The sequence below is a fragment of the Myodes glareolus genome, chromosome 8 (genome assembly GCF_982192425.1).
Source record: "Myodes glareolus chromosome 8, mMyoGla1.1, whole genome shotgun sequence".
Classification (NCBI taxonomy): Eukaryota; Metazoa; Chordata; class Mammalia; order Rodentia; family Cricetidae; genus Myodes; species Myodes glareolus.
In genome coordinates this window covers 14,073,619-14,145,550 of record NC_142033.1, presented here as the reverse complement: position 1 = coordinate 14,145,550, position 71,932 = coordinate 14,073,619, and the positions used below count along the sequence as shown (strand labels likewise).

General features: G+C 43.7%; 1 protein-coding gene, 1 long non-coding RNA gene and 1 pseudogene across 3 annotated transcripts; 1 reads left to right on the top strand and 2 right to left on the bottom strand.

The window, feature by feature from the left end:
* Positions 1-15,879: 15,879 nt before the first annotated feature.
* On the bottom strand, positions 15,880-19,467 carry LOC125396212 (retinol dehydrogenase 16 pseudogene; annotated as a pseudogene).
* Positions 19,468-40,201: 20,734 nt separating this feature from the next.
* LOC148121097 (uncharacterized) lies at positions 40,202-54,833 on the bottom strand. The gene is made up of 2 exons (XR_015738531.1): positions 54,588-54,833; positions 40,202-41,392 (listed from the first exon to the last, which is right to left on the bottom strand). It is a non-coding gene; the product is annotated as an uncharacterized LOC148121097 (long non-coding RNA).
* Positions 54,834-54,968: 135 nt separating this feature from the next.
* Positions 54,969-63,761, top strand: Ccng2 (cyclin G2). 2 transcript variants are annotated; one of them, XM_085691619.2, is made up of 9 exons: positions 54,982-55,108; positions 55,336-55,434; positions 56,008-56,145; positions 56,675-56,812; positions 58,179-58,429; positions 58,601-58,679; positions 58,781-58,879; positions 60,647-60,852; positions 62,406-63,761. In XM_085691619.2, the coding sequence occupies exons 3-9, from the start codon at positions 56,008-56,010 to the stop codon at positions 62,527-62,529; spliced, it is 1,035 nt and encodes a 344-aa protein (XP_085547745.1). In that variant the 5' UTR covers positions 54,982-55,108; positions 55,336-55,434; the 3' UTR covers positions 62,530-63,761. The 2 variants fall into 2 exon arrangements, with proteins under 2 accessions (XP_085547744.1, XP_085547745.1); XM_085691618.2 differs by lacking the exon at positions 55,336-55,434 and having other exon boundaries at positions 54,969-55,108.
* Positions 63,762-71,932: the final 8,171 nt, after the last annotated feature.

Sequence of the window (71,932 nt, the reverse complement as noted above, 5' to 3'; positions counted from 1 at the left end):
AAATGCCGCAAAACTCATAGGACAACTAATCACTACCCAGTGGTCCATGTGAGGTATTGTTGACCAGAGTAGAGTCATGCATTTCTACTGGTTTTCTAGTAGCACAGTGCTGACTGGATGTGTCTGTCTCTCCCAAATTTATATGTGAAAGCCAGATCCCAAAAGCAATGATATTTGGAAGTGTGGCCTTTGAAAAGTAATTCTGTTAAGAGAGTGGGCCCATCATGAGTGAAATCAGCACCTCATAAGATGCTTATGGAAAAGATGCTGCCCCTCAGCCTTTCGAGGACCCCACCTAAAGGTGCTGGCTGTGAGCCAGGAACACTGTCCAGCTGGCACCAAGCTCTCAGATTTCCTGATCCCTGCAAACTAGATTTTCAGCTTTTAAGCTTTAATAGATTTTGTTTCTGAAACCCCTTTCCCAACAACTTCTTCAAAGAAAAAGTCAAAATACAATCACCACTAAGAAACTGCTTCTTGTCAACTGTTTTGTGCATCTTCTCAAATCTCTTCCTTCATTGAACTCAAACCCTTCCTCTCGCCACATCGGGTTTCTACTTGAGCACAGTCTTTTCCTTTCTCTCTCTCTCTCTCTCTCTCTCTCTCTCTCTCTCTCTCTCTCTCTCTCTTTCTTTCTTTTCCTGAGACAAGGTTTCTCTGTGTAGTCCTGGTTGTCCTGGAACTCTCTGTAGACCAAGCTGGCCTCGAACTCACAGAGATCACCTGCCTATGCCTCCTGAGTGCTGGGATCAAAGTCATGCGCCGCCACATTTTTTTTTTTTAAGATCTCACTTAAACTAGTAGACACTCGCCTCTTAGGACTTTTATTACCTACCCCTGATCTAAGTTCACTATCCAGTGGTGTATCCATCATCTCCCTCTTCTGTACTCTTCTCATAAATTTCTGTTAGGTTCAGAATATATGTGAAGAGAACCTTCTCTGTCATGCTGACCTGGGTTCAGTAGCTGTTATTTAGGATTTGTACTCAGTTATCAGCAAAAAAACACTCACAAATACAAAGACCTCCAAAGGATGGCTCAATAATAGAGAATGGATCTCTTTCACCTTGCTGTTTTGTCATTTTCAGGGAGTTGGCTTCATTTTTATGACCCCAAATTGCTCTTCCAGGACATCCTCACTCCAGCTTCTAGCAGATAAAGGAGTGAATGAAGCCCGTGATACAGAAGTTGCGTACATTGCTCTTCCATGTACATTCTATTGAATATGTAGTCTAGCTAGCCTTGATACAGAAGTTGCGTACATAGCTCTTCCGCGTACATTCTATTGACTCTGCAGTCTAGCTAGACTTGAGTTCCTCTTTATTAGTAGTGTAGAGATGTGAGAGGACATTGGCAAATTCTGCCACATACAAATGTAACACCTGTCTCTTATAAGTGAACCTTTTAAAGCGACAGTCAGCAGTTGGTGCCCTGGCCAACACAGCAATTCCGTCCTAGTTTCTTTGGAATTCATCCCTGCCGGGAGTAGTGAGATGGAGAAAGTCAAGTGGAGCTAGATGGAGACAGTACGTCATTTTTTATCTGACTTCAGTCCACTGTGCAGAGGGATCACTTTGCTGACCCTGGAAAAGTATAACCTCAGTCATATTTTGATCAATTATCAAAAAGTGAACATACATCAACAGTATAATACATTAAATCTATATAAATTAAATTAACAACAGTATAATCCATAGTAAGACCAGGAAAATGAATCCCTTTCTGTGTAGCCAAAAATCCTATAGTTTTGAATGCCCTTCATTTTATACTTTATTCTGTCAGTAGACTGTTCTCCTGTCTAAAAGCATCTCCTCCCCAACTCCAGGGGGATCAAAGCCAGAGCCTTGTCCACACTAGGTATGCACTCTACCAATTACCCACATCCAAGGCCTCTCTTTTGGAATGTCTTCACCTCAGATTATGACTGAACTTCCTACTTTTTTGAAGCTATAAGCTTGAGCTCCAACACTACTTGAAGTCACAGGAAGTTGAGCATGTCCACATGCAAGAAGTTTGCTTCCTTAACAACTCTGAAACTGTGGTTGATAAGTACACTGCTGTCTTCATTAGGCTGTTGATAGGAACCAAAATTTCACCTCAGCTCCATGGTGCAGGTGGGAACCACAGAGAAGCTAATTTTAAAATACAAAATGCTATCTCAGAGGATGTGCCCATCTGACAACTACCTGTTCCAAGGATCAGGGGGTCCTCATGTCTGCTTCTGTTTGGTCTCTCTTGTTGACTGAGGTTTCTGTCCTCCCACCAGGTCCCACAGCTGTTTAGTCCCAAAGAAATCACACAGATGTCTACATTAATCATAAACTGATTGACTCATTAGCTCAAGCTTCTTATTAACCCTTATAACTTACATTAGCCCATTATTTTTATCTGTGTTAGCCACATGGCTCAGTACCTTTTTCCGCGAGGCAGTAGCCACATCTTGCTTGTTTGGTGTCTGAACAGGAAGGACTGCAGAGGAATGGGTTTCCTCCTTCCCTGAATTCTCCTGTTCTCCTTGCCCCACCTCTACTTCCTGTCTGGTTGTCCTGCCTATACTTCCTGCCTGGCTACTGGCCAATCAGCGTTTATTTAAAACATAATTGACAGAGTATAGACAATTGTCCCACACCACTCTTGTATCCTTTCATGACCTTCCAAGGCTTTAGGGATTCACTCACCCATGTAGCTTTGATTTACCCATAGCAATGTGTGTCTCAGTACACCCATACCTCAGAATACTGCACAGTAGAAACAGCCCTGAGCTGTGCCTTTTGGTTCAAATTCTCCCATGGAAACATATGATGGACTTGCCCAGAGTCAGACATTTTCTCTTCCTTCAGTAAGCATGAACACTGGAATTGTGGGTAGGAGGATGCTGAAATACAGCATCATAGTCTTTTCCTCCTCGTCCCATCTACCCCCTCCTCCTTTCCTTTCTTCTTCCTTTTTTTTTCTTTTTTTAAAAAAAGATTTATTTATTTATTATGTATACAGTATTCTCAGTATTCTGTCTGCATGTATGGGCACCAAATCTCATTACAGATGGTTGTGAGCCACCATGCGGTTGCTGGGAATTGAACTCAGGACCTTTGAAAGAGCAGGCAATGCTCTTAACCGCTGAGCCATCTCTCTAGCCTCTCCCTTCTTATTTGTTGTTTTTGAGACAAAGTCTCACTATGTGACCGAGGCCGGCTCAGTACTTTCTGAGTAACCCAGGCTGGCCTTGAACTTGTGATCTTCCTTCTACAGCCTCCTACATGCTGATATTTTACAAGCACCAGCCTGTTGTGTGATGTTTTACTCATTGGACTCTTTTGTGGGTAGCAACCACCCAGCTTCCAAATAAATCCCACACAGAGGCTTATTCTTAGTTATGAATGCCCAGCTAGCTCAGTCGGTAGAGCATGAAACTCTTAATCTCATGGTCATGGGTTTGAGCCCCATGTTGGGTGCCAAAATGTTGTATGTTGTTTTTGCTCTTTTGGCTTTTTGGGGGGGCCCACCACCCAGCTCCTAAATAAATCCCACACAGAGGCTTATTCATAGTTATGAATGCCTAGCCTTAGCTTGGCTTCTTTCTTGCCAGCTTTTCTTAAATTATTTTGACTACTTTTGCCTCTGGGTTTTTATTTTTCTCTATTTCTATATACCTTTCTTTGCTTCTTTCTTCATGGCTTGCTGTGTAGCTGGGTGGCTAGTTCCTGATGTCCTCCTCTCCTTGTTCTCTTGCTCCTCCTTATCTCTCATCCCAGATTTTTCTTCTAATTGTACTCTCTGCCTGCTAACCTATCCTTGCTCCTGCCTTGCTATTGGGTGTTTAACTCTTTATTAGGGCCATTAGGTATCTTATACAGGCACAGTAACTTAGCTTCACAGAGTTAAACAAATGCAATATAAACAAAAGTCACACAATTGAAAATAATATTCCCCAACACCAGTCACCATGCCTAATTCTTCATTTTTATTTGTTTGGGTTTTTTTCTGGTTTATTTTCAAGACAGAGTTTCTCTATGTAGCTTTGGCTATCCTGGCACTCACTCTGTAGACCAGGCTGGCCTCGAACTCACAGAGATGCCTGCCTCTGCCTCCCAAGTACTTACAGGTGGATTAAAGACATGCCCTACCCCTTCATATTTTTAAACACAGGGTCAAATTTGGGATGAGAGGAGTCAGTCCCAAAATGTGAGTTAAATGTCTGATCCGCTACAAAATACTATCAGACTAAATGCCTCTTTTGGTACCAGGTGATCTTCCAGGCATTATCATTAGCTGCTCATGCACCCAAATGTCCTGCAGCATTTCCCTCATCTACTGATGTTTGAGAACCACCTGCTGCAGATGTGTCTGCACTGGTGTCAGCTCCTGAAAATCAGAGGCATCTGCAGCCCAGGAGTCCTCCTTCTCAGACAAAGCTTTTCCTCATCTCCCTTCCTAGTCTTGTTTCCCATTATGGTTTTGTTTTTGTTTGTTTAATTATATCATCTATAGATATCATTTAGAAATACAAAAGTATAGATTACAAGCTCACCTACAGCAGGAGTAGGTTTTTCTAGTCTTAAAGTATAAACATTCTAAGAGACTTAAAAGTTTAACATAAAATTATGAAATCGATTCATGAGAAAAGACTCATAATGGGAACCTTTCAAATAAGTGATTCTTCTGTTTCACTGGAAGTAAAAATAGCATGACAGTGTCACCAAATACAGATTCTGAGTCTATTTCACACCTCTTGGAAAGCAACTTGAGGCAAAGTCAACTTGGAGCCTTCATTTTAGACCACAGCCCTGGGTAATCTGAATACCACACTTTAGTAGGATCTTAATAATGAACTAATAAGATTGTGGTGATATTTTGATTTGCTAGGCATCCCATTATCACTTCATGAAAAAGACATACAGAAAGTAGAACAGGGAAGTATTAGGAATGTCTAGGGGAAAAGATTGGGAGAGGGAACTTGAGTGGGAATGATCAAGACACCTTGCACACATGAATGAATTGAAAAAAATAAAATCTGTTCTGTTAAAGGGGCTGAATGAAACCACAGCTCAGTAGTTAAGAGCTCTTAGAGCAATTGCAGAGGGTCAGGGTTCTGTTCTTAGCACTTACACGATGGCTCACAACTGTCTGTAACTCCAAGCCCAGGGGATCTAATGCCTTTTTCAGACTTCCTCAGGCAGCAGGCATGTATGTGGTGTGTATCCATATATGCAGGCAAAACAACTATATATGTACAAATAATTTGTTTTGTTTTGGGTGGATTTTGGTTTTGTTATTTTTTATTTTTGAGACAAGATTTTTCTGTGTCGTCTTGGTTGTCCTGGAATTTGTTCTGTAGACCAGGTTGACCTTGAACTTGGAGATCCAACTGCCTCTGCCTCCCAAGTGCTGGGATTTACCTCCCAGTTTATGAACAAATGTTGTTTGTTTGGTTTTGGTTTTTGGAGACAAAGTTTCTCTGTAGCTTTAGAGCCTGTCCTGAAACTTGCTATGTAGATCAGGCTGGCCTCGAACTCACAGAGATCTGCCTGACTCTGCCTCCTGAGTGCTGGGATTAAAGGCGTATGCCACCACTGCTGCCTAGCTGAAACTATCCTTTCTTAAGATTTATTTTTATTAGTGTGTGTGTGTGTGTGTGTGTGTACGCGCGCGCACATGGCACATGAGTGCAAGTGCCCACAGATGTCTGAGGTAGCAGATTGCCCTGGAGCTGGATATCAGGCGGCTGTAAGCCACCTTATATCGATCCTGGGAATTGAACTCAGACCTCAGGAAGAGCAGTGCATTCTCTTAACCACTGAGCCATCTCTCCAGCCCCCATGAAACTATCTTAAAACGTTCATACACACGTCCCAACAAAAATCCAGATTGTGTATGTGAAACATGTCATCCAGCTGTAGTTTTCCTTTTAAAGGGATTTGTTTTGATTTTAAATTACGTGTATTTGTCTATGTGTGGGTGTGGGTATGTACATGGGTATGCATATGTGTGTGCAGGTGCCATCCAAAGTCAGAGGCATCAGCTTCCTCTCAGAGTTGGAGTTACAGGCAGCTGTGAGCTACCAGATATGGTGCTGGGAACTGAACTTGGGTCCTCTGCAAGAGCAGTGAGCACTCCTAACCCAAGCCATCTCTCCAGCCTGAGCAAGCTGTCAAGCAGCATTTGTATTCAGCTATTTTAAAAACAGGAAGAATACGTCAATGAAGAGGATAGCAGAAACTGCAAATGACAGTCATGAGAATGACAGTGATGCACAGGATGTCTCCATTGTTCGGTGGACAAAATGTCACCTCGATACCGTTTTTCTATGCCATCAAATAAGGAATAGGAATTCTAGAGATCGATGTCTTATAATATGCTTCTGATAATTGTATGATACAGATATCATAAAAATTTAAAAAAATTAATTTGACTATCTGGTTAGCTTTAGATTATTATTCCTCTTTTCATATAGAAAGGTTATTCAATGAGATGAACAGAGGAGGGTGACTTTTGAGACAGAAAAAGTCTTAAGAAAGCAGAAAAGGGACAAGCAGCAAATTGGTCATTCCAGAATTGCTTTCCTAATAGAGTTAGAATGGAGCAGATTTTTGCATCACGCAGGGTCAGACACCTGACCCTCCCCTCCTGTCTGGAGCTGGCAACTCCATGTCTGTTGTTGCGTAAGAGTTCCTAAAGTGAGAGGCTTTGTTCTGATTAGGTCTTGGCTACTACGGTCCAGAAAAAAGACTCAGTCCAAAACAGTGCCCCTTAATTAAATGTATCTATATATGAATATATATGTATAAGTATATATATATATATGTATGCATGTATGTATGTATGTAGATCATATGCCCACACGAACACATGATTTTCAGATAATATAAACTCTGGCTACTTAGGTAGAATTTTGTTTTGTTTTGTTTTAGCAAATTAATGATCTTATTACACTAATTAATTACTAATATGCATAAAGCTTTAAAAATACAAATACCTTTTACATATATAAATTGTTTTTGGAATAAAACAGATGATAGAGTTTATTGAATTAAACCACTGAGCTAATTTAACAGCATGAAATGGCCAAGCAAAAGCTCTATGGAATTTATATATAGATGAAAATGTTTCTGAGTTAGGAAGGGGAGCCTGACTTTGTAGCTTTGAGGAAATACCATTATAAAGATTTAGGGGACCTCAGGCGTGGCAAAACCTATGAGAGATTCACAGAATCATCACCATTATTGATCCTTGGAGCCACACACTCTTGGGACATAAGCTTTGTGATTTTTCCTTTAGATTTATTTATTTTTTATGTATACATCATTCTGTCAGCATGTATGCCTGCACTGCAGGGAAGAAGAAGGCACCAGATCTCATTATCGATGGCTGTGAGCCACCATGTGGGTGCTGGGAAGTGAGCTCAGGACCTCTGGAAAAACAGCCAGTGCTCTTAACCTCTGAGCCATCTCTCCAGCCCCAGCTTTATGGTTTCTATTACAAAGATTGGCCTCTCCTGAGCACCCTTCTGGGGTTTGGATCTCTCTGACCTTGGATATAAAAAAGGCAGAGTTCATCTCAGGGTTGTGAATGCAAGGTCATTTTCCAAGGAGTTGGGGAAGCATAAAGCTGCCAAGAATAGCGTTTGGTAGACTTGAATGTTCTTGGAGCATAAACTATACTAATTTTAGACATAAACCTTCCTAGCCCCAAAGGGAAAAAGAATTTTTTTTTTTACTTTATAAAGAAAGGTCATTTTCTGCCAGAATGTTAGGAAACAGCTAAGCCCAAGCCCAGAGGCTCTGCTGCCCATTTGCCAACTTTTTCTAGAATGCTATCAGTGCCTTCCTAGCCCAGGACCAACACGCCGCTCTCGCCGTTCTGATCTGAGCTCCGTGGCAGGGCTGCATTATCCAGCGAGTTAGTCCACCTGCCCCAGGTAAGCGGCTGTGTCTCAAGGCAGTCCTGGGGACACAGAAAGCCCTACTGTACCCAGTGAATGCAGCCCAGTCATAGGCCTGCTTCAGTGCCTGTCATTAGACAAAATCCTAGCTCTCCGCTTCCTGGAACGGTTCTGCAAGGGTTTTTAAACTGCAGTGTGTGATTTACCACCTTGTTAATCTTAGCTGCAGGCCTAAGCACATATGGCTGTGTTATTCAAACTGCTCTTAACCCTGTGTGTGTGTGTGTTTGCACTCTGTCAAAGTATTGTAAAATGTTCTAGGCACTTCAACAAAGTGTGCCTCTTTTGGACATGTTGGATATCTATCCCCATACGTTTGTTGCTATTACTTTAAGGCTTGGCCCTGGCTCTAGAGTGACCTGACTTGTCTTCTGAGACACTCAAAACTGTAGCACCCGGTGGGACTCACACAGAGAAGGGTTGAAGTCTGTCTGTGCAGAGAAGGGTTTTAGCAGCTGCTTCCTGGTAGCTAAGCACCTGGCCGCCTGAACTTGAGAACAAAGAAAGCAAAGTTTAACAGCCGGTCAGACACCTGCAAGGTCAGTGGTAACAACGGTGGCCAGGGCTAGCTGGTAGCCAGTGAAAGTCAGAGATGGCCAGAGGACAAAGGAGGGTTTCACACACCCCTAACTGGGGAGCTAATGAGCAACACATGGTTGGGCCAGGGGGGCAAGCATAGGACTTGTGGGTCCCCATTGCTCGGTTCATGTTAGCCCTGTCCAGCAGAAGCCTTAATCTTTGTCCGGTTTCTGTAATGAGTCCTATAAAACCCCAGAAACAAACCACTGCCGTGGGCTTTCCTCTCTTGGCCACCACTTGCATTCTCAGGAGTTTCTCTCTCTTTACCTTAATTTCTCTCAATAAAGCTTCCTCTCCCTTTGCTTGCCCCACCATGTTCAGTCTTAATTCTTCTTCAGCATTAGAAAACTAACTCAAGAGCCATTGTCTCAGGCTGCCCTTCGGTGGCTACTGAGTTTCTAGTATTCTAAGTTGCTGTGTCAAACACACCTGTACTGGGAAAACTGAATCATTGAATCTAGATGCAAACACACATCTCCTGTTTTATATCCACTAACTCGCGTAACAATGGTTGTTTTTTTTGAAATCCATGATTTCATAACTAATCATTAAAAGCATCAGAACGTAACTTAAAGCCACTTTGTAAAGTTCATCACAGAATTCAGTGGTCAGAGTTCAGTGGTTTCAGGCATTTTCCATATCACAAGGAAAGGCAGTAGGAACCAGTCAAGTGTCAACTCTGGAGGTGACACACTACCCGATGGTCAGTGTAGGGAGAACCCAGGGATTGTGTTTAGACCTCTGCCTGCAGTGTAACCTTCACCCCCGCCCCAGACCTCCTCCCCCCGCCAGTCAGCGTGAACATGGATGTCAGGGACAAGCTGGAGCTCGTCTGAAAGCATAGGTCACAGAACTCAGTTTGGAGATGGCAGTTGAGCACATTGCTGTAAAGACCTTTCGCTCACAGATTTAGGCTCTTGGAGATGTATGCTTTGTGAATACTGGGGCTAAGCATAGTCTGGGTACCAATCCTGTTTTAGGCGTGGCCACCCAGAGATGTAGGAGAAACTGATACCAGGACATTGTTCTTAGTGTTTTCAAATAGTAGAGAGTGAGGTCAGGGCCATCTGAACCTCTCAAGTCAAGGATTCATCGACGACATGATCAGTTTACCAAGCAGGCCTGAGACCATGTTTCCATCTGCCTCACAAGTCCCCTTCCTAAATTCTAGAATTTTTGCCTTCAACTCATGCCTCAGGTCACCTTCTCCCACCCACAGGACTCTAACCCGTGCCTGTAAAGACTGTAGGTCAGTACTATTTCAGCACTAGCTTGCCTTCGGAGCCTAGCTCCCCAAGAGTGACAAAATGAATAATCCTAGGACATTTTAAATACAATGCAGTTTTAGCTGAGAGTTCCCATTAATACCAATTACAATATCAATGACTAATATTTACTGTGCATTTACTATTTGCTGATGGTATGCTAAGTTCTTTTCACAGGAATTAATCATATGAAGCATAGGAACGCCACTAAGAAGCAATTCTACAGCTGGAAGAACTTAAGGCTTGAGCGCTCAAGTTCACTCAGTACTGGTCACACTGGAACAGAGACATCACTTGGAACCTCAAGTCATGATTTCAGGTTTTCTTCTGCTTTACAAACCTTTCAGTGTTGCCAGGCAGTGGTGGCGCACAGCCTTAATCCCAGCACTCAGGAGGCAAACTCAGGTGGATCTCTGTGAGTTCCAGACTAGCCTGGTCTACAGAGCAAGTTCCGAGGACAGCCAAGGCGACACAGAGAATCCCTGTCTCGAAAAACAAACAAACAAACAAAAAACCTCAGTGTGACTCCAGACAGTGCTTCTATCCTTCAGATCAAATCTGAGTTTTCATTTCTCTCTGCATTACACTGGGACTGAGCCCTCTAATGTACCATAAACACACTCTGTGCGTTCTGTCTCTTTATACGTGTGGTTTTTCCCAGCAGCAGATTGAATTCTCATTTTTAAGGTAAGATGTAGTTCCAGACCACAATAAAGCCTGCAAAAAAGGTTACAGTGAGCATGAATCTCTAATTTTCAAGTTTCTAGGAAATTGTTTACCGTCTGAACCATACATTTACACATTCTATTCCAAAGTACTTTGAATTCTTACTGAACTGTTAAATGTACAATTGTCATGTGTTCATCCCAGAAGAAGACACAGGGTTCTCTTAGTACCAGATACTGCACAGGTGCCAAGAATACAAAAGTAGCTAAGAATTTCGTCTTTTTACTGAGAACTTAATTCAAGAGAACAACAGACTCAGCTTTTACAGTATACTGTGATTATTGCCAACATCAAAACATTGTATTGCATAATGACATGACCCAGATTTTGAAGTTACCCAGGTCTAAGTATTTTCCATTCTTTCCTAAATAACTGAGGATGATACGACCTCCCTGAGGTTCTGTTCCCTCATTTGCAAAGTATAAATACTAACCATGTCTTTTGATTAAGGTTCTTAACAACAACAGACAAGTATGAAGTCATTCGAGTGTGTCTGTTATGTCATCAATAAGTGTCCCACTGAATCTCAACCTTCGAGCTGAGATCAAGTGTAGGTATATCCCTCCCCATTGAAGGGAGCATCTGCATATACATGTTTTTTTTATGAATTCTTCTGTGTGTGTTATGGACTCCTTAGAAGCCAGAGTGGGTGGTGTGGTATGTGTGTGTGTGTGTGTGTGTGTGTGTGTGTGTGTGTTCAGTGAAAACAGGAGACTGAAGTTGAATTCTTAGGGGAAGGTTACATTTGAGGAAATACAAAGGGTGAGAAGAATCTGCCAAGTTGTTGTGATGTGGTTAGACCATAGGAAGAAGGGATGGAGAGATGGGGAAGAGCCTCTACTGCTGTTGCAGGGGATCCAAGTTCAGCTCTCAGAGCTCGGGGTGGCAGGCTGAGGACTGCCTGTCTCTCCAGCTCGAGGATGCAATGGCTTTCTACGCTCAAGTGCGCTTACCACACACTGACACACACGCGTGCACATAATAAAAATGAAACCAGATCTTTGTTTAGTTTTGTTCTCTTTTTTTTTTAGTTTATTTGGTTTTATTGTTGTTGTTTGGGTTTTGTTGTTTGAGGTAAGTTTTTACTAGATAGTGCTGGCTGACCTGGGATTCTCTCTATAGACCACACTGGTCTTGAACTTATAGAAATCCACCTGCCTCTGTGTTCCAAGTGCTGAGATCAAAGGTATTTAAGCTACGGCCAGCTTTAAAAATATTTTTTAGAAGAATATAGAGAGCTGGCGAAATGGCTTGATGTTTGAGCACTTGCTGGGTTCAAGTCCAAATACCCACGTGGCAAATTGCCTAGAACTCCAGCTCCAGGGGATTTGATGGTCTCTTTTGGCCTCCACCGGTATCAGGCACACATGCAGTGCACATATATACACGCAGGTAAAACATTCATACACATAAAAAAAAATAAACGTTTTAGCTGGGCAGTGGTGGCACACACATTTAATCCTAGCACTCGGGAGGAATAGGCCTCTTGAACTCTGAGTTCAAGACCAGCCTGGTCTACAAAGCGAGTGCCAGGACAGGTTCCAAAGCTACACAGAGAAACCCTGTCTCAAAAAACAAACAAACAAACAAAAATTAAAAAGAATATGGAGAATTTCTACTGAAATGAGTCTGGAAAAGTCACACAGGCATGCAGGAATGTGATAGAGAGCCCTGTGTCTAGTGTATGAACACAATTCTTCAAAGGCTTGGGTATCAAGCTAGGGATTTTCAAAGTCATGGCTTAGCAAATAATGTTATTAAATTATAAAAGCTTGCTTTAGCCTATATTATTGTCATAGTTACTATTCCAATGACTAAATGTTAATTTGTTTTACATTATTTCTGAAGTTATGCCTTTGGGGCACTCGACACTCTACTAATGAACGAATCCCCAATCATTAGTGTAGGAGCTCCTGCTCTCATTTCATCAGCGCTTCTGCAAATGACCAGTTCTCCTAACTGCCACCGCCTTGCTTCCTGCAGACTCCTCCTTCCAGGGCTCTGAAGCCCTCTGCAATGTGCATATGAAGTCTCTCCTCCTGCTAGGGCCCTTACATCTGTGCCAGGCCACCGTTTATAAGGGCTTCCTCTTTCCACCTCCCTGAGACTCTGCCATCCTGGATGGGCTACCAGTTCCTTCTCTATCTCATACCACAGGACACCCATTTTGCTGGCTCCCACTCTAATAGGTTTTATTATTATTATTATTATTATTATTATTATTATTATTATTATTATTCATTGCTATTAATACAATAATAATAAAATAATTATTATATTGAATATTATTATATTGAATTTCCCAAGCAGTGAATAATCGAATGGAAGGGAGCATGAGAAGGAAAGAAGAAAGAAAAGAGTATTTTTTTTTTTGAGACAGGGTTTCTCTGTAGCTTTGGAGCCTGTCCTGGAAACCAGGCTGGCATCAAACTCACAGAAATCCACCTGCCTCTGCCTCCTGAGTGCTGGGATTAAAGGCATGCGCCACCACCACCCGGCTAAGTCTTTCTATTTTTTTAAAAAAGTTTTCTTTAGCTGCATTCCCTTTTTGTACCCGAATAATTTGTATGTTTAATTCAGAATTTTTCTCATGGTAGTTTCCCAGAAATGGAATTACTAGATCTAATTTTATGAACCAACTTCTCTGAAGTTTTAGCTCAGCCAACAACATAACAAACTTGACATCTCTTTTCCGGGGAGTAGCTTTGAGTATGATATCTATTTCTAAGAGAACTTGTAAATGTTCAGACGAAAGTGGAATATTGTCTTCTGTTGCCCTTATAGCTAGTGAGACTGGATAGTTTTCTATTTGTCTATTAAGCCATTTTTAGCTTCTCATTTATAAATTATCTACTTTGATTGCTTGTGAAGTTAGGTATTTTCCTACTTAAAGTCATTTTTAATTTATTGGTTACAACTTGCCTATTTGTTCATTCATATTTTAGAATTTCTAAAATTGTTGGCACACTGTTGATGTAAACACTTAGAATACATTTACCATAAATAAGAATGATTAGATTTTAAATACATTTAATTTCCTCTGGTAACTCCACATTTCTCTTCAGCTTTCTCTGTTTATAAAATCTCAGATAAATGCAGATTATGAGTGATGTTACTCAAAGAAAACATGTTTTTAACCTCTCCATATCTCCCTATCACCCCAGTCCCCATATCTGTGTTTTAAACTCTTCTGTTGTTTTGCATCATTATGGGATAAACACATGTGTCCCTCCCAAATTCGTGTCTCCAAGTCCTAGCACCTGATGCACTGCTGTTAAGAGGTGGAGTCTTGCTGGGCCTGGTGGCGCATGCCCTTAAAGACAGTGCTTGGGAGGCAGAGGCTGGTGGATCTGTGAGACCAGCCTGGTCTGCATAGTGAGTTTCAGGGCAGCCAGAATTACATAGAGAGGTCCTGACTTAAACAAAAAGAGGTGGAGCCTTTTATTAGTGATTAGGTCATGAAGGTGAGGATCTTGGGGACGCTAGAACTCTCTCACTGCCTGGCTACCTGCCATTGGAGGACACAATAGTTTAAGTCAGTAGACTGCGATCCAGAGTAGGGCCCTTCTGGAGCTCAGAATAATATTAACATATTAGCCTCCTGACTTCTTTTCTGTGTTTGAAAGAGTTTGAAGTTTTGCAACAGGGTTATTCTGTTAGCTCCTTCTGCTGCCTTTTATGTGAAATACTTTCTTTATTAATTTTATTTATTTTATAATCCTGCACTGATATTTTAGGGGACTTTATCTGGGGGGGGCAACTTAGACTTAAATGACTTTTCTAGAAAGAACCTACCTGCACATGTTCCCCATGGTTCTCCCTGAGCAATTTGTCAATCAGGGCATGTCTCGGCTCCCTAGGAACTAGCCCAACCTTAGATTATTTTAAACTAAATTCTAGGTCTGAAGGTTTAAGGCAATGGTTCTCAACTTTGCTAACATTAAGACTCTTTAATACAGTTCCTCATGTTGTGCTGATCTCAACCATAAAATTACTTTCAGTTCTACTTCATAACTGTAATTTTGCTACCGTTATGAATCATAACGTAAATATCTGTGTTTTCCGATGGTCTTGGGTGGCTCTTGTGAAAGGGTTGTTTGACTCCCAAAGGGGCTGTTGTTATGGCTTAAATAGAATGCTGCAGGTCTCTGAGTGGCTGCAGCTGGCAGCTGGTCCCAATACCATGCCACAGGTCCCCAAAGTGGCAACAGGCTGCTGGCAGCGGGTCCCAAGAGCAGCCAATCCCAGACAGGCAGGGATGGTGCAGTTTCCCAAGTGGCTGCAGTGGGCCATGAGGGGCAGCGAGTCCCAGGCAGGGAGCCGCATGGTGGGTGAAAGGCCTCAACAGGGCAGGGAGTCTCATAAGGAGAGACAGATAGATGGGCATGCCACAAGACCATGCTGAAGGTGGCTGGTCCTGGGCAGGGAGCCACGGGGTAGGTGAGAGACAGAGACATGGATAGGTATGCCATGCAGAGTAAGGTTGGATATTTATTTAGTGAGTATGAAGGGGAAAAGGGGAGAAGAGGAGAGAGAGAGAGAGAGAGAGAGAGAGAGAGAGAGAGAGAGAGAGGGGGGGGGGAATGGAAGAAGTGGGGAGAAGGGAGATACAGAAGCTGCATCTTCAAGAGAGACAGAAAAGAAAGGATTCAGGCTGGTGGGAATGGGTGTGGCTTTTCTCTTAAAAGGACAGGACAGACCATTACAGTCATGACTCACGGATTGAGAACCACTGGTTTAGGGGATGAACACCTTTTTGACACTTATTTAAAACTACAAATTCTCTGTTTCTGGAAAATTAAAAACAGCAAAATAAAAACACTAACTTAAAATTTTTTTAAAAAAAATGTCTCACTGTGTAGCCCTGGCTAGCCTGGAACACACTATGTAGACCAGACTGGCCTCACCCAGGAATCTGCCTACCTGGAACTAACTATGCAGACCAGGCTAGCCTCACACAGGAATCTGCCTACGTCTAAGGAGATTAAGAGCATGGGATATTTGTACACTGTGTGAAGATATATTGCTGCAACCAATAGCTAGGCAGGAGGTATAGGTGGGACTTCCAGGTAGTAGCCAATAACTAGTCAGGAGGTATAGGTGGGACTTCCAGGCAGTAGCCAATAGCTAGGCAGTAGGTATAGACGGGACTTCGGGGCAGAAAGAGCAGAAGTAGGAGATGAATCTAGGTACACAACAGATGCCAGGATGGGTTGATTTAAGTTATAAGAGCTAGTTAAAAACAAGCCTAAGCTGAGGTCAGGTTTTCATAATTAGTAAGAAGTCTCCGTGCAGTTATTTGTGAGCTAATGTTATGCCCAGATCACTGAATCCTCCCTGCCCAAACCAACTAGAAGACTAAGTCCTGTATGTAAAAGCAAAGAGCCTTTATTTTCACACAAGTCTGCAAACTCGGACTCTCCATGTATTGAAAGTATCGGAATGATCAGAGAGTTCTGAGCTCAGTTAGGGTTAGGTTTTCATAGTAGCAAAGGTGAGGGTGAGGGATTTCTAAGGTTCAGAATGCCAGATTAGCTGACATTTGTCTAGGGGTGTCCTGGTGAAAAGCAGTGGATGTGTGCTGGCTGGTGGTCCTATCTACAACGGTTGGAACATTTGTAATTTCCTTTGGATGGTCTGTTTCTGGGTGGTGCCTGAGTATTCTCAGTTTGTGGTCTTTACTGGGACCAGGTATTGCCTTAGGGTAAATGACTGAGACTCAGGCCTCTATGGAGCTTGTCACAGCTGGGTCCAACACTGGCAGCCCAAAGAAAAATCTGACCACACAGGTAAACCAAACCCAAAACCAAATAACGCTTAGTTCTTTTTTTTGACAAATAAAAAATTTTTAAATTAAAATAAGTAAAATGGATGATCCTGATAATGGAAGATCACTTTTTTATTTTTATCAAAATTAGAATCATTGTTTAAACATAGAAGTTCTTCCTGTGGCCATATGTTCTCCATGGCCATAGTGAAGGAAGACAAGTCAGGTGCCTGGAGATGTCCCTCCCAATGACAAGTTTGTCCCGAGCCCAGCATCTGCCTTCTCCTGAGGATCCTCTCCCTCACACTGCACTCTTATACCCCCAACAACGGAAACAGATGCAGGCTTCACAGAGCTTTGTCAGGCTTTGGGGAGGTCCTGTAGAACATGGCATCCTCGAGAAAAATGGGCAGGTAGCTCACAGGGATGAAGAAGAGCTTGGCATCCCAACCAGCTGAGAATCGAGTCTGGGAGTGACAGGAAGTCAGCACATGCTCCATGCAGTCCGTCACCAAGGAGAGGTCCTCTTTGCACATTTTGTCCAATAACTTTAGCCCTGTCAGATAAGATAACAAAAACTTCTCATCATAGATCTTTTTGACTTCTTAGCTGGCCTGGTCTCACTGCATCTTGACATGTGACGAGTGCCTGTCACTACTGGAAATACCAGTTTGGAAGAAACCAGGCTCTACGATAGCCACCTTCACTCCAAAATAGGAGAGCTCCCTCCTGAGGGAGTCTGAGAAGGCCTCTCCATCATACTTAGAGGTGCAGTAACCACTATCAAACAAAGACACTTGACCCAAGACACTGGAAATGTTGACCACTCGGCCCTTTGCCTTCCTCACTAAGGGCAGCATGCTCAGAGTTACCTTGATCATGCCCAACAGGTTCACATCCAGTATCTTTGCAAAATCCTCTTTGTTCATCCACTCATTGGGACCCAAGGGGATGGAGATGCCAGCATTGTTGACCAGGCCCCAGAGTCCGGCTATCAGTGAGGCATTCTCATCTTGCTTCCTCTGCCTCTGGGTGATGGCTGCAGAGTCAATGCTTAGTTCTTCATGGGTTCTGATAAGAGCCTGCAACTGTGTGTAGTCAGTTTTATTGCTCCAGTTATTTATCTGGGTCTCCATTTCAATTTAGTTTGTTCTGTTCTGTGATGCATTTTAAAAAGATGTTTTGCATATTCTAAGTGGAATTTTGGTGACTTTCAGCAGGTGGCTTGGGCAGGATATATAATCACCATCTTGTCGGAAATAGATTCTGATGTGAGCTGAATTATGCTCCCCCACCACCAATTCATATGCTGAAGCTCTAGCTCCTGGTGTCTAAGGATGGGAGGGTAATTAGAGACAGGAAAGTAGCTATGAAGGTAAAATGAAATCATCGGGTGCACTTGATCCAACAGGATTGATGTATTCATAGGAAAATTAGGATGCATGTGGGAACAGAGGGCCAATCCTGTGGACAGGCATGGGTTAGATGGCATCTCTTCCATGCCTTGGTTAAAACTGAAGTCCATGAGAGCAGGAGAAAGGGAAATGGTAAAATCCAGAACTAGGGAGGGGAACTTGACGTCCACTTCTAGCTAAGAATGAGGGCACCAGGGGATGGAAAAAGAGGTGCTCTTGGGTTTTCTGCAATGGCAAGATAACGTCCAGGCCTTGGGGAAAGCTTGGGTACTACTGAACACTTTGGGGGCTTTCCCAGGTCACCACCAGCTTGCAGCTCTTCATGTGTAGATGACAGGGTGCTGTGATGGGAGTGCTGTGATTTTCTACCTTCACACTCACACACTTCCTTAACCCTGCTGGCATGAAATTCTTTTTTTGAATAAAGATCAAGTCTTCTGCCTCACAATTTGGGCCAAGCTGCTAATAATCCTTGATTCCCAGCCCCCTCCCCATCTACCAAATTATCCCTTTAATGGGTCAAACTGCTCACAATGCCACAGAGTTCAAAGCTTTCTGAGGAAATTCCTGGTTGTGGAATTCACTGAGACTCTCACTGTACCCACATGTGTGTGCTTCTCAGAGAGAGAACCAGTTACTAATAAGAAACTGTCAGCAGTTTGAGAATGAGGGTGTATATTGTGGAATATCTGTTTACACTGTAAAGGTGTGTCTACCTATGACGCCTTCTGATTGGTTTAATAAAGAGTTAAATGGCCAATAGCTAGGCAGGACTTCCAGGCAGAGAGAGAGAGAGAGAGAGAGAGAGAGAGAGAGAGAGAGAGAGAGAGAGAGAGAGAGAGACTCTGGAAGGAGGAATCTAGACCTGCAATTTCACCAGCAGACTCGGAGCAAGTAGGATGTACCGTGCTAAGAAGTAACGGAGGCACGTGGCAGAGTAGATTAAAAAATATAGGTAAGAGCTAGTTAGAAACAAGCCTAAGCTAAGGCCAAGCTTTCATAATTAATAATAAGTCTCCAAGTTGGGCTGGAGAGATGGCTCAGATGTTAAGAGCACCGGCTGCTTTTCCAAAGGTCCTGAGTTCAATTCCCAGCAACGACATGGTGGCTCACAACCTTCTGTAATGAGATCTGGTGCCCTCTTCTGGACTGCAGGCATCCATGCAGGCAGAACACTGTATACGTAATAAATAAATAATCTTTAAAAATAGGTCTCCAGGTAATTATTTGCAGACTGGCAGCCCAACAGGAAGCTTGTTGCAGATGTAGGCATCCAGGGGCAGGAGCCTGGGGAAACAGAACAGGAGAGAGCAGCCTGGGTTCTTTCGCCCTCTTTGGACCTCTTTACTTTCCATGTTTGGTGAAACAGGAATGTGGGGGAGCATTTTTAATTTAATTTTAGTTTTTGTGGTTGTCCTGAAATTCACTATGCAGACCAGACTGGCCTTGAACTCACAGAGATCCACCTACCTCTGCCTCCTGAGTGCTGGGATTAAAGGCTTGTAACAACAGGTCCAATTGAGAAGTATTTTCGAGCAGGCATTTTAGGACCCATGGTTCTGCCCAGGTCATGAAGTAGAATTTATGATGCTGATTTTGTTCCCCTGTTCCCCTGTGCATGCCACGCACAACATCAATAAAGCTAATTTCCCTTAGAGTTTAGTGAATCTATGTCTCACAGAATGATTACAATTAATCTCTCCAATTTCTCTGATTTATTCACTTCTTTTCTTACAAGTCAGCAGTGCATATCTGGTATGATTTTCCCTTCTTCCCTCCCTCCCTCCTTCCCTCCCTCTTTCCCTCCCTTCCTCCCTCCCTCCCTCCTTCTTTCCTTTCATCACAGCTTCTCTTTGTGAAACTCAAGGCTTGTAGGGACATAGAAGAAGAATAAGAAATTCACACCAGCTGTTGCCCCGCCCCCATCGTTTGGAAAGACATCACTTCTGCCTCTGGTACCCTGAATAGAGTTCATCAAAAGGCTCCAGCTTAGCTTTAAGGGAGGCTCCAGGAGTCTTCATTTGTGCCCTGGAAGGAGAGAATAAGCCATATGAAAAATCCCTAGGGAAAACTTACCACTTTTCAATGTCCCTTCCTGCCCAGCACCCACATGCCCAACAGTCCCCACACTTCCAGCTCATTCACTGTAGGTATCTACCTCAGTTAGGAAGACTGTTCCAGAGGGAGCTCGCTGGTGCAGGTTAGGGACCAAGAGAGAAGGGTTGGGTAGGGGAAATGATGTACAGGATGGAGCTAGGGAAGATTTCTGCTGAGAGAGAAACCAGCAATAATCAACTGTCCTTTCCCAAAACCTATTTGCCATCTGGCTGTGCCAGGACGTGACAGATGGCACAGAAGAGTTCTCCATCTGGCCCCGTCTCTGCCTAACAAGGGCAATGGTGCAGACCTCCTCAATGAGTGTTATTTTCCTCACCTTTTCGGAGGTATGACTACCACACTCTCTACACTGAAGGTCTATCACGTGATGATGTAACACATTTGTATTTTGGGAGATGATTGCCACAGGCAAATTAGCATGTCCATTGTGGTGTGTGTGTGTCAAAAACATGAAAGATCTGTTCTCTTAGCAAATCCACATATGTGTTACTATCAATTATAGTCACCATATATGCATACATCTAATGCATATGTCTAATACATAATACTGTGATTAGGGACCCATCATCCACTCACCCCACAAGGATGAAACCCTAGCTGCACCACACCCTGCTTCCCCACCCCCTGACGTTTGTAGCCACCTACAAAGGGTTTTCTATGAGGAGCTTCTCTGAGACTAATTTTTCAGATTTCAGATGTGACATTACACAGTATTTTTATTTTTGTGACTCATGAACAGAATGTCCTCCAGGGATGTCCAGGTTGTTGTGAAGGGCAGATTTTCCTTGTTGTTTATTTTGGGCTGTCCTGAGACTCATTATGTAGCCCAGGCTAGCCCTGAAGACACAATCCTCCGGAACTGTGACCTCCCCAAATCTAGAATTTCAGGGGTGAGGCATTATGCCAGACTTTCTCCCTTTTAAAGGATATAAAGAAAAGATTTTTTTTAAACTGAAGTAAAAAAAATTATCATGTGTCTATATATGGATGTGACATTTTCTTGTATTTGTTTGTCAATGGATATTTAGGTTGTGTCGATTCTTAGCTATTGTGAGCAATGATGGATTCAATAAGTGAGTGCAGATACTCTTCAAGATAGTGACATCAGGGCTGGGGAGATGGCTCAGTGGATCAGGGTACCTGTCACCAAGAAGGCAACCTGACTTCCACCCCTAGGGACCTGCAACTCCCAAAAGTTGTCCTCTGACTACCACATACACACCATGGTATGTGAGTACCCACGCACATATACAAAAAGTAAAGTGAAACAACTTTTTTAAGATGGCAATTTCATTACCTTTGAATATCCACACCAAAGTGGGACTGACGGGCCACACAGTAATTCTAATTTTATTATGTTTTCTCTACATTTCCCGCAATGGCTGCAGGGTCATTCCCATCAGTGGTGTGCTTTCTCTCAGCATCCTAATCAACCACGCTAGCCTTTGAGTCTCAGTTGCTTTTCCTTTCTTTCCTTTTTCTCTGAGGGAGGGAGTCCTGGGGATTGAACCTAAGCACACACGCGTGGGTTGATACTCTACCTCTCTACTGTAGCACCACCCTGAGCGGAGTGTCTTCCTAAGGAGTTCTATGCAGTCGCCAAGAGCACAGGACAGTTTTTGAAACAGTGAGATTTATCCTCAGAGGTCTGTGGACTTTCTGTTTAACTGTTTCCAAAATATCTGATGCAGCTTTAGGACTCCCTGCCCAACCCCAGCTCTGTCTCCTTCCCAGCCCCCCCCCCCACTTCACTGGTGCACTTATTGACATTCAGGGCGCACACTCTTGCGTGCAAAGTCGGTTTGAATCAGTTTCCAAAGTTTCACCCCCTCTCCCCATGTGAAACCTTCCTCAGCTCTGGTGGAGCCCAGTGATGATTCATGGGCTACATGCCTGCCATAACTTGTGGTTATACAAGCATTTACTAGTTAACCATTTAATCTAGATGTAGTTTATGAGCAAAGTTTTAATTAGGCAATTAATTCTATTAGAGGTTTGGGGCTTATATTCCCTACGCAAAAATATTCTTGTGCTTTCTTATGACTTAATGCCTCCTGATATAGTTTAATACCACAGTATCCATCTCTACTGCTCCAAAATAATAGAATTTCTTGTTCATAATTCAGCCCTTATTCTCACACTGTGTGAACATATTTGGTGACCGCAAAGGGGGGAACAATATTAACCAGTCAGCTTCTCTGGAACTAGAAGACTTGTTGAAACATCCAAGCATATTTGATTCTAAGATCCGAGAAACATTCTCTGGGCTCTTATCTCAGGCAGATGCTTTAGATAGTTTCCATATACAGTTTAATATAAAAAGAAAGTTATGGGAAAAAATAGGGCCAGCAGGTTTGACCATCTGGTAAAGGTCTTGCCTCCAGGACTACTGACCTGAATTTGATCCCCAAAAACGAAAATAGAGAAAAGATTTTAGCAAGTTGGCCTCTGACTGTCAAACATGTATCATAGCATACAGGTGCTCACACATATACACAACATAAATGCATGAATGTTTTAGTTTCTCGAGACAGGGTTTCTCTGTTTAACAGTTCTGGCTGTCTTAAGACTCACTTTGTAGACCAGGTTGGCCTCGAACTCAGAGATCTGCCTGCCTCTGCCTCCCGAGTGCTGGGATTAAAGGTGTGCACCACCGCTTGACTAGATGAATGTTTTTCCAAAAGAGAAAGTTATGCTGCATAGTTGCCTAGCACAAGTTAGGCCCTGAGTTCAATCTCTAGCAATTACAATTTATTGTTCCTATTCTTATATAGTGTTGTTATTTTATTAAATATTATATAAATTATTAAATATATTAGCATTTATCGTTATGATCACAATTATTTATTGTAAATAGAATAATTCGGGAGGTCTCTGCAAACACCACAGGTAGCAGAGCCAGTCTGTTCAAGTCAAGAAGGCTGTTCTGTTCAACACATCCCAGTAGCTGGTGCTGGTTCAAACTTCGAGAATCTGACCCTGAGTGGGTTCTTTTAGGTATACTGAAGCACAGCACAATTTGGTGAAAAAATTTCATGGCGATATTAACTCAATCCAGTATTCACGACAATGCTTAGGACATGGCTACTTCAAAACTCTTTGTAAAGTACAAGTGACCTCTTCCGTAAAAGTGAACTCTATAGATTAGCTGAGACAAACAAGCTCAAGATAGACTTCGAGGGGTGGCTCCAGTGTGGTCTGGGCTGCACAGATAGCACACGGGTCAGCAAGTTATTGACTACATCCGTTCCCAGACTTGAGGTGGGGGGAGCAGGTTATACATTTCTCCCTTTGACAAAACGACCTGTGTGTTTAACATTATCTGTTCCCCTGATGCTTATCTGTGAACACAAGAACCTCCATGCTTCCTACAAAATAATAAAAAGAAAATTATGAAAGGTCTCTAAATCTGAAGTAAAATGTGTGTCATCCACCAATTAATCTTTCAACACCGCAGGCTCTGGGGTCTGGTGGCTTCCCTGTCACCCAGAACTAGAGAGAGGGCTCGCACCTCAGGATTCTCAAACTGCTGCTCCGACCACAAGACCACACTTCCTTCCTGTAGCAACTGCGATGCAGAGAGAATATAAAGTGTACACAGCCACTGCGGTTGTGAGGAAGAAGAGAGAGAGGAAAGGGCGGCACTACTGCTCAAAGGTACAAAATAAAATCTGAATTTAGATTGCTCTTGGAAGAAATTGCTCTGCAAATTTAATGGGCAGCTCTTAATTCATAATCTGAAAGGATGAAGCAATTTATTAAAAGCCAATCACCAGGGGCCTCTCAGCTGGCAATGGTGCTTGCCATACAACTACTGACTGCTGAACTGGATCCCTAAGACCTCTGTGAATGTGAGAGGATGGCAATGACTTCACAAGTTATTCCCTCACCCCCACATTCCTGCCACTGGATGTGCCTCCCCATCATACACACAGTAGTATGAATCAAAGTTCGAAAGATGCCATTGACCAGGCACTTTGGTAAGTACTGGGAATACATAGAATATACCGAATATTAAAAAAAATCACATGTAAGAATGGCCAAGATCAAAAACACTGATGACAACTTATGCTGGAGAGGATGTGGGGTATAGGGAACACCTCTGCATTGCTGGTGGGAATGTAAGCTGGTACAGCCCCTTTGGATGTCACTGTGGTGATTACTCAGAAAATTAGGAAACAACCTTCTTCAATACCCAGTAATACCACTTTTGGGTATATATCCAAATGATACTCAATTGTGTCACAAGGACACATGATCAGCTATGTTCATAGCAGCTTTGCTTGCCATAGCCAAAAACTGGAAATAACCTAAATGCCCCTCGACTGAAGAATGGATAAGGAAAATGTGGTACATTTATACAATGTAGTACTACACAACAGAAAAAAGTAATGGCATCTTGAATTTTGCAGGAAAATGGATGGAACTAGAAAACATTATTTTGAGTGAGGTAACCCAGACACAAAAAGACGATTATCACATGTACTCACTTATAAGTAGTTTTTAAACATAAAGCAAAGAAAACCAGCCTACGAACCACAATCCCAGAGAACCTAGAAAACAATGAGGACACTAAGAGAGACTTACATAGACCTAATCTACATGGGAAGTAGAAAAAGACAAGATCTCCTGAGTAAATTGGGAGCATGGGGACCTTGGGAGAGGGTAGAAGGGGAGGGGAGAGGAAGAGAGGGGAGCAGAGAAAAATGTAGAGCTCAATAAAAATCAATTAAAAAAACACCATTGATCATCGCAAGCAGTGTGATAGATGCTGCCCATTCTTGATTCCTTTCACAGGCTTGAAGGTTGTCCCGCAGCTACTTAGTGCCACGGCTAACATTTCACAGCTGTGCCTCTTTCCTGAGACTTCGTCTTTGTGGACCTGCCCACTGGAAAGTCTAGAGATATCATTCCCCTTTACTTTCCAGGGTCCCTGTGGTGGTTTGGAAGAAAATGGCCCCCAGGAGGAGTGGCACTATTGGGAGGTGTGGTCTTGTGAAGGAAATATGTCACCGTGTGTGGAGGTGGGCTTTGAGGTCTTCTATATATGCTCAAGCCACACCCAGTATCTCAGATCACTTCCTGTTGTCTGCGAGTCTAGATGTAAGAACTCTCAGCTCCTTCTCCATGTCTGCCTGCCTGCTGCCTTGCTTCCCACCATAATGATAATGGACTAAACCTCTGAACTGTAAGCAAGTCACCCCAATTGAATGTTTTCCTTTATAAGAGTGGCCGTGCCAACCAATTTTCTGAATGTGGCCGGATTCTCTGAATGTGGCTGGCCCGGAGCCTCTCTGAAAAGCCATTGACAATGACACTGGGACTTGTTTCCTCTGCATATACTGGATTTTTGGGATCCAGTCTGTTTGGATACTCACCTTCCTGGACCTGGAGGGAGGGGGGAGGAACTTGAAATTCTCACAGGGCAGGAAGCCCTGACTGCTCTTAGGGATGGAGAGGGAGGAGGAGGGGGAGGGGGGGAGTGGTAGGGTGTTGGGAGGAGGGGAGGAAATGGAAACTTTCATAATTTAATAAACTTTGAAAAAAAAAAAGAGTGGCCGTGATCATGGTGTCTCTTCACAGAAATAGAAACCCTGACTAAGACAGTCCCCTGTTCCACCCTCTCCCTCACCAGACACTTACCCCTGCTCATCTCACTCCCGTCTGACCTTCTCCTCCTGTCACTCTTCCTGAATGGTGTCCCCTTATAAAGAACATTTATCAGAACCCCTGGGGCTCTGCTTCTATAAAGCCCACCCTAAGACAAGTGCCGGGGCAAGTTCAGAGCCATCTTAGACAGGTCAGTCATCCAGAAAAGGATCTGCATCAACTTTGGAATAGACGTTCGACTAAGCTTCCATGATATCCCCTTCCATCTTCTCCATTTTTTCTTTATTCCTTTAAAGACTAAGCAATCTAGTTTTTCAGGGGCCTTTTAGTCAATATTTCCTGACACTTATAGAGATCTTTTCAGGGTTTTTAACATAACTGATCAGGACACGCATCTATCTCAACGGAAGTTATTACAAGAGTGCTCGCATTTGCATTATGCTGCTGTATGGTCCTTCAAGGTCATTTCAGTCCATGATTAAAAGTCTCCCTGTGTTCATCATACAATTACAAAATAAAAGCTATGTAGCAGAAACTGTCAGTCTTCTGTAAAGACATTTTAATCAGTAAAACACTAGCAAATGTATATGCAGCTCCTGAGTTATTACTTATCCTTGCTTCTCCTGTGGTTGGGTGGGAAGAGGAAGCATTGGTGAACATAACTTTCCTGCTGCCCATTCTCTCACTATTTATTATAAACTGGTCCCCACCAAGCAACCATATTCTCTCCTCTGACTCTCTTATACAGTCAAAGTTTAATCATCCAATACATCTTAAATATTGATAGAGTAGGTTAAAGGGTTATAGTAAGATCAACTATCAGAGTGATCGCCTAAAAGATCTCTCACCTTCCACCCATCAAGAGAGATGATTTGATTGATTATTTGAAGCAAGATTTGATGGTAACCAAGAAACAGTAGCCCAGCACTTGGGAGACTGAGGCAGAGGGATTGACAGTTTGAAATTGGTCTGGGATTCAAAGCAGGAACTGGTCTCAAAAACAATCAAATGAACAAACAAAAAATAAAATAAAAAGCAATGTTCAACTTTTTGCATGACACTGTTCTAGGACCTTGTAATATTGTTCTGTGTTCACAGTGACCCTAAGGGTAATGACACCTTCTCTGAAGATGAGGAAAGTGAGACACACAGCAATAAGTAACTTTCCTTAACTTTCTCAACTCTTCACTAAAGGATTTAGGGTGAGGAGATCTGGTTAGAATCCATAATCCAACCTTTAAGACACATGTTTTAATTTTTTACCGCTGAGTAAAACTCTAATGTGTATATGTTCCACACCTTTTTTAACCATTCTTCTACTGAGGGGCACCTAGGCTGTTTCCAGGTTCTGGCTATTACAAATAGTGCTGCTATGAACATAGTTGAACAAATGCTTTTGTAGTATGCTAGGGAATCTCTAGGGTATATTCCCAAGAGTGGAATTGCTGGGTCCTGAGGGAGATTGACTCCCAGTTTCCTGAGAAGCCACCACACTGATTTCCACAGTGGCTGCACAAGTTTTCATTCCCACCAACAATGGATGAGTGTTCCCCTCACCCTACATCCTCTCCAGCATAGGCTATCATCCAGGTCCAAGGAGAGATCCCCAGATTGTTCTCTGGACAGAGGAGAGGGTGCCTGAATCGGCCTTGGCCCATAACCATACTGATGAATATTTTGCTTATCACCATAGATCCTTCATCTGGCGATGGATGGCGATACAGACGGAGACCCACATTGGAGCACCGGACTGAGCCCCCCAAGGTCCAAATGAGGAGCAGAAGGAAGAAGAAAATGACGAAGGACTGCGAGGGATGCTATCACCCACTGATACAAGGGGTCGAATCTAATGAGAGTTTACCAAGGGCAGTTGGACTGCGACTGAACGAGCACGTGATCCAACCAGATTCTCTGAATGTGGCCGGATTCTCTGGATGTGGCTGGCCCGGAGTCTTTCTGAGAAGCCATTGACAATGACACTGGGACTAGTTTCCTCTGCATATACTGGATTTTTGGGATCCAGTCTGTTTGGATACTCACCTTCCTGGACCTGGAGGGAGGGGGGACGAACTTGAACTTCCCACAGGGCTGGAAACCCTGACTGCCCTTAGGGACAAAGAGGGAGGAGGAGGGGGGGGGAGTGGGAGGGTGTTGGGAGGAGGGGCGTAAATGGAAACTTTTATAATTTAATAAAATTACTTAAAAAAAAGACACATGTTTTTACTAAAAAGCACAACTGGATCTTACAAGATGTTTATACATTTTCATTTTAAGAAACTGCAAAATCTTGAAAACCCACTTTAAAATAGTCCCCTTACAACTTATTAAAAATTGAAATTGTTTATCAGTTAGAAGGTGTTACACAAATGCAGATTCCTTAGAATCCTGCATGCTTGTCTTTGGCTTACAGTGTTTTTTATTATGCAAAAAAACCCATCACATATTGACTATAATGGGGAAACTCCAAGACAGCGTTACAGTGTGTCTAGAAAACAAGGCTGTACTGTCAGAATGAAAGCAGAAGCCCAAGGGTTACATGTCAGGAAAATACTGCCAAGAGTACTTGCAGTGATGGAGTGTACCTCCAGGTATCCTTTCTATCGCTTCTTAAATTGACCTGAGTTTGCTATTATAATCCCAACAAGAAATTATAAATAATGGGTTTTCTGCTTCCTACCCCCATAATAAGTTTCTCTGATGACGCAGTAAGCCAGATCAAGCGAAATTTAAAAAGTATTACAATGGGTTTACTGAGCAAAGCAACTCCAGATGGCTTCGCTGGTCTCAGACGACCAGGCCAGAGAAGTTTTGAGCAGTGGTGCCTCTCTGAGGTTTCTCTAATTAATGCCTTAACGGATGCAACAAATAAAAATTTAAGAATAGAGCAATTCTAATTTTGAATGCTATAAATACTTTCAGATTTAAACCATATTCCCTAAAGTTTTTTGAGGCCATCAATAGTGTTTAAGAGTGTCAGACAGAAAATAAGTAGATAGATAGATGATAGATAGATAGATAGATAGATAGATAGATAGATAGATAGACAGACAGATATGTTATGCTGACTTCTATGGGAGGTCTTACCACTTCTGAATGGAGATGGAAGAGGGGTAGGTGGGAAGGGGGTAAAGGGAGGTGTGGGGAGGAAGGGAACAGGAGGAGAGGAGGGAGAGGAAACTGTGATTGGTATGTAAAACTGAAATATAAAGAAGAATATCTGCACACTAGGGATGCTTGCTTAGCACGGAGGAGGTCCAGAGTTCAACCCTCAGCACCGCAAAGCCAAGCAAAACAAAAGATGTGTAAACCAAGCACAGTGGCACACGCCTTTAAATCCCAGTTGGGAGGCAGAGGCAGGTGGATCTCGGTGAGTTTGAGGCCAGCCTGATCCACGGAATGAGTTATAGGACAGCTAGGGTTATGTAGAGAAAACTTGTCTTAAAAAAAAAAAAAAAAACAGACGTGCAAGGCAATGTGTGCTGGAGTTAGCAGGCACTGGCTCGTGAAGTCCAGCTCTGCATTTGATGACATCACGATTTGCAGTTGGCCATTAATGAAATACTTATTTAAAAAAAAGCCAATGTTCACTATATACCTGAACCTTTTCATTAAACACTTATCAAAATATCATCTCATAACAGAATGCTAAAATCAAAATGTTGGCAAAACACTGGAGTGGTGGGTACCTGCAGAGTTTACAAGATGAGTACTCAGAAATGTCTTCACTGTGGCTGGAAAGATGGCCCAGTGGTTAAGAGCACTTGCTGCTCTGCATGATTCTCTGAGTATGGTTCCCAGCACTAACACTGAGTGCTCATGACCATCGCTGACTCCAGTTCCAAGGGCTATGAGGCCTTCTCTGGCCTCCACCATCTTTGCACTCATGTGCACACACATGGACATACATGGACACAAAAATTTTGAAAAGGATTTTACACACACACACACTGTTATAAAAAGCATTCTGCTTGGATGTGCAATGACTGTGTTAGGAGTTGCTAATAGCACCACACTGTAGAGGAACTTCCAACTGTCAGGTCTGAAAGGAAACTCCATTTCCCCCAAATCCCAAAAGGCAATCCATATTATCCACAAATGAGTTCAGCCTGGACTGTAGGAGGATTTCTGGTGGTTAGATAAAAGCCCATATTTCTCAGGAACTTGTGAAACCGGCTCCCCTCTACTAAACAGAGTCATCCCCTTATCACAGGCAGAAGGGACGAATGGTTACCTGTGGTGTCTTCTGGCATACCAAAGCCTGTGCTGGCCTCCAGACTCCCTCAGTATCACAAATACATAGTTCACATTTCAAAGTCCATGCTAGCTAGCATCCTAGCCTTCTCACGGGCTTGACCCTAAATTCCCTCCAGCTCACGGGCTTCACTCCTCAGCTACTCACTGTCCTTATAACCCTGCTATTTTAGATATCTCTCCCTCCCTCCCTCCCTCCCTCCCTCCCTCCCTCCCTCCCTCCCTCCCTCTCTCTCTCTCTCTCTCTCTCTGCCCACTCTCTCATAGCCAGGTCCAATCTGCTGTCCGTGTTCAGTCTACTTATTTCTGTCTCTGTTCTGGACTCTTCTGGACGCCTCTGGCTGTGTTCTCTCTCATATCTATAATAAATCCTCCCTCTGAACTGCCCCATGGCTCTGTCACGTCATCAGTTTATACACCGACCTGGACTACGGCTGGGTCAGAGAAGAGAGAGCAGCGTATGTAGGTATCTGTGTCCGTCAGCATCTGCTCAGAGACCAAGACCACCCTCAGAGAATTTACAGGAAACAGTTGCAAGGCCTGAAGTTGATATCTGTGTAACAAAAAGACCAAAGCGGGGGCGGGGAAAACAACAGGTTATTACAGAAGCATCAGTTGCGGGAAGCAGCTGCCACTTTGAGGCTAGAACAAGGAGAAGAGATTACAATAATTAAAGTTCAGAGACTTCAGCCGAGTCCTGTGGAGCTGAAATCCAGTCATCAGCAGATACGGCGCTGTGTCGCCCTGGAGACTTGGTCTCTGAAGGGGAGCAAAATGAAGATGGTTCTGAAAACATAGGAAAAACTGCACACTGGATTAAGCTGCAGTATGGGAGGGGGAAAAGCGGTGTTGTGGTGAGGAGACATGTAAGGGGCACATGTTCCTATCAACACACTCCTGCCCATGCTCCTGTAGACAACCCTAATGAAACTGATTGAGGAAAGGCTTGAAAGTAGATGGGGTTAGCTGGGAAGAAGAAAAGGATCGGGTGGGAGGGGAGCAAGAGAGGTAGTGGGTGAGTGTGAGCAAAATGCATTATATACATGATGAAAATGTCATAATGGAAATGATTATATGTAATGAATGTGTCAATGAAATAGGTTTGTTTGGTTTGTTCATTTTTTGAGACAGGGTTTCTCTAAAGCTTTGGAGCCTGTCCTGGAACTCACTCTGTAGACCATGTGGCCTCGAACTCACAGAAATCCACTTGCCTCTGCCTCCCTAAAACTGGGACTAAAGACATGCACCACCACCGCCCAGCACAATGAAATATTTTTAAAAAGAAACAATGCTGGAGTAATGCTCAAAAACACAAAAAAGGCAGAAATGAAACCTGTTTCGAGTTCCTCCCTCTTGCAGTCTTCTACCCCATGGGCAGTGCTGGCAAGGCAGGCACCTGTTCGGAAAGTCGCGGAATGGCATCACCAGGTAGCATACAGAAGTATTGTGACGTTTTTGAAGCTGAGAGATAATAGATCAGTAAACTACTGTCTACATTCATCCAATCTCACCACCAACCAAAAGAACGCCATTACCATCTAGCATTAGAATGAATGTTAGTAACAGAATTACCATAATTCTTTTATCCAAGCTGGGCATGTGTAGGCCCATATTTCTATATGGTGTGGCAGCCGGGCTCTGAAGCCATAGGTTCCACCTGAGGTGGTCACGTAGCCCTGCAGACAGGCTGTCAATGCCCTAACAAAGAGTCAGGATGTTGTTGCTCCTTTCTTTGTAATTTGGAGGATGCCTGATAGAGATGCTGATTCAAGTCTATGTGACAGCTAGCATACACAGCAGACAGGTAGTTGTGGACGTGACAAAAAGCCATTCACGTGGTTACCTAGGAGATAAAATGCTAATGTATTTCCCCTAAGTTAAGTTTTGGGATAAAGACTGTTTGGAGAATAAACAAGAGGAATTCTTCAGAATGTGAACTCTCAGGACTTCATGAGGGACCACTGAGAATCTCCCTCCTGATGAAACCATGTGAAGCTTGTCTTTATTCCCGTCTCTTCCACGATGGTCCAGAGAGAGATAGTTTATGTTGGGGTCTGGTAGAGAAATAATTGAAGGTCCAGGATAGCACCGGACCCCGACAGGCATGGTGGTGAACGTCATTAAGCACAGCACCGGGCATGCAGAGGCAGGTGGATCTCCACGAGATCAAGGTCAGCCTGGTCTACATAATGCATTGTAGGCCAGATAGGACCACATAGTGAGGTTCTGTTTTTTTGATTTTTGATTTTATTTATTTATTTTTATTTCAGTATGCTTGAAATGAATCAAAACATTTGTATCTTCTTCCAAAATGAGGAAACACAAAGTGCTAGTAAGAAGCGACGTCTGTCTGAAGCCAGGCGGTGGTGGCGCACACCTTTAATCCCAGCACTCGGGAGGCAGAGGCAGGCAGATCTCTGTGAGTTCGAGGCCAGCCTGGTCTACAAGAGCTAGTTTCAGGACAGGCTCCAAAGCTACAGAGAAACCCTGTCTAGAAAAAAAACATAAGAAGAAGAAGAAGACGAAGAAGAGGAGGAGGAGGAGGAGGAGGAGGGGAGGAAGAAGAAGAAGAAGAAGAAGATGAAGAAGAGGAGGAGGAGGAGGAGGAGGAGGGGAGGAAGAAGAAGAAGAAGAGGAAGAGGAAGAAGAAGAAGAAGAAGCAGAAGAAGCAGAAGCAGAAGCAGCAGCGATGTCTGAAAAGTGGTCCCTCCAACTCTCTCTGCATGTGTCAGCCCTTCAGGTTCAGCCAAAACCTCACCTCAGTAATTCTTCCACTGGAAACTAAACTGTAAAGCAAACACTCAGAAGAACTTTCATGGAATGACGAGGAGAGAGAAGAAAATAGTCCGAGTATCTGTCTCTGTATAATCAACAAAACACTGTAAACTAAGAACAGACAGAACCACAGCAGTCTTTTAATTTTTTTCTGATCACAAGAGTATCATTGAGCTATCCAGAGGGCCTTCGGAGTGATCCTTCATCTGGCGAAGGACGGCTATGCAGTCGGAGGCCCACATTGGAGCAACGGATTGAGCCCCCCGAGGTCCGGAGGGGGAGCGGAAGGAGGAGGAACATGAAAGACGAAATCAGTACTGCGAGGGATGCTATCACCCACTGATACAAGGGAACGGATCTGATGAGAATTTACCAGGGCCAGTCGGACTGGGACTGAACGAGGACGTGATCTAGCCAGATTCTCGGAATTTGGCCGGATTCTCTGACTGTGGCTGGCCCGGGGTCTTTCTGAAAAGCCATTGACTATGACACTGGGACCTGTTTCCTCTGCATATGCTGGATTTTGGGGATCCAGTCTGTTTGGACGCTCGCCTTCCTGGACCTGGCGGGAGGGGGAGGGAGCTGGAGCTTCCCACAGGGCAGGAAACCCTGACTGCCCTGGGGGACGGAGAGGAAGGAGGGGGGGAGTGGGGGGAGTGGGAGGGTGTTGGGAGGGGGGGCGGAAATGGAAACTTTTATAATTTAATAAAATTTACTAAAAAAAAAAAAAAGAGTATCATTGATATTTGTAATTTCTGTTTCATTTGGCACCAGGTAGGACTGCAGGGGATGTTTTGCCTGGCAGTGTGATCAAGCCTTTGTACTGAAATATATGTGAATCTGCTTGTGTTGATTTTGTTTTTCACTGCTGTAGTTTTCCACTGAATTGCATGAATGTATACTGAACTAAAAAGACCCTTATGGAATTTCCTGGCTTCAGATATAATATTCTCTGCCACTATTGTGTTGCTGCAATTCAACTTGCCCTCAGTCATTTGGAGCAATCATCCCAGCCCATAATATAAAGAGCCAAAATAAAGATTATGTCATCTCAACCTCTAATTCAGTTGAGCCATTGTTGTGCCATCTGGCAAAAGCATCCTGCCCTCGTTTCCACGCCAGATGGCAAAGCCACTGAGCCTGGCCATAGGTATCCCAAGGGGATTCATTCCCACCTCTACGCTGACTCTGCCACCGTGTTTTGGTTACAGAGGAGAGGACCATCACTGGTTGCTGATCCGAAGGTCTTGTGTTAGAACTCCATCCCTCAATTGGAACTGCAAGTGAATTCCGAAGATGATCCCACTAGTGCGTTAAGCCAGCTGCTCAAAGGAAAACGTGCCAAGACAAACTCCATAGACATGAGCCCACTGCTGCATTTCCTGGCTGTGGAGTGAGATATTTCATCAGGAGTAAGGACAGATAGACGGGCATGATGGTGAGCAAGGCATCCTGAAAGTCCACAAATGGTGACTCTTTGCAAAGATGTCACAAGGAAGGCAAACAAATTTCTATAAGTCCTTACTGAAGAGTGGACAAGTGCCTCCTCGATCATGGGAGGTTCCACTGTAACCAGTGACTGTAACCATGTTCTGGGACATGTTGCTAGTGTTGAGTCTGCTGTTGCCCCCTTAGGCACACATAAGCCCACAGTCTCTATTGTCACCATTTTATACGTAGGACCCCAGGCAAACCCTGGAGACAGAAACATATTGAAAATGAATGCCATGCCATGTTTTCCTAACTGATTATTGACTCCCTTGTCTGACGTGTGTGTTCTTTGGAAGTGTTCACATGGATGACAAATCCTGTGTGATGTTTAGAGAGCTTCCTCTGCACACCGCTCCCCCAGGCCTTTTATTAACCCGTGTTCTGAAAATTGTGTTCCCACTAAGTTCCTCCACACTCCTCCAAACTGTTGACAACTGCCCACAAAACAGAGAAAGCCCACAGTTATGGACGTTACCTAACGAAGGCAAAATGACCAACCTAATGCACCATTTCAATGCGTCCAGCGTATGCTTTACCACTCTCCAAAGACACCCATGTGCAATTCTCCGCAGTTGCTCACTCGGTTGCAGCAGCACACTCGGTGGAATACCACCTGCCTTAGTTACTGCTCTGCTGCTGCGGTAAAGTGCCATGACCAGGAAGAAAGAGTTTATTTCGGTGCCAGGTAGATAAGAGTCCAAGTGGCAGACACAGTGGCAGGAGCAGGAAGCAAGAGAACAAACTGGAAGCCGGTGAGGCCCTAAGATCTCAAAGCCCACCCCCAGTGACATACTGTCCTGATCAGTGTTCTACTGCTGTGAAGAAACACCATGACCACGGCAACTCTTATAAAAGAAAGCATTTAAATCTCCTCTACCAAAGCCGATAATCCAAACCGTCTTTTTGAGTCTCAGGCAGACTTCTTGGACAAGGGCAAAAAGCCGCCTCATCCTTTGCCAAAATATCCCAAGAATGGTCTCTAGGCCACACGCTAATATTCTTCCCCCTTGAAGCTTCTTGAGCCAGTCCTCCCCTCCCCCCAGTTAAAATAACCCTCGGCATCTCTGTCTTCCATGTTCCTGGGACAGCTCCTTAAGTCCTGCTAAGAGTGTCCAATCACGTTTCTAGCCCAGAGTTCCGAAGTGTTCCATGACAGCAATATGCCAGTCTCTAGTACCAACTTCCAGCTTAGTCGATGTTCTATTGCTGCGAAGAAAGACCGTGACCAAGCAACTTTTATAAAGGAAAACATTTCATTGAGGTTGGCTTATAGTTCAGAGGTTTAGTCCGTTATCATCATGGCATGAAGCATGGCAGCATGCGGGCAGACATGATACTGGCAAGATTGGATCAGCAATCAGCAAGAAAAAGGGAGACTGGGCCTGACTTCAGCATTTAAAAGCCCAAATCCCACTCTCAGTGACATACTTCCTTCAACAAGGCCACACCTGCTCCAACAATGCCACACTTCCTAGAGCTACTCCTGGTGACTAAGTATTCAAATATATGAGCCTATGGAGGCCATTTATTCAAACCACCACACTTACTTCCTCCAGGTGGTCTATACCTCCTAACCTCCCTCCCTACCAAACAGCATCACCAACTGGAGACCCAGTGCTCAAATACCAGAGCCTATGGGAGATATTTCTCATTTAAACTACTACACTACCTATAAATCAGGACCTTCTTACACATCTTCACCAACTGGCAATTCAAAAGAAATTCCTGACCATGATGTAGCTCAGGGGGAAGAATGCTCATAGCATGCATGAAGCCCGGGATTTGGTCTCTAGCACCACAGAAGCCAGGCATCAGGACACATGTTTCTAATCCCTGAACTCAGCAGGTGGAAATGGAAGGTTCAAAAGTTCAAGATTAACTTGGGCCTATACCCAAAGGATGCTCAATTATACCACAAGGATTCTTGCTCAATTATGTTTACAGCAGTGTTATACATAATAGCCAGAACCTGGAAACAATCTAGATGTCTCTCAACTGAAGAAGGGATTAAGAATATGTGGTACATTTACATAACAGAGTATTACTCAGCTGTTAAAAACAACTACAGCAGAAAAAGACAAGATCTCCTGAGTAAATTGGGAGCATGGGGCCCTTGGGAGAGGATTGAAGGGGAGGGAAGAGGCAGGAAGGGGAGCAGAGAAAAAATGTAGAGCTCAATAAAAATCAATAAAATTTAAAAAAAAACTCAGAAACAAAACAAAACAAAAAAACTAACCACATCAGGAAATTTGAAGGCAAATGGATGGAACTAGGAAAGTATCATCCTAAGTGGGGTAACCCAGACCCAGAAGGACAAACATTGTATGGTTTCACTCATAAGTGGATAGTGGCTGTGAAATAAAGGATAACCATGCTACAAGGAAACCCACAGAGACAACTAACTGGGGCTCCTAGGAGTTCACAGACACTGGACTGACAGCTCCGAAGCCTGCCCGGGGCCAACCTTGGCCCCCTATATATGTTGTGACAGTTGTATAGCTTGATCTAATTGTGGGACTCCTAGCAATGGGGGCGGGGCCTGTCCCTAATGCTTTGGTTGGCTCGTGGGAACCTATTTCTCATACTGAGTTGCTTTACCAAACCTTAATACGAGGGAAGGAACTTAGTCCTTCCTCAACTTGATATGCCATGCTTTGTTGACACACACAGGAGGCCTGCCCCTTTCTGAACAGAAACAGAGGAGGAATAGATGGAGGGGGGCAGGAAGGAGTTACTGGGGAGGGGATGGGAGGAGAAGAGGAAGGGGAAAGTGCAATTGGATAAAAAAGTTCAAGATTGCATCAGTGAGATGACTCAGTGGGTAAAGGTACTTGTTGCCGAATGATGTGAGCCTGACGCCCTGGGTTCAATCCCTGGGACTTGCATAAAGGTGCAGTGAGAGAACCCACTCCCGGAGTCGCCTCCGGTGGCCTGTGCATACACATGCACAAGAGTAACAAGTAAAACAGAAGTCCCCAGATACACTACCGGAATTTGTCTTCAACATAAAGCACAATTTATAACAAACAGAAACGTCCCTCAGAGGTCATAGGTCCAGATAAACCAAGAGCCAGGCTGACATTGAAGAAGCTGAGTCACAAGCTTAGGGAATTCACCTGTGCCTTCTGTATCTACTAGATATCAAAATGCCATGTACTGTCTTGTATGCAGGTGTTTGCAGCCTTGTGTATACGCACATGTGTGAGGGTGTACATGCACACGTGTGGGTGTGCATGTGGAGGCCAGACTTTGATATTCTGTATCTTCCTCAATTACTCCCATCTTAGGTTTTGAGGCAGGGGCTCTCATAGATTTGGCTAGGCCGGCTGGCCAGTGAGCCCCAGGGACCCTCCTGTCTCTTTCCCTCCAGTTCTGAGATGACAAGTGCATGCCATTACAATCACATTTTAAAATGTGGGTGTTGGGGGTCTGAACTCAGAGTTTCATGCATGTACAACAAACGCTCTATCAACTGAGTGTCCTTGTACCCATACACCATCCCCTTCTGTACCACTTCTGCCCAAGCACAGGTTGCTTCTGCATATACCCAGCCCTAAGTAGCTTCATTCATCCCTAGGGCAAAGTACCTGACAGAATAACTTGAGGAACAGTTTGTCTGGACTTGCTGTTTCAGAGACTCTGAAACAGTCTCCATGGATGCTGGGCCCCTGGTGAGGCAGAAGAGCATTGTGTGACTTGTGGCGTGAGTACAGGGAGGAAGTTGTTTATCTCACTGTGGACAGGAAGCGAAGAAAGAGGAAGGAACCAGGGACAAGATGCTCCCAAAGACCCATCCCCAGGCATCTACTTCCTCCAGCTAGGTCATACACCCTAGAGACCAACACTTTCCCAAACGACACCGCGAGCTGAGGACCTAGGCCTCTACACATGAGTCTGTGGGAGACATATTGTATTCAAACTCCTAGTGGGAAACCGAGGTTATGTGTAGGGCATTTGGTATCGAAATCAAGGGAGAGCTGTTTCTGGAAGGGAGAACGGTTGTCTGCAGAAAGGGGAAACATTTATCCCAAAGCCCTGAACTCAACGCTGCAGTCTCAATTTGTTGCTTGTCAACGACTTCATTAATTCATTTTATGTCCTAGAGATGCTTCGAGTGCCATTGGGTCTGCTCGGTGCCAAAGAAGAGCAGCTTAGACTGCAGGCTACTCTGCTGTAGGTCCCCTTAGAACGGGCACCTTACAATTTACTCAATACGCAATAGTATCTGAGTATACTAAACAAATAGAACACATTTCCTCTAGAACCCCAATGGGGGATTACGGGAGTAGCCCAGTGGTAGAGCATATGAGAGGCTCTGGAATACTGGCATCTCCGTATTCAAAAAAAAGAAAAGAAGAAGAAGAAGGAGAAGGAGAAGGAGAAGGAGAAGGAGAAGGAGAAGGAGAAGAAGAAGAAGAAGAAGAAGAAGAAGAAGAAGAAGAAGAAGAAGAAGAAGAAGAAGAAGAAGAAGAAGAAGAAGAAAAACAAAGACAAAATCCCAAAGGCTCACCCGGTGCCTCTTCTTTAGTGGTAGACCATGCATGCAGGGCACACAGCTTAACTCTTACTTGGGAAGAGATATCTTGATGTGCCCATATCATGTGGCTCTCAGAAATTTCACCCAGGTAACAGACTCCCTGGGCTTTCTTATGGCTTATCTCCTGTGGTTCTCAGGTGTCCTTGTAACTGGCCTGAAATTATGTTCCTTTCCAGGATCAGAGTAGAGAGATACAACGTTAGCAAGTGACGCAGCAGACCACTGTGGTTTGGTGAGAACTGCCAAGCTCTTCGAAGCTCTGTAGACACACTATGGGAGAAAGCAGGAGCACTGTCGGCCTCGTAAATGACACCGGACCAACACAGACTGTCACGGAAAAGGGAACTTGTGCACGTGAAGAGCAGCATAGAAAGGGATCAACAGCCCGCAGTGTGTTCAGGAAGTAAGACCATACCTAGACAATGACTGCAGCTGTTGAGGCTCAGCGACAGAGTTGCTCTCCAAGGATCATCTGACTTCCGTGGATTCCAAAGGGGGAAAACCGAGTGAGATGTGGTAACTGTCAGTCTCTCTCCTGCCAAATGTTTAAGGAGAGCTAATCCCTGCGGTTCCATTCGGACCTTGGCATGGTTCGTCTCTAAATTCTTAGGCAAGGATTTCCAGGGTCTTCTGCTTGACTCCCTGTTACTCTCATGGTCCTTAGTGGGTGGAGACTCATTATGACAGTCGGGGACCTGTGAGCTATCCCACCTGAATGAGAAGTACGGCCTTATCCACCCAGGCTGACACAGAACAGATTCTGGAGGCTGGAAACAATGCCGTTAAATAAAGTTACACGGATGAGACAATACTTAAATTTTGTTTTGAATATGTTGAAAAGTTAATGCAATTCAGAATGGTGTTGGATTAGTGAGTCTATAGCCCAGGGGCAATGTTTCTAGCCCCCCCTCCACACTGCTGCGTAGGCTTTGCTCTGCTATAGCGTTTACTAAGTTCTGTTTCCGTGGCCTGTGTGTTTGTGTCCTTGATTTCTGAGCAGACTATAAAGGACCATGCTGTGTGTGTGTATGTATGTGCACGTGTGCTTGTACTCACTGTGGTACCTTTCATACAGCACTTACTCATTAAGAATTCATTAAGCTGCCATGAATGTTTTTCTCTTTGCTAATGCCCTCACGCAGAAAACTTCCAGAGATGCTCGGTGACATCAGCTATACTACTATGAGAGTATTAACTCCAGTCTGAACATTGGCCTTGTGCCTCATACATCTCAATAAAGCTATCTTTTAACGGTGGGAAAAACACTCTCCCAAGGGAAAATTGCAGTGGTTAGAGTCTATAATTAATTTATAAAGCATATGCTAATGATATTTTATATTGAAATATGATGTGACATAAATGCATTAATCGTCTTGCATCCCCTAAAGAATGCTAAATCATGTACTGACACCATTTACAACTCCCAAAACTTAAAACTTGACCAATAATAATCATAGAACACCTATAAACAATAATTTATCAACAGTGAGACAAAATATATGAATTACATGGCTTTTTTTGAATGTGAAATGGATTATAACAACAAACTTATGTGTGAAAGAAAATAGAATATTTGCCCTGAAATAGAGCACAGGTATATATTTTGTAGTCATTAAAGCCAAATGATCGTGTTCCCTCAGTTACACTAACAGACAGGTACTTACACAACTGGTTGGGATAAGATCAGAGCTGTCATGATTCAGTGGCTTCTGAATAGTCACAGAGAAATAAAGCAATAACTACTTGGTTTATTATTATGGTTCTATGTCCACATATACACAATACATCAAAAAATTCTTTATTTTTTTTAATTGAATGTCATCTCTATTTTTTTTCAAAATCACATAAAAGAGTAGCTTCATTCAAGGGGTAGACTTGTCCTGTAGAGTTGTCTGGTTTCTTTGACACACGGGAGATCTGAATTCAGGTCATAAACAGCTTGGGGATGTCTGGCCTCAAGGGTTGTAAGAGCAAGCAAGTCCAGCGTGTGTGTGAGGTCACACTTGGCTCTTCTCCGCGATGACCCACTCTGACTACTTCTCAACACAACATGGGAAAGGACAAACGGGTGATGATGGCCAGGGCTGCTTGGCTGTAGAAATGGCTGATGGGGAAGCACAGAGCCCAGATTTGGAAGGACAAGGTGACAGACGTGAAAACAGGAGAGAAAGAAATAGGTCATCCTGAAGTGTCCTTCTGAGACACAAGCAATGCCGATTCTTATCCCAACACTTGGTGAGTGTATTATTCATCTGACCCTGATCCTTGGGCTTTGCAACAACACTCTTGGCGTGTGAAATCCATCTGTAGAGTTTGCATCTAGGTTGGTTCTCCCAGTTGCCTAATAAGGGCAAGGTTCAGTTTCCATTTTGGCTGCTGGACTCTATACAGAGAAAAGAGATCCACTCCCGAGTTGTGGCTTGCATGGTTGCCAGTGTGGGGCTCCCCCAAGCATAGGTCACTGATCATACGGATAATTTAGGAGTTACCATTAGCAAGCCCTAACTACACACTCTATGCTTTAGTAATTCCTGGGAATTGTTTCATTCAGTCCTCATGAAACTGCTATTTTTAGGTCAGGAAATGTGCTACATGTGGCGGCGCACATCCTTAATCCAGCACTCGGGAGGCTGATGCAGGAGGATTGTGAGTTTGAATCTGCATGACCTGCATAGTGAAGTCTTGCTCAAGGGATGTTAAGGGGACTGGATGTACCTCAATTGGTACAGCGCTGGCCTAGCACACATGGGACTTGTAACCCTGGGTTCCATCCCAGTACTGCCTAAAGCAGATATGATAGTACTTGTGTATAATCCCACACTGGCAAGTGGATGCAGGAGGATGAAAAGTTCAAAGTCACCTTTCTCTGTACATGCACATAGGAAATTCACAGTCAGCTTGGAATGCCTGAGACCCTGTCTGAAAAAAAAAAAAGAACAAGAGTTAAGTAATTTGCCACATAAGTCACATAGATATTAAAAATAAAGTTGAAATTCAAATACAAACATGTTTAACACTTTATGATCAACTAATTGCATTTGCATGCAAACATGCCCTTCAGCTCCCATAGTGTCTTCAAGATGGTCAGAAGTTATCCTAGACTTACAAACAAGGGGGGATGGGAGTTGCTAGACCAGGAGTCAGGGTCAGTCCTGAAGGCCATGTTTCAGGCATTATTAGACAGTCGGCATCAGGAGTGTACGTATTTCTTGTGAACCCAAAGCCCATAGAACCAAATAAAACGGTGGTTCCATAAGTGCCCTCTCTATTCAGGCCCCGCAGAGCTAAGCCACTTCGTTTTTGCTTAATAAAAGTAAGGGCTCGGGTGAAATATTATCAACGAAGCACGTGTAATATCTTACACATGAGATGAACATGAGATTGATTCTAGGAAGCTTATCCTAGAAAGAAGGGACTCTGCTACTAATTCCGTTGTTTTCCTTAAAAGTTCAATTAAAAGTTCTAAGACATTTATTTGGAACGTACATTAGTTACTTTTCTGCTGCTGTGCTAAAAACAAACCCCAGAATACTTAACAGAAGCAAGGCTTTGTTTGGACCTGTGGTTCCAGGCTGAGAAGAGTCCATCAAGGCATGGAAACAGCAGGCATGAGAGGTCCCAGCTTAAAGCAAGCATGCAGCAGGGAGAGAACACAGGGAATGGCACACAGCTTCAACTGCCCAAGACTGTGGGCGGCATGCAGCATTCAAATCACTACTCTGTGTGTGTGTGTGTGTGTACATGGATCTACATGTATGAACGCATGTACATATGTGTCACGACATGCATGTGGAGATCAGAGGACAACTTGCAGGAGTTGGTTCTCTCTTTCCACTGTGTTGGTCCTGGGGATTGAACTCTGGTTGTCAGACTTGGCGGCAAGTGCCTTTATCTGCTGAGCCATGTAGTGCACTCTCCATCATATGATCTAACTGGTGAATAAAACTATTGAAAAGTAACTTTTTTTTTCCTGCCTCAAAAGTACTAGATAACAAAGTACTTAGCATCTTTGTTCACTATACTGTAGTGGTGACAATTTTAAGTTTAATAATTACATATTTGATTAGTAAGAAAGGACTCTCATTTCTTAGAGCTGTAAGTTAAATTTGTCTTGCGCTGATTGTTGAAATAGCACAAATATTTTTAAAAGTTACAAGGTTTGCCTCCAAGTTGCCTTGGCAGACAAATAGTTTATATTTTAAAGCAAAACTGCTTTGAAGTTGGTCAAGAAGGTAGGAGGATGGCAATCTGTCGTAGATAGAGAAAATATATATTATTAGACTTTTAAATGATTCACTGAAGTGTGATTTTGCCTTGGCTGGGTACATATTTAAGCTTAACTTTAAATTAAATATGTTTAACTTGACTCGTATAGAAATTTATAATTCAGAACTTTTAGTCGGTGGTTCCAATGGATATGCATGTAAAATGGATTCTTATGTTCACATGTTAGAAGAGTCCACTCACATGAGAAACGTAAAGAAGTACAGACATTCCTAACACAAGTACGTGCTCATGTGTACATGGTAATAAAGGTTCAGAATGCCTTTCTGGCTAAGGAAATGCTATTGAAGCTGGACATGGCTGAACATGCCTGCAAACCCGGGACTGGGAGATGAAGGCAGGAGGAGCCCAAGAGCTCTCTACTCAGCCTATACCAAATGACACGCTTCAGGCTTTGCGGACTCCCCATGGGAGGCCTTACACTTTCTGAGTGGATGGGGGGTGGAGGGACAAGGTGGGGGGAGCAGAAGGCGGGGAGGGAGGAGGAACTGTAGTTGGTATGTGAAATGAACAAAAAAATTTTAAAAAAATGGCAAGCTTTGGTTCAGTAAGAGCCATGTCTCAAGTCAATAATGAGGAGCACAGCAGAAGAGGATGCCTGACTTGTAGCATTTTTGCCTTCACACGGGGTGGGGGACATCGGACTTGTAGCATTTTCACAAGGCGTGAATGCACCAGCACATTCACATGCATGTTACATACATGTACGTGCTCATACCCATAAATGCTGTTTATCTTCTCCCTCTTTTTGTTAATAAACAGTATGCCTTATGATTTTTAATATAAATGTTTTTGTATAAAATATTCTTTTGAATTTATAATGTTTAAAATGAAGCCATCTTTGGGCCTGTTATATGAAGAGTTATGTATGTTTACAGACAGCTGTGTTAGCTGAGTGTGGGAGTGCCTTGTAATCTTGGCAGTTTGAGGTGGAGGTGAACGTTTCAGGAGTTCAAGGTCAGACTTGGCTATGCAGTGAGATTGAGGCCAGCCTGGACTACATAAAAAATTGTCTTTTAGAAAAGAAATACTTGTCTTTGAATTTATGCAATATTTTCCTTTAAATCAGGGAAAGAGCTGGAAAATGTCTCTTGAGTGCCTGTTCTGTATTCAGCTGCAGGTGTCTCAAGAGCAGGACACAGAGGTACATGCCATTCTGATCTTTCCTTTTCAAGGATTATAAACTTCCTCCCTGCTGACTAGCTGTCACAGTACTGGAAGGGTCTAGGAAGACTGCTGAAAGAGAAATGAGAATACGACCCCCGTGTTCTCATTCAGAGCTGGGCATTGCAACAAGACATACCCACTGGTGAAACAGGGACATGGCTGCTGTCGGAGTAACCAGTGGCTTTCTGACTGGATTTGAGGCCTGTTCCCTAGAGGGAATTCATGCTTCATACTGAAAACCTCATCAAAGGCCCATGGCTGGGGAGATCATAGACCCTAGAGGGAAACTGCTACTGTTATTAAATGGGCATGTTGTCAAACTGCCATATAAGTATTTATGTTTCTACCCATAGATCAATATGGTCTCAGTCTTGATATTGGCATCTTGACATCTATATCCTGCCCCCTCCCCAGGCTCAGGGAACCTCACAGAGAGGGACTAGAAAGATTGAGGGCATTGGAGGATGGGGAGGAGTACTGGGAAATGCTGTCTCCCGGACATGACGAACTCATCCGGCTGTGGTCACCTGCACTAGATCTGTATGAGATGAAGCCAACCAACACTCTAACAGTGTTGGATAAGGGACTCAATCAACACTCTAGCGGGGTTGGATAAAGGACTCAATCAAAACTCTAACAGAGTAGGAGGAAGGACTCACGAAGCCCCACCCCTGGCAATTGAAGGCTGCTGGGGGAAGAGTCATCATTTTTTTCTTTGTAACCACTGGTGGGTTGCCCATGCTCCACGCTGCCTAGAGAGATGAGTCGGCAGTTCAGAGTGAGTACAGCTCTTCCAGATGACACAAGTTCTGTTTTCCCAACACCCGTGTTGGGTGGCTCAAAATTCCTGTTCCAACTCCAGGGTCTCCTACACCCTTTTATGGTCTCTGCAGGCACACACACACACACACACACACACACACACACACTCATACACATATGTCTATAATTAAAAACAATTTTTTTTAAAAAAAAAGGACATGAAATTAGGAGGGAGACTTGTTGTAGGGGTCTGGAGAAAGTTGTAGGGGGGCAATGAGAGTGGATATTATAAAATATTGTGTATATGTTATGTTATGAAATTCTCAAAAAATATAATAAAAAATCACACACACAAGAAAAGAGACCAGAAAATTTTAGCACAATAACATTAACTGAATAGATTGTTTTTTCTTTTCATATATTTTGGTAATGTAATTTTAGGACTTTCATAATTTAAAAATGTAATTCATTTATAGGAAATAACAATATTTTGACTTAGCCTAGCTGCATCCAGCATCATGAATTACGTAAGTCTGTGGGAAGCACAAGCTCTAGGAAAGAACATTCTGAAGGTGGAAGTTCTGCCAGTGTGGATGCTTGGGTGACTTGGAGAGTGTCCGTTTGCTTTGGGGAGGAAGTGGCTTCTGCCTAAATGAATGCACATTTTGAGTTGAAGAGGGAAGACAAAGACCCACGGTAGAAGCAGTATTTTAGTAGTCAAAAATCTTTTCTGAAGCTGACTGCAGGTTTATCTGTCTCTCTTCCTTCCTGTCTCACTAACATACTTTGTAGACGCGTCTATTTTTGTACAAATCCTGCAGTAATACTATTGCTTGTTGGCTCATCTTTTCCCTGTTGGCCTCTGAGCTCTGAGAATGTAGAAACCAGAGTCACTTAGAGTCTACCAGAAACGCACTGTGCCTAGAATAGGTGACACATTGCCCACATACTTCTTGTTAAGTGGAACAAATGACACAAAAGAGGTTTTAAAATGCAGTAAAACACACGGCTAGAGACAGTTGAATATCTTAAAAACAAGATTTTCATGGATGATGAAGCCGTGATTTTCTATTATATTTAATATAAAACATTAAGGTAATATAGTCCTATGTCCTCCAAAAGCATAAAGGCAGGGGCCATGGCATGTCTCTGGGTAAAGGCACAGACTGCTAAGCCTGACGACTGGAGTCCGGGGATGGAAGGAGAGAAGCAACTCTCTTGAAATCTTCTCTGACCTCCACATGCTTGCTGTGCTAAACACACACACACGTTTTTTAAAAATTAAAACAACAGCTCATGAACATTGCGTAACACAGCAGCTGCAGTGAACTGGAGATCTCTGGCTTCCGCCTACTCTACGTAGCCACTTTTGTCCCCTCTACTTTCTTAACGCTCAGTGAGTAGTATAAAGCTGAAGTTTGCTATTTTTAGCAATGACTTATCAGAGGGTCTTAGACTCAGTGGAACCATGGTATGCAGATTCTGACAATGGCAGCAGAACCAGTCTTTGTCAGGAAATCGGAGGTTTGCTGAGTGCAACCCTCTGTTATGAAGAATTGGAAAATGCTCCCCTGTCATAAGATAGCAAGCATTCAAAATGTCCGCAAAAATAGTCCTTATTAGGACACATAGGAGGGCAGTAGCAATCTCCTACCATTTGCACAATATCGATACAATGCTCTTACAAGCTCTCTCAAATCCTTAGACATCTCTCTCTAGGGAAGATGAGAGGGTCTCTTTCTTCTCCGACTGGTTTCGCTGAGCTTGGAGTGGTGAAGATGGGCCACCAGAGGCTTACTGTGTCATTCTAGGTCAAGGGCAGTTAATTTAGATAGGCTTGCCATCTTGGGGTGGGTAATCTATACTGTTGCAACCATTTTGAGTGACTTTAATATAAAGTCATATAGCCAAATCCATATAGCCAAATGGATCAAGGTTATGTTCAAATCCGATTTCATCTCGTTTTTTTTCTCCTTGAATACCAGGATAACTGAGTAACGGAAATAAAAAGTGTGAGGGCTTAGATTGTCTGGATTTGGATTTAGGCTCCAGCGCTGTCTCATAGTCAACCTTCCAAATGTCTGTCCCTAGACAAAGCAGATTGCTTCTGTTTCTCTGGCAGGCTAGTAATAACTCACAAATATATTTTGTTGAGTTGTATAAAAGGAAGAGATTTTAATTGCTGCAGCTGAGGCTTCTACCTCACTTCATGTTCATGTTTTTGTTTGTTGAAATATGTTTGAGGATTGATCACCAGTTCTTGAGTCTAACTAGAAGGGAGTTGAGTTGAAGACAGTGTTTAAAAGTCAGTCTAGCTGACTAGTCTAGTGAGAGACTGTCTCAGAAGAATAAGGTGAAGTGATTGAGGAAGACTCACACCGTCAACCGCTGGCCTCCATAAATGCATGGGTGAGCATGTGTACACCCCATACCCCCACACACACATGCACATACACACACACTACACTCACATACACCTCACATACATACCACACCCAACACCTCTCCCCACACCTCACATATACACACACACTACACTCACATACATACCACACCCAACACCTCCCCCCACACCTCACATACACACACACACACACACACACACACACACACACACACACACTTGAGAAATTATGGACTCCTGGTTTGGCTGAGCACATGCTAGACAAACACTCTACGACTGAGTTGGATTCCAAGCCCAAGCTATCCTCTGTCATCATCTATAAGCGCTTCAATTAAAGAACTAAAAGACAATACACACAAAATGGGATATGAAATAAAAGTGATGAAAATGTATATGTCCAGATATCGAGAAATAGATTTTTTTAATTGGGGAGGGGGTGGTGGGTAATTTTGGGTGGGAGGGGGTTTTTGAGACAGGGTTACTCTGTGCAGCTCTGGCTGTCCTGGAACTCATTCTGTAAAACTTTTCTCAAACTCAGAGATCCACCTGCCCCTTCCTCCCAAGTGCTGGGGTTAAAGGCATGCGCCACCACCACCTGGCTATGAAGGGTAAATTTTAAAGTAGTTTCTTCCCTTAAAGAGGGGAAGAAGTGAGCGGGATGTGGTGGGCACACCTGAAACCCCCATGCTCAGGAGGCCTAGGTGAGCTGATCCTGTGAGCCCCATTAGCTCAGCACTCAGCTCGGGCAACATAGCTAGACCTTATCTCTGAAAAAGGGGAATAAAGCAAGAAAAAATTCATAGTGGAATTAATTGATTAGGATCTTGGATTCTGTGGGAATTAATGAAGAAGGAGAAGTCATCTGGGAAAAAAATAAATTTCTTGGTCGCTTGGTTTTCATGACGATGGCTGATGGTAACCAGCTATGATACAAGGTAAAGCTAATCAATCACAAAGTGGAGAACCGCATTCGGTTCTCGCCTGACTTTCTCTGAGAGCCATCACCATGCATGTGGAAGTGGAAAGGGTGCATGCCGAGTCCACATTGGAAGTATTCTGGCCATGAGTCTCATGTACTTGAGTCTCTGCCCACATCGGCCCTTGAACTTTAACTTGATTACCCAGTCCCAGCCACCATCTGACAGCAAGTTCCTAAGGAACAGTGAGTGTGGACCTCCCAGCAGAGCTCAGCTAATCCCCAAAGCCGGGAGATAGGGACTAGTGCTTTAATCCACAATGCTTGTTTGGGATTCTGTGCATTTCAGCACTAGATAGTGGGAACAGTAAATATATGCCAGCTTTTATAGATTTAAAAATTATCTAGATTCATCTCATGTTAAATAAATGCTAACTTTCATATATACTTTTATATTTCTAAACTCTTTTTTTTCTCCTTAAAGAAAGCCCCTTCAAGCTCCCCCATATACCAGCTCTGGTTTTGCTCCTGTGGGTAGTCATAATTTCTTATTCATAATACGATTGAAAACTTAATATATGCAATTTAACAGATTTGTCAATTCTTTAAGGCAATCTTTCTTGTTTGAAGTTGAGAAAGCCCTTCATTTGGAAAACACATTAAAATGTTAACAAAAGCAAGATTTAAGCTTACATTCTTTATTCATATCACTTTAAATGTCAGCTGCCTTCTCTTCTGAGATCAAAACAAGAGGTTCTTATTTTTAAGACAGTGAAACTTCGTTGGAATACGATGATATATTCAACAGACAGCTCCTAAATGGTTCTTTGCTGGAAGTGGCAACTTTACATTGATGTGCTGTGATGTCAGGACAAAACAGGAAATATATTTGACTGACGATTTTCAGAACAAGTGAAAAAGGAAGAACGGAAAAAGAAAAATAGAAAGAGAGGAAGATAGAAAGAATAAAAAAGATGTTCTATAATGTACAGCATCCCAGAATAGAGTCTGGGTTGCTTAAAATGTAACATTGGAAGCTGCTCTGTGTCTTGAGTCTGTTGACTCAGTTAGTTGAGAGGTTGAGACTGTAGTTCAGGGAGAGGCTGGGAATCATATTGAGGCTCAGTCTCAGAGTATTTGCTTTGGATAGATACCTTATTCTGAGATAATCAGCTCTGACTGTAGGATTCTTTATATTCTGTTTTAATTTTCTTTGCCAGTCTCCACATCATGTCAAAGCCACTTTGTGTATGCCCGTTGGCTTATAGCCTAACAGGAAGGGTGCTGATACTAAACATCAATAATAATAGGCACCTAATAATAAGCATCAATGAGTTCTACTCAAGGCTAACTTGCCTGTGAGCTAGCAGAAGTGGGAATGCAGACCCAGGTGTCTGGAAACACTGGACCTCTAACTGCTGGTCTCTAAGGTGTGGATGATTGCCACAATTCATGGCCTGGGCTCATCAACATCAGAAACTGGCTGTGTTGTGGTTACCACCAATCCTTCCCGAGGTTAATGAACACTTCCCCAGAAAGATGCAGCATCTGCAATTATTAACAGTGGCAACAGAATATAAATATGCTAAGTTGTTGATGGTACCGCTAGACTCTTGCCCGAAACAAAGTCAGAAAGGAGAGGGAATGGCTAATTCTGCTGATTGCTGGAGGAAAGGCACGGACGAGCTATTATGCAGATTGTCTCAGTTTTTCCAGGTTCAGATTCAAAAATGAGCTTTTGGTTGAAACAGCAGAATCACTTCAAGATGGCATCCTGGCTTGGATTATAACTTCCCAGTTTCTCTCTCTTCCTGGGACAGACATTCCTGTCTCCTTTGTGGCTTCTGCGCTAGCCAGAGTTCATTTAAATAGGAAGTCTTGGGGCTGTAACCACTTTCAGTGTAGAAAAGAGTTGGCCCTGGAGCCAGAGGAGACAGACTCTGGGAGGAGAAGGACAGACTCTCTAGCGTGGGACCAGGGTCCTAAGGTTCCCTCTCCTTGCAGGGCTGCTTCCCCTCAGATTTCCTTGAGGTTAAACTTGATTCCTTTGGGAAAGAGCATGAAAAACTTTATAGTGTAGTGTGTAGACAAGTTGCTTCCATGAACATTTGTATTTAAGTATTACATGAAAAGTAGTCATAACTATCGCTCCCCCCCCCCTTTTACATTAGAAAGCTGAAGTTCAGAACCAAGTGAGATATTCGAGGTAACATCTCCAGTGAGTAGGCGAGCTGTAACCCAAAGCCATCCTGATCCCCGGATAGCACTTCTGCCTGAATGTAGCAACATTAGGACCAAACCTAGCATCTTAGTTTATTTTTTTATTTCTGTGTGTATTATTAAGTGTTTATAGTATAGGGTTTGGAGATGGGCCTTGGGATTTGAACACATGCAAGGCCCATAGCACGAATAATAAAAAACCCAGAGACAGATACTGGGATTCAACCTGAAGATCAGAAAAGCAAAGCAGTCAAGCCATTACAGAGCTCTTACCTCTATGACATCTTCAGACTGAAACAGAGCGAGTTCTTGTCTCTCATCCTGCCTCATATTCTTCCCTAGTGCTGGGATTAAAGGTGAGCACCACCACCACCCCAAACTGCAAGGCTGACTAGTGTGGCTGCAGGGATTAAAGGTGCATTATTTATTAAAATACAAATGAAATACCACTACAAAGGTCCTAGATTCAATCAGCAGCATAGCCAAAGACCTTCAATGTGTCTACTGAAGAAAAGGTTCAGATTTGCTCTTAGGGTCTCATGGACCATAGAGTGGCCTCAAAATCACGGGCCCTGATCTTCCTGTCTCCCCACCCTGCCGAGTCCTGGGATTACAGGTGTGTGCCACCTCTGCTGTACAAGCCATTACTTCTGAGCAGAAAGATGATGTTGGAAAGGTGTGAGAATTCAGACGCCCTTCTTTAGTCTAGAGAGTCTTCTTTAGTCTAGTACTCGACTCTGACTTACTTAGGGGAGTCTTGAAACGGCCTTTGGGACACCCTGTCTTCCTTCTGGTTAGAAGCTGGCTGTGAGTAGTCTGAGGGACACATTTTAGAATAAAGGGTGGGCTGAATGCCGGCATCGTTTTTGTGTGGGTGCTGCTGCTGTTTCCCACCTAGTTTGAGCCCCTCAGTTCTATGCCAGGCCTTCAGACGGACCACTGGGGAGAGTACATCACCCAATCCTACTGTCATAGAACTGATATGCCTCTCCAGTGAGAAATCACTCTACACACTTAAAGATTGATAAAGGAAAAAACAAAACCCAATAAGGTAAATGACTGGCTCTGGCTAATGCTCGAAGAGGAGCCGGCCACAAAAAGAAGAGTTTAACTAGCTTATATACACCCTAGGCTTAAGCCTTCCACATTTACTGTCATCTTAAATCTCTTCCCGCTCCGGGTTACACACGGAACAATTTGAACAGAGACAGGAGACTGTAAGTCTGGCCACTTGTGCAGACGGGAGATTTACAAAGATATTGCCAGAATTATTTAAGTACACCAGGGCTGCTATTTTCAAACAGCTGTTACCCAGGTTCATCTTGCTCACTGGGCAGAAGTTATGCTTTTTCTGATAAGAGCACAGGCGGCATAATGGTGGTTGTGACCCTGCTCCGTCCCCTTGAGCGGCCACCTAGAGGCCTGTTCTTTGATATGGGGTAGCCCTCATGGCCAGTGGAAAGTGAGGGTTGTCTCCTTTTGTTGTGGAAATGGAGCCTCACTGGAGGTCAATTTTGGTGGACAGACATTAGCAGAAACTTTCTCAGCAACCGCAAATGTCAAATATAGAACAAATTGTTCTTTCTCTCAGTTTCTACTCAGTACATTTCTGTCTTCCAGCCATATTGGAGGCAGCGTCCCTTAGAGAAATTCATGTTCTATAGCTCAGTATTTTCCAAGCAAGGTTATTAGTAAATCCTTCATAGCATCTGTCGTCCTGCCACACATTCCCCGTCGCTACCGCACCCCTATCACTGTGCAGCACCAGACCCGGCATCTTACAGTGAAGTTATTCCCCTCTCTCTTCTGTAGGTGCTGGAAGAGTTCGACTTTCTTATATCATATGAGTGATTGTCTGGGCTCACGCCCTTAATCTCTCTGTGGGTTCGAGGCCAGCCTGGTCTACAGAGCGAGTTCCAGGACAGCCAGGGCTACACAGAGAGACCCTGTCTCGAAAAACCAACACCAAAACTGAAAAGAATTGCTCAGGAAAAGCCAAGATGAGCCGAATGGGTAAAGCCTGCACATTCTGCACAGCAAGAATGTCTTGTTTGACTAACTGGTACCTACAGCTCGGGTGTAACTACCAAGGTGATAAAGAAAAAACCAGTCTGCTGAAAGACCTATTTAAATGAGGGGGAGAAAGAGAGAGAGAGAGAGAGAGAGAGAGAGAGAGAGAGAGAGAGAGAGAGCTCAGCAAAGAGTTGGTCCCCTGGAATATCCTAAGAGGTTGTGTTGAGGAGAAGATGTAATTTTTCGGCCAGGGTTTTTAACGTCTGCTGTCTTTTATATTAAAGAGTTGAATGAGAAGTGGGAAGTGTTCTCTTTTGTGCTGCGCAGTGAATTCACCATTATAAAACGCCTTACTCTAGAGGACTGTTCACATCATGTAAAAATAGCCTATGTTTTGAATGATTTTATACCTTCTGGTGGTCCAAGCAAAGGAAATTTTCTAGATCTTTCTCTTTTCTTTTTCTTCTTTTCTTCCCCCCCCCCCGACTAGGTTTTATTCTGTAGCCCAGGTTAGCCTTGAATTCACAGCAGTCCCCCTGCCTCAGTCTTCCAAATGCTGGGTTTGCAGATGTGAGCCTTCACAGTTGGCTGGCTCTCTTCCTTTTTGTCTCATACAGTGTGTTATTTATAAAAGCTCCTGCCACATTCTTGTACACTTCCGCTTTCACATCACTTATTTTATATCCCAGGTTCCTTTTCTACCTTTGCCCTTTTGAAAAACAAAGAGATTCCCGGTCTCTCTCATGCTGTGATCCCGAGCTTTTCTCTCCTGGTGTGTTTTCATTTGGTTGCGTCTTCCTTTCTGTGAACTCTGTTAGCTGAACTTTTCCTTGGTTGTAAAATGCCTGTCTGAACTTTAATCTTAGTTTATTCTTCAAATGAGTTGCCCATTGCTGGGCATATTTATTAGATGGACTTTCATCCATACGCAAGCCACTAAAGTAATAATTTAAATACTGCTTAAAAGATCAACTGCACCTTGAATAAAATTATGTAACATGTAAAGTATTTATCATTTTATGCTAATTTTATTTTAGGTTCTAAAACCAAGAAGGCCATGCCTCTCTGAAGCAGGCCGTGCTAGCCCTTTGGGGACTCGTCCCCCTACTGCTCCAAACAGATGTCTGAGTCTAGTCCCAGCTAACACACAAAGCCATCTGTTCGCGGAACTCTTCAGCTGCTCTGGAGAGAGCGGCAGAAAGCTGCACTGTGTGCCTTCTCACAGTTTACAAGCTCCAAAGTGCACAGAAAACACATGTACAAGCAGAAACTCATTTCCGTGGGGCTGGTCATTTAGAACTCATGAAGGTCTTCAGTGACCGACTTTCATGTTTGGTAAGAGATGGGGATCTGAGGAAGCAGAAAGTTAAAATATACATGTTATATATAATAGATTTAAATATATACTTAACATCTGTAAATGTTCTAGACATGTGAAAGTTTGTCCAGCCTAAGGCATCTAGTTGGTTTGGTTTTTTGCTCTGCCTCGGGAGAGGTGTCACCTTAATAGCAACGCTAATTATAATAGACAATAAACGATAATTTATGGGCGACCAAGGACCAAGTGGCTATGGGAGCTTTCATTAAAAAAACAAACAGCACAGTCACAACCTGTGGAAGCAGGCTATAATAATCATTAGATATTTATGTGCCCTCATCAGTGTGCAGTTTTTATTTAAAAGTCCCTCTTTGAACTTCTTATTATGGAAAAATTTTCAAGGTATGCAATGCACTAGCAATTCTGCAATGCAACTTCTACCACCCACAGCCCAGCTTCAATAATTCAGCTGTGTGCCCAACTAGTTGAATCTAGCTTTTTATTTTTCCCTGAATCGGAAAATTTTTTAGGCAAATGCCAAACCATCACAACACTTTCTGACGACTATTTTCAGTAAGCATCTCGACATGTTATACTTGAATGCTTGTGTTATTACAAAATAAACCTGGGGTACAAATAAGACGCCTAGGACGCTCTTCTGCACTCGTGGAGACGCAGTTACAGAGTTACGTGATCCCGGGTGTGACCCGAGCCGTCGGTCTCCTGCCTAGACCGAGTTAGATGCCTAGAGGCAGCTGTGGACCCCCGGCACGTAACCCAGGGCCACAGAGGCCACCCACCCAAGCATGCGCAATCCGGACCCCGGAGTTGCTAAGGCCCCCGAGGAAGATAAGAGATTCAGGATATGGCGAGAGCCAATCAGAGGACGCAATCGTACATCAACCAGCCAATCCAGGATCGAGACTAAATCAAGGCCCCAGCGTTCGGCGTGCCCCACCCGTATCCAATCAGAGGGCCGGCAACTTTGGGCGGACTTTTCAAAATAGCGAAAACAAAACAAATCGGGGACCTTTAAAAGATGTGATGCGTCAAGAAACGGTCTCCTTCCGCCTTCCAACCGGCTCGCTCATCTTGGCTCCCTTCCGAATCCATCCCGGCATGAGGCTGAAATCCAGGTTCCACTCTCCACCGCAGAACCTGGCTCGGCAAGGCTAAGAGGAACAGAGGTAGCTAAGAGAAACCGGGCACGGAGACTGGGAGCAGGGACTCTTTTCCAGCTCCATTGAGGAAGCGAGAGGATCCCTCCGCGCGGAGTCACGCGCCCCGCCCCTTGGGGGCGTCTCAGACTGAAAACAAAAACAAGGGGTTTGCTCAGTTCGGGAGGCTGCGGCGGAGCCGGGAGGACGCGGCGGTGCGGGGCGGGCGCTGCGCCCCGCTGAGGAGCAGGATGCGGCCGGGGCTGTGAGGCCGGGCGGCGGCCGGGGAGGTCGGATGCGGATCCCGGGGCACCGCTGAAGCGGCTGGTCCCCGACCTCGGATACGGGTCCGGACGCCCCCTCCGCGCCGGTTCGCGACGCCGGGGCCGGCACGGTGAGTGGGCCTCCCGGGCGGCTCTGGATTTCGTGATTACGGATCGGGATCGCGGCAGTGGAGTCCCTGAGAGCTTCAGGGTCCCGCTTCGGGGTCTCCAGCTGCAGCTCAGGGACTGACAAGGGCTAAGGGAATGTTTTGAGGGATGGGTGACCACACGGGGGTTGACAGCCCCGGGGCTCCGCACCGTTGCTGAACCGAGGTATTGTGTTCATTCCTTGGCGCAGGCCGACTGGACTTCTGTCCGCCACCACAGCTAGGCGGGCAGCCGTGTCTTTAACGGTGGGCTCGTCTTAGCTGCAGAAGCCGAGGGGGACAGCTTGGAGGTGGGTTCCGCGAGGGGGTGTCCCTGGGGCGGGGCTCACGGGGTGGGGCGGGGCTCACGGGGTGGGGCGGGGCTCACGGGGTGGGGCGGGGCTCCGGAGCCGCCTCCTTCCAGTTCTTTGTTCAGTCTCGAGACTCCCCCCCCCCCTTCCCTTCTCGCCTATTGTGCAACGCTCCGCCCCAGAACCCGCTTCGGTGGCTTCAGTTCTCCGGTCCCCCGCATTCCTCTAGGCAGAAGTCGCTCTTGTACTGGTCAGGTGATGCGGACAGTTGGGGGACATTACGCCCCTTGGACAGTTTTTCTATTTCCCAACACTGCCGGCCGGAGGGCTAATCTGACCCAGCCCTGGCCAGCGGAGGTGACCGAGATCCTTGTCCCATGCCACGCCTCCTTGGCTTTAGGGGAGGATTCTCCTGGGGCTGAGAGACGTGACCGATCCCCTCACCCGGATCTGGCTTGCTTGAGCTGGGGCGTCCCTAGCTGGAGGGCTCGTGGCCAACTCTTTCTTCTCTGCTCGCTCACTCCCTTCCTACGCGCATTGCATTCTTAACCGGCCACGGTGTGTTTGCTGCAGATGAAGGATTTGGGGGCCGAGCACTTGGCAGGTGGCGAAGGGGTTCAGCTTCTCGGATTGTTGAACTTCTATCTGGAACAAGAACAAAGATTTCAACCTCGAGAAAAAGGGTTGAGCTTGCTGGAGTCCACCCCAGAGGTAAGTTTGAGAATCGGTAGGACTTGTAGAAGGCAACTTTTTGTTTTCTCCGGTTATGTCAATAGTGAACGCTACAAACTTAAATCCAAAAATGGCCTTCCTGTACCAAGAATAACCTTAAACTGCACAAGGTTATGCTTTTGCTCTAAGTGGAAGTTATACCCAGTGTAGTGTAGAGGCGTTTCTTCAAATGGCGGGGGCTTCCTACGGAATACTTACGATAGGATCTTTAGTTATTATAGAAAACAAAAACCATCAAAGAACTCTCTCTATTCCAAGGGAATTGAGTTCTGCTGGAACTGTCTGGAATGGGGCAACAAACATTCCACCTTATATTGAGTTGCTAAAGCTCTTCTGTATTGGGTAATTTTTAAAAGCGGTGATTTATGTCTTATATCTGAAAGTACATAGATAGCTTTAGGTAACTACTCATAAAATGTTGAAAACTACAGGGGGAAGTATCGTTTCTGGACCTGTGTATTCAATCCTGAGAAAATAAACTTTGATTCTTGTTTTTTTTTAATTTCAGAATGATAACACTTTATGTTCAAGATTGAGAAATGCCAAAGTCGAAGATTTAAGAAGTTTAACTAACTTTTTTGGATCTTGCACTGAAACGTTTGTTCTGGCTGTCAATATTTTGGATAGATTCTTGGCTCTTATGAAGGTATTTAATCGTTTTTATAAACTCTACATTTTTTTCTTTGATATCTTTACTTTCAATTTTGTTTTTGTGAGACACGGTTTGTCTTGTGTAGCTCTGGCTATTCTGAAACTAGCTCTGTAGGCCATGCCCTGACCTCTGTCTCAGAGACCTACCTGCCTCCCCGTCTGCCTTCCCTCCCTCTTCCCCTCCCAAGTGCTGTGACTAAAGGTGTGTTCTACCACATACCACAAATTTACATTTTTCAGTATCCGGTGCCCAACACAGTGTTCTAATGCACAGGGCTCAGTAATATTTGTCAGATGGATGTAATAAAGCATCCTATCCATAAACTTTATCAGAATTGGGATGGTTCATGCCGGAGAGACTGCAAAATTGTGTTTTTGTGTCTTAAGTAAGGTTTTGTTGTACGTCTTAAACGTGTTCTCTTGAAAGACATTATGAAAGGAAGACCATCATGTTTTAAGTACTTAGCTTACAAGGGTTAGGGAAGGTAGAAAGGTGAGAATCGATTAAAATTCACCTTGTTAAAACAGTGCCATAATAATGTTAACAGGCTTATAAAACTGTTCAAACTGGCATAAGAGAAGCTAGACTTTTTATAAAAAGGAAAAAAATGTAAAATCCTGTTTTAGGGGAGAGGTTTTAATAGTTTCATTTTTCATCATGTTTTTCTTAGAGCCTACATGTTTTTTAACACTGAAGCATGACAAGCAGAATGTGACAGTATGTCTGACTTGACCTGCTGCCTTCCCTGTAAGGCCTTTCAAAGTAGGGAGCCACGGTCTCTATTGATAGTCAGGAGCAACTGTTAAAAACCGTGGAAACTCTCTGGCCCATAGGATTGCTGTCAGCTGCTGGGTCACCTTTCAGGGCATCCATCTGTCCATGGCAGCTCTACATATGCCCTCCACACGGCACAGTCAATGGGGTGCGATCCTGGGCAAGATTACATTATGTAGTGGTTGAGTTTTGTATAAAGAGAGCAGGTGCAGAATTGTCTTTCTTCATCCAAAGCAATAGAATGCTGTGTGGTATGTGGATGGATGTTTGTGTGTTCAAAGGTTTATTTGAGGGAAGATGTGCTATTCTGTTCTATTAAGTCTGAAATACAAAGCACAACTCAGTGTTAGGAAGCAAGTTTTTGAGCCAGCTTTGGGATTATTTTTACATGCATTTAAATTTAATAATTGCTCATATAGCCACTTCTTTCTTTTTAAAGAGAGGTGACGATGGTCTAAAATGTGAAAATAATTGTCGGTAGAGAAAGGCAAGTGCATGTAAGAGAGGCAGCCTGATGTTTGCTCAGGTGTCTATGTGGCTACATCCAAGTGGTGATCGTCGGGCTTCCCTTTGTTCTGTGTTTCAGGTGAAACCGAAGCACTTGTCTTGCATTGGAGTCTGTTGTTTTTTGCTGGCAGCTAGAATAGTGGAAGAGGAATGCAACGTCCCGCCCACTCACGACGTGATCCGGATCAGTCAGTGTAAATGCACAGCTTCTGACCTTGAACGGATGGAGAGAATCATCTCAGAGAAATTGCACTATGAGTTGGAAGCTACTACTGCCTTAAACTTTTTGCACTTATACCACGCAATCCTATTTTGTCACACTTCAGAAAGGTGAGTGGGGCTCCGTGGTCTGCCCCTGTGCCTCTCAGCTTTCAGTAGGAAATTAGATTGCCCAGAAATCGACGTTCTGAATCCCTCTGAACCTGTAGCTTGGATTTGAGTCCTTCAAACTCCTGTAACTTCTCTGAGGTTTAATAATTCTTTCTCCTCTGCTTTGTACAGGAAGGAACTACTGAGCCTCGATAAACTAGAAGCTCAGCTGAAAGCTTGCCACTGCCGGCTTGTCTTTTCAAAAGCAAAAGTGAGGCTGGTTTCTGCTTATGTACATTTCAGTTTCTATTTCGAGTTTTTCCCTAATGTGTGTGTCCATTTTTATTTATTTTATTTTATTTTATTTTGTAGCCATCTGTATTAGCTCTGTGCCTTCTCAATTTGGAAATAGAAACAATAAAATCAGTTGAATTGCTGGAAATTCTCCTGCTTGTTAGAAAACATTTGAAGGTAAGTATCTTTAGGCCTGGTTTTCCTGGTATCATAAATAATTTATTTAATACCTTGTGAAATTCTCAGCATGTGTTCATTTTTCTTGTGTGTCAACTGTTCTCATTCTCAAAGTACCACTCTGACCCAGACAGTATTAAGCCAGAAGAAGGTTAGCTCAGCTTCTTTCTGAACACAGGTGCTCCTTTGGGGATTCATACCCTATGGCAGGATAGCTGTGCACACCCCCAGTGCTTGCCCTCAGCCGTATTCTGTGAAGTACACTGAATATGCTAATATATCTGTATTATCTGTATGTGTGGGGCTGAGTCACCTCAGTAGCACTATCAAAATTACCACCAATTTTTTAAAGCCCTGTAACTTTTTACAGTCGTGATGAAAAGCAAAACAAAAGCACAATGCTTTTTCTTACTTTAACTAATAGTCTGGTTAAAGAAATGCAGATTTTAACATGAAATAATGTTTGTTGTTATTATGACTAAGTATTAGATAATAGTGAGTCTAAGAAGTACTTTGGGGTTATTAGAAAGAAATGGGCAGTCCAGGAGAGGTGCTGTGACTAGGAGCGTGATGGAAAGTCTGTCATCTGCAAGGATGAAGGTTTGGATAGGAAAGGCTTAGGCTAGGCAAGCTGGGGACATCATTTTAAGGTGGACTGGCTGGGCTGCAGTCACAAACGGATAAGTACCTCCAACTCAAAGGCAGTTCTTTAGAAGCCAAGTATTTAGATGAGTCAAGGAATTGTGGATGATTCCTTGAATCTAATGTACTAAAGTTTGATCATCTGAGTTCAGTACCCATAATCTACAGTGAGAACTGCCTCCACAGAGTTGTGCACACACACACACACACACACACACACACACACACACACACGCCTCCACAGAGTTGTGCGCGCACACACACACACACACCAGCAAAACTTTTTTTTTTTTTTTTTTTAATAAAAAGATGACCAAGTGTTCTGATGAAAATCGAAGGAGATGACTGAGGAGGTACCGTGGAGTACTTTCACTAGGGACTGGTGCTTGCCACATTGTAAAGACCTAAGGATGTAGCCTGACTCAGTGGAAATAGAGGCCAAAATGATTTGAAAGAATTTATTTTTAAGTCAGATGTAATGTCATATTTCGAGGTCCCAGCACCTCAAAGCCTGAGGCAGGAGGATCGTGAGCTGGAAGTCAGTTTAGGCTACATAGTGAATGGGCTTCTTGAACTAAGTGAGCCATCAAACGGAACAAAGCCCTTCTGCTTGTAGAAGTACACACAATGTGAACGTTTTGTTGGGAGATGTTAGCTTTTGTCTGCCGCAGCTCTGTTTCTCCCTAACTCCAGCATGATGGTGATCCATGAAAGCATCTTCATGTTTGGTGAGATCAGCCAAGTGGGCATTCTCCAGGTGGGGAGAAGCTGCCCTTTCTGGGAATTTCCTCTTGGATAGTGCTGACTTTAGTTTGTGTCTGATGCCATTATATAGATGTATATTATAAGGAATCCAAACTGATTTGTTCAAGAAATATTTGTTACAGAAAAGAAATTTTTGTAACAAAGATGTTAAATTTCTTTGGCATTACTAAATAATGTACTTGGTGCTTTTTTTTTTAAACAGGCTTGGTTTTAGGTCAGTGTTTTCTTAGAACAGGCAAAAGTTTTCTTAGTACCGTGGTCATATTCTCATCAACTAAATCAGAATACGTAGCACCTGTGATTTCAAGGGGCAAAGTCCGTGAACATTATTATAACAGCTGCACTCATCTTTATGCCTAGATTGGCGACGCAGAATTCTTTTATTGGAGGGAATTGGTTTCTAAATGCCTAGCAGAGTATTCTTCTCCTGCGTGCTGCAAACCTGACCTGAAGAAGCTGGTTTGGATTGTTTCAAGGCGCACAGCGCAAAACCTGCACAACAGTTACTATAGCGTTCCCGAGCTGCCAACCATCCCAGAGGGGGGCTGTTTCGACGGAAGCGAAAGGTGAGCCGGCCTCTCCCACAGACTAAATAGAATGATAGCTTTTGTGCATAAAAAAATAACTATAAGGGCCAATAAGATGTCTCAGAAGGTAAGGTCACTTGCTGACAAGCTGGGGTTTGAGTCCCAGAGTGGAAGGAGAACCAACTACTACAAGTTATTTTTCTCACCTCCACACATGCTGTGGTATACACACACACACACACACACACACACACACACACACCACTCTTCTTCCTTCCCTCTCCCCTCCCTCCCCCCTCTAAAATAAATAAATGTAATTAAAAAATTAAAAGAAGAAAGACCTGGGAGTGGAGAGGTTGGAAGGTTTTCGCCTCATGCAGGAAGCATCGATTTTGATCCCTTGCACTGTGTAAACCAGGCGAGGTGGCATTGCCTGTTGTCCCAGCACTGGGAGTTGGTGGGAAGGCCAGGCCATTCCTGACTGGATGGAGTTGAAGACCCTGTTACATGATACATTGTCTGAAAAAGAGTAAACAGAATCCCCTGTGGAGAGTTGTAAGAGAAAATCCCTCTTCACATGTCGGGGTTTTTCCAAGGCAGGAAATTAACCAGTGGTTTCTTAAAATAAACAGCTTATCACCCCCCACCTCAAAAAAAAAAAAAAAGCGCTTTTTGTCCTCTCCTTACTCTTTGAGACACAGCTCCATTGTTAAAGCATAAGGCACAGAAGGTCCCAGGCCCCTCCCTGTTGGTGTGTCAGAGGTGCCGTGGGGGGGGGGGGTGTCTGGGACCTTCAGCACTGATGCGCTCAAGTTTTACCAAATGCTACCTCTTAGTTTTGTTTGTAATTTGAATTTTACTAAATTTGATACTTTCTGCTGTCGGATAAGGACCAGAAACTCTAGTTTCATGGTGAATGTTCTTGCTTTGGCATTTGAGGGAACCAGTGGTGGAGTACCCAATAGAGGGAAGACCTTTAAACAGACAGTTTCACCGCTGGACTGATGACACTTAGAATTCTGTAATTACTTCTGCTAACGCTTAATGGTACAGGCAGAATAGATGGCAAATAGTAATGAGGTAGCTCTCTTAAGAAAACTATTTTTGCCAGCTGGTGGTGGCGAGGCCTTTGATTCCAGCACTTGGGAGGCAGAGGCAGGCGGATTACTATGAGATCCAGGCCAGCCTGGTCTACAGTGCGTAAGGGCTACACGCAGAGAAACCCTGTCTAGAAAAATCAAAAAACCCAAATCAAACCCAAACAAAACCTATTAACTAAATATGGTAGTGCAGGCCTTTAACCCCAGCCCTCAAGAGACAAGGGCAGGAGGATCTCTGAGTTCAAGACCAGCCTGGTCTAAAGTTCCAGTACAGCCAGGGCTATATAGATAGACACTGCCTATAAACAAATAAATGAAAACTAATGAAAAAAAAGGTCTTCTAGAGAATAGACTTGACTTTAAGCTCAACTCAGCTGTGTAAATAGTGGTGAGCTTTTGAATGTGGTGTGTAGACTGCACCAGGCTTTTTATTTTGCCTGCAGACATCTGTGTTTTGAGCAATGACACCCTCTTTTGTCTCTTTCCTTTCAGTGAGGACTCTTGTGAAGACATGAGCTGTGGAGAGGAGAGTCTCAGCAGTTCCCCTCCCGGGGATCAAGAGTGCACCTTCTTTTTTGACTTCAAAGTGGCTCAGACACTGTTCTTTCCGTCTTAGAATTCACATGATCTGTGTCAGGATTTCAAGGATGTGCACCTGTTTCAAAGCAATAAATGGGGAGTGGGTGGTTCTAGAGTGCAGCCCCCATCTAGACAGGAATTACACAGACTGAAATACCTACCTTCTATTTATTAGTCAGGTCAAATCTGGCCTGTTTTCATATTTAATCCTAAGCCATCAAATGGGTTAGTGCCTCTTACCAGTACTTTATACGTTGGCACTTTATTTTCTTGTTGACTTTATCTGTGGAGAGGAAGGAAGGTGCTGATACCTTTGTTACTTTTCAAGATTTTTAAAGATGAGTAGTGTAGCTCATCGTAATCTGTAGCGCCTTCAGGTGTCTATTTAACAGATCGGGAGTGTGCAAGTGCTTCCTTAGCAGGGCAGTGGACAAGCCTTCGTGGTTTGTCTCGATTCCTTCTCCCCTGTTCTCAGAACAGACTATACAGGACTCTGAGTGTCAAACACCAATAGCGTACTGTCTGATATAGATCCTATACATTGCGAGTTATATTGACATGTCTGTGAATTTTAATTTCTAAATGTCTTGAGATTTCTAAAGCAGAATTGTCATCAGGTTAGGGTTGTTAGTTGCATTCTTAATACCTAAGTATTGTCAGACTGTAGTATTATTTTATTGTTATCTAAAAGGTCCAAATCTGCTAGTTTTGCATGCATCTGTATGAAAGCAGAACAGGAGATGGAGCAGGTATGAGCAGAACAGGGAATGGAGTTGATATGCGCTGATTTAGTTCATCTCACTTTCTTGTATTGAAAATTCTGCATGATTACTTTCTAATTGTTTTGTATTTCACATTTCATACTGTATTATATATGGGTGCCAAGGTTTGACTATGAAGTGAAAGAACTCCAGTGTTTGTAGTATTAGTTCAAAGCAATTCTGTGTGGTGATAACAGCCATAAGGATGAGGAAGTGTGCACTCTGTACACAGAAGATTTTGTACAGAGAATTTTTAACTTTATAAACCTATGTGAAAATGTAAATCTTTAAAAATGTACATAAAATACTGTATTTTTTTACCCTGTGTGTGTGGTAATCTGGTCAGTGCATGTAAATATAATTTATTGTGTATTCTATATTCCCAGACATTGATGACTTACATTTTATTAGTAAGTCAACACCCACTGAGGTGTTTTCCAAAGTAGATTTTTTTTTGAAGTCAAAGTATATTGTAATTCAAAATAAAAATATTAATGGATTCTCCTTACATGTAGTTTTTAATTGATTTTTGGATGATTTCATCAAAAAGGCTTGAAGTGAAGCAGGGGCTCCCACATTGGCTTCTTAGCTGTTGAAAGCCCTCCGGGTGTGGTTCCTCATCAGTTTGGCCCTGAGTTTTGGAAATACCAAAAGGGAATCTGTCGCTTGGAAGTTGGCCTGCCTCTGGGGTGGATTCATCAGCGATGGCACACTGGTCTAAATGTTTGCTTCTTCGCTGTGAAAGGCAGTGCTATGGTATCAAGTGGGCCAGACTGGTACACTGTACAAATCTGGAACATTGCTGGGTCAATAAACATGGTGTATTTGGTGCTGGAGTCCCACTAATTTCTAAGCATCTTACTTTTTGTATCTCTCAACTTATTATTATTTTTTTTTTGGTAGGGTCTCTCTATTTAGCCCTGGCTGTCCTGGAACTCATTATGTGGACTGGGTTGGCCTTGAACTCACAGAGATCTGCCTGCTTCTGCCTCCCAAGTGCTGTAATTTCATGCATGTAAAGGCATGCAGCTCCATTCCTGGTCTCTCAAATTTAAAAAAAAAAATTTTGTGTAGTTTTCCCATCCTAACTGGATTTTGTAGACTTGTTTACTAGTTGGGTAGCAAGCCATACAAACTGAGTATAATTTTTTATGTACTGTCTCTGCCCTGGAGGTAAGGGGCATGACTTCTGTCTTATGGTTTCTGTTGCTGTGAAGAGACACCATCACCACAACAACTCTTAGAAAGGAAACATTTATCTGGGGCTGGCTTACAGGTTCAAAGGCTTAGTCCAATATTCATGGTGGCATGCAGGCAGACATGGTGCTGGAGAAGAAGCCAAGAGTTCAACATCTGGATTGGCAAGCAGCAGGAAGGGAGTGACACTGGCCTGACTTTAGCGTATGAAACCTCAAAACTCAACCTCGGTGACACACGTCCTCCAACTAAGTCACATCTACTCAAGGCCATACTCTCTGGTGACCAAGCTAATCTGTGAGCCTATGGGGGCCATTCTTACTCAAACCACCACAGCTTCCCACCTTCCCAGTGAAGAACCTGCTCTAGGGTGACCCTTATTGGACAGCTTTGACAAACCACAGTATATTCTGGTTCTGATTTTGATGATTGTAATGTAAAGGTCATTTGTGGCCTTTCCAAGCTTGTAAACCTTCTGTCCCTCCGGTTGTCTCCCTTTCTTTACTAGGGCTTGTCACTGGGTGAAACTGCCCGTGGTTCCATCTCTTCTACTTCTAGTTTTTGATATATTTAGCCTGGACCTCTTTCTTGAGCTCCCGAGTTGTTATTCACCCTGTGTTATTCACCCTGGCCATTCTACCGGGAAGTGTCTCATTATTCCTAAACCTGTTCTTGTATGTCTATCTCACTGAATCAGAATTTACCCATTCAAGGCAGAAACTTGGCTGATATCTTTGTCTCCTGATTGTGTTCTGGAAGAGTCACTAGCTTCATTTGGAGGATGTCATTTATACCCTATATCTCCATGCCGGCTCTCCTCTTTCTGCTACTAGTTTGGTTCAGATGGCCCCTCTACCCCTTCTATCAGTATGGTTACTATGCTATCCTCAATATCTTTTATTCCAGTTTTGGTTGGTTTTGGTCCATACTTGCTATCATCCTTTTAAGACATGCAGATAAGACTGTCTTGTTCTTGTTCAAAAGGTCGCTCTCATTAAAGGGGAAACCTATGTCATGATATATAGGTCTCATGTTCTTAACCTGTTGCTGGCCTTTCTTTTCTTTGTCATTTCCTGAAGCGAAAACATGTTAAAGGTGGCAAACTGTCAGCTATGTGGAAGATGGGATGGAGCTCTGCGTGTGTGTGTGTGTGTGTGTGTGTGTGTGTGACTACTTGGGGACTCGCTAGCTTGGTGTGTCATCCAATCAGGTACCTTTTTCAAAGCAGTGATGAGTAAGATTGAGACTCCAGCATCATCTGCACATGGTCAGAGTGTTGGGGGAGAGGTTACCGTTTTGACCTCATTGTTGATCCACCACTTTGAGCTGACAAAAGATTTGATTGTTTTGGTTTTGATGCTGTGGTTTATGGGGTAAGTTGGGTGTGCTTTTCTGTTGTCCCTGGTGAGGTGTTGTGCCAGGATCTCCACTCATCTGACCCTATTTCCACCTCCTGTTCCAGGATGTGATAGTATATGAATACTGTGTTTCAATAAACCCTCCAGAGTTAACATTCAAGTTAATTACAGACATGTTGCATGCACACTTCTCACGGCAACTTAAGCCACTTTCTTAGTCTAGGGCCTTTTTTCCTTCAACTCACATCATTTAAACACTAGATTGCAGCATGGTGCTTCCTCCTGCATCTCATCACGCCCCCCCCCCAACACAAAAGTTATTGCTTGATACAGGCAGTCCACTTCAGTTTTTATATAGATTAAGACATTCACTTTGTCCTTTTTTAAAATTTTATATTTAAATGCTGAGATTGAATCCAAGATCTTTTACATGTTAGCCAAGCCCTTTGTCCTGGAACCTCCGTTTGTCTCTGGTATGCAGTACCAGTATCCAACAACTTACGTCTGTGCTTAGTCAGTTCTGACTGGTAGAGAGTCTGCCAGAGTGGCAGCCAGGGAGTCTAGCCTCCCCTAGCATACAAGATGTCCTGTCAGTGAATGTCTGTTTCCCTTGAAATTTGGCTACTCTGGTGGTTGGCTTGCCTGCCTACTTTAAAGTGCAGTGGAAGAAATCTAAGCGTAGACTATAAGAAAACTGGTAGCTAGACCTGCTGCTCTCTAGTCCTCTGCTTTGCCACAAAGGAGCTTGCCCTGAGCCGGAAAGATGAGACCAGGTGGAAAGAGGGTTTGGAGAATGAGATCATCTTGAAGTCCTGTGCTCCCAGCTTAGTAGCCTGCATCCTCACCTGAAGATCTCAGAGGAAGCCCCACAATTGGTCCCAATCCACCCACAGACTCAGGAGAAATAAACCATCATTTTAATCTGCTAGACTTTGGGATGGTTGTTATACAGAAATAAATAACTGAGACAAAATATTCATGGCCAAGTGATGAATATATGAATGTAATTCTTTTCATTCTTGAAATGGATTTATGTCATCGGTGTTTTACATAATACAGAATGAACTGTGAAGCATACACACCGATTGACTCCTTCCCTTGACAAAACCCTTAACAGAGTCTCAGTTTCTAAGCATCCAGCTCAAGTTCCTTATGTGGCTTAGCGCACCCACCTCGCCCACCCTCAACCTCACTCCTGGTGGGCGATCAGAGAGGTGAGCTCTTTGGCCTATAACACTTTGGTGCCTTCCCTACGCCATGCTTTGGCATCCTTCAGTAGCTTCACACACACACACACAAACACACACACTCGCACGCACGTGCGTACACACACACACACACACACCTTGTCACCACCCTCTGATAACTCCCACTCAATCTCTTGAAGAGTCCCTGTTTTCGTTCTCCTTCTTCCTTCCCTCACTGGATGGCTGTGGGGCCGTTCCTTGTGTGCCAAGACCAAATGAAGTGCTTGCTCTGTAACACCAAACTCAACCTACTATTCCCATCCTTAGGGAATCCAGAGGTAAAATGGATCATCCTGCAACAAATTCTGTCGTTTGAAAAGCCTGTGATGATGCTTCCTTTCCAGAAGTTCCTCCAGAACTTCCTGACTTTCTGCTCCTTATCAGTACTGTGTGTTGTTTTTATAAAATTTAACATTTTTCTTCTCTTAACAGTTTTCTGCCCCCTTGCCTGCTTTCCTCACTGTCTGTTCCCTGGAGGAAGAAACTGTTGGCATCTTCTTTTTGCCAAATGTCCAACACTAGGTACGATATCTGACTCACACTCTCTGGTAACAAGCGACTCTACTGACCACTAACGGTGTGCCTCACATGACTTATTTGTTCCTCGTTCCAATGCTACTTGTCAACTCTTGGTTTAATACTTGGCATGTTAGAGAAGTCAGGTACAATGGACATAGATGTAGTAGGTAGCAGGACTGTAATCCAAACCCATCTACCTGCCACACCCTGTGCTTGGCAGCTACCCTGAAGCAGATACTGTACTGACTCAGTAGCAGAAATCCCCATGAAGAACAGTCTATTAGAAAGACCAGCAAAATCAAAATGGCACTATTCTCCCATTCTGTTTTTAAGTGCTTTCACCCACTTAAAGGAGGAGTGGTTAGAATTTAGAGTGAGGTGCCGTTACTCAGGAACAAGGTAAGAACAGAAATGGAGTGGTCCGAGGCACTCTGGTGCCGAAGCAGATAGGGCTCCAAAGCAGGGCATGTGCCTGTCGGTGCTGGGGTTGAATGCTGTGCTCTGCCCCTGCCAAGCGTTTGCTCTACCACTGAGCTCAAGCCCAGCCCCAAAGCTAGGGATTTGAATTTGATACCTAGGCCTGAGAACCTTTCCAGACACAGACCCCTCCAGTTCTTATACTGTTCCAGGGTCTAGAGCCTCCTGGTTAACTAGAGTGGAACTCTGTAAGGTGACTGTCTCGTTAAGGGCTTGCTTGCTCTTTACTGTATTGCTTTTATCCAACATAGCAATTACCTCTGGAGCATGTCCAGTAATTATTTCACAGGTCTACGGTTTATTCTTTTGCCTAAATTTAGGATTCTTCTTTTTGAGAAGGGAAAATATATTCTGTTTCCCTTTTCTCTTTCAACATGCTTAGCATAATTCTGGGGAAAAATATTTTCCTGTGTTGATAATTGTGCCTAGTCATGTCTTTGCCTTTCTTGGTTACAACAGTTCCTAGTTTGCAAAGGTAGACTCTTATGTGTGTAAGGACAAATTCAAATTCACATGGGAGGTCCTAGCCCACTGCTCTAGAGCGCTGGATACTGCCCCACACTATCTCAGAGGTGAGATGAAGACCAACAGGTGCTAGACTCTAGCAGCCAGAGGGAAGGGTGATTAAGCATTGTGTTAGGTAAAGTGTTGGTGCTTCAGTTTCTTCTATGTGTAACAAAGCTAATAATAGTGGCTACTATCAAGGGGGTAGGGAAAGAGGCACAGCACAACACCTGAGGAGTTCCCCAACCTGTTAGGGACTTTGGCTTAAACCAAACTGAGATTGGTGACATAAATACAAAAAATAATTTCACAGGTTGGTTGTATGAAGCCAAGATGGAGTTTAGTAAAGGTATTTTACTATAGACTTTAGCATGAGAAAGCATGAGAAAGAAGAAAAATAAGACATACCCCAGAGCATGGCGTGGGCTTCTCAGAGAAGAACTTACAGTGTGTTGAATGACATTTTAAACGTAAATATTAAGCATAGGTGTTGGGAGTTGGTGGGGCCTTTTAAGAACAAGAGATGGCTCGTTGGTTAAGAACTTTTGCTGCTCTTGCGGAGGACTTAGGTTCAGTTCCCAGAAACACATGGTGGCTCACAGTCATCCAAAACTCTAGTTCCAGGGAATGCAATGCTCTTTTCTGATTTCTGTGGGCATTGCACACATGTGGCACACATACATTCAGGTAAAAGAATATGGGAAAAGAAAGAGCAGGAGATTCTAGAGAAAGTGCGAGACGTCCTTGTTTAGGTGCGGGTTTCTCAAGGGAAAGTTTCAGTTCACTTTCTTTATAAGATAGTCACATGTAGGATTTGGGTGGCTTTTGAAGCTATTGTCTTCCATCTTGGAGAATCTAAATGAGAGGAGATCGAAGGGTGGTTTGTAAGGGCATAATTTACCATGGATAAGATCACAGGGATGCAAGAGTATAAGATGCCTTTAAATAAAGTTAGTAGTCTTGGGATTTAAAGTTCCCAGAAAATGTAAGGGGTGGAGTGGAGAGAGGGAAATTGATTCTACCTAATGTCATACATGATCTTGATAATATATCTACTTTGTAAAAGTGTAAACATTTAGAAAAAATAGATAATGCCTAGCATAAACAGAGACTGTTTATTCGTTTCCTGGCCTCCCAGACCCAAAATAAACACACAGAAACTATATTAACTACTACACTGCTTGGCCTATTAGTTTATGCAAATTTTTAGCCAACTCTTACATACTAAATTAACCCATTTCTATTAATTTGTGTATCGCCACATGACTGTGGCTTACCAGGCAAAGTTCTAGCATCTGTCCCCTCCCGCGGCTACATGGCATCTCTCTGACTCCCCCTACTCTCTCTGCATATGTCTGGATTTTCCACCTGGCTTTATTCTGTTAAGCCATTGGCGAAAAACAGCTTCTTTATTAACCAATGGTGATAAAACATATTAAAAGCGTACAGAGGGGAGTCCCACATTAGCCTAGTGCCGAAAATGCCACTTCTTTGAGATACTGCTGTCAGCTGGAGTGCTTATCTTCACTTTCATTGGTGTGTGTGTGTGTGTGTGCATACGCATGAGTGTAGCGTGTGTATAGTGTGTTAACAGTGTGTGTAATATGTGTATAGTGTGTGTAATGTGTATGTATGTAGTGTGTGTAGTGTGTATAGTGTGTATGTAGTGTGTGTGCAGTGTGTATAGTGTGTGTGTAGTGTATGTGTGTAGTGTGTATATAGTGTGTGTAGTGTGTATATAGTGTGTGTGTAGTGTGTATATGTGTGTAGTGTGTATATGTGTGTACATGCCTATGGAGATTAGATGACCGCACTCGGAAGTCTGTTCTCTCCTTCCACCATATAGGTTCTGGGGATTGTCCTCAGGTGGTCTGGCTTGCACAACAATCACATTTATCCTCGGTCAGTTCTCCCTTTAGTCCGTGTGAGCGGATGAACATTGGAATCCTCTGTCTGTACTTCAGTGAGCCCCCACTCTGCATGTTCCATGTTCTAATTTTACTGTTCATGTCTAACAGGTCAGTACTCACCATGCAGCTTTACTTTTAATGACTGCAGCTCGCATGTTTCCTCACACAGTAATACTGTTGTGAGCCTGATTTGACTGATTCGTCCCTCATGGATGCCTGTGTCATTTCTCCTTGTTCAGGCTTTCATACAACAGTAGGAAGTATTCTTGCAAATCTGTTTCTGCTTGCTCGTGCAATCCACATCTTTTGGATACAGTTTGAGAAGTGAAAACCTTGGGCCTATGAGAACACACATTTAAGATGAGTGTGCTTTTGGCTCGCTTTCTGGAAGAAATGCAGACCTACATCCCTATCGATAATGCAAGTCAGTGAGTTTCCTTACTTTCATGCCAGAAGGTTTTTGATGGGGATGGAGAGGAGGACTCCAGAAAGCAAATGAGCTCATTAGATTCCTACAGGGCCCCGAGGAAGATGTCACTGAAAGGGCTGAGAGAGAAGCAGCTCAGGTCCCCAGAGGCTAGGCTCAAAAAGCAGTCTGTGCCTGCTTCCCATTTAGTCCGAGGTTCCAGCTTGCCCAGTGTTGGGCAACACCCATTCCAAGTCACCAGAACACCCAGACTCCTTTGTGGGATGTAGCAGGCAAGCAGCTGGAGCCTGCAGCTGCCCCTGGGCCTGGGCAGGCCAGAGTCTTTCGGTTTAACAGTAGAGAAAGGCCTACCTGCAGCTATGCCTGCCCAGACTGAGCGCTTGTCTTGTCTTGAACATTAGAGGAGCAGGGCCGACTACAGGAATGGAGATCAAAGGCTGCCCAAGCTGCTAGCTGTCAGAAGTGGAGCTGTGCCTGAACCTGGGGGCCTGGCTCCAGCTGCAGATACTCATCTTGGTTGCTCGAGGGAAACAGTTCATGGCATTTATGGGTGAGGCATAAAGAAAAGGGAAGGAGGAGAGGATGACGGGGCATTTTACCTGCCCTTCCATGTATCCTTGTTATACCAGCTGCCACAGCTCCACCCTTTTTCTTTTGCTTTTTAAAATTTTTTTTTAACTGAAAAGATTTGCATGTAGAATGTTCATAGGGAAATTCTTAAAGCACTGTCCTAAATCATACCCACCATGCATCTGTTCAGATGCGCAAGTGCCTCCATGGTATCTGCCAGCTGTTTTCTCCAGAGATTTGGGGGCTGCTCCCTTTCTTGTGCCACCTACACAAGCACATTGTGTAACAGCTGTGCCCTGGGCTTGGGACATCAGTGACATTGCTCCTTTGTGTTGTTTCCAGCCCTTTGTGCCTTAGAAATAAGCAAGGCTGCTGGACAGACAAGAGAAGCGGAGAGACCTGGGCGTTTGCTCGCTGCTGGTTTGTCTTCTCTTGATGCTGTTAGAACAACATTCGAGAAGATGGCCATG

What these genes read in the sequence shown, in the direction of transcription:
- Ccng2 (XM_085691618.2), top strand. Translation starts at nt 56,008, where the DNA reads ATGAAGGATTTGGGGGCCGAGCACTTGGCAGGTGGCGAAGGGGTTCAG. An exon ending in TTGTTAGAAAACATTTGAAG is followed by an intron (nt 58,880 to 60,646) that starts GTAAGTATCTTT and finishes CTTTATGCCTAG; the next exon opens with ATTGGCGACGCAGAATTCTT. An exon ending in TGTTTCGACGGAAGCGAAAG is followed by an intron (nt 60,853 to 62,405) that starts GTGAGCCGGCCT and finishes CTTTCCTTTCAG; the next exon opens with TGAGGACTCTTGTGAAGACA.